The sequence below is a fragment of the Panicum hallii genome, chromosome 4, assembly GCF_002211085.1.
Source record: "Panicum hallii strain FIL2 chromosome 4, PHallii_v3.1, whole genome shotgun sequence".
Lineage (NCBI taxonomy): Eukaryota > Viridiplantae > Streptophyta > Magnoliopsida > Poales > Poaceae > Panicum > Panicum hallii.
Window position 1 is genome coordinate 45,812,094 of NC_038045.1, and position 69,162 is coordinate 45,881,255.

The 69,162-nt window shown below is 49.0% G+C and overlaps 7 protein-coding genes and 1 pseudogene across 9 annotated transcripts; 3 read left to right on the forward strand and 5 right to left on the reverse strand.

The window, feature by feature from the left end:
* The first annotated feature begins 7,252 nt into the window (after nt 1-7,252).
* On the forward strand, nt 7,253-8,892 carry LOC112891042 (transcription termination factor MTERF4, chloroplastic-like). The gene has a single exon (XM_025957940.1). It carries the CDS (start codon nt 7,365-7,367, stop codon nt 8,580-8,582), a length of 1,218 nt encoding a protein of 405 aa, XP_025813725.1. The 5' UTR covers nt 7,253-7,364; the 3' UTR covers nt 8,583-8,892.
* A 768-nt stretch (nt 8,893-9,660) lies between these two features.
* LOC112891043 lies at nt 9,661-11,437 on the reverse strand. Its single transcript, XM_025957941.1, has one exon. It carries the CDS (start codon nt 11,283-11,285, stop codon nt 10,107-10,109), a length of 1,179 nt encoding a protein of 392 aa, XP_025813726.1. The 5' UTR covers nt 11,286-11,437; the 3' UTR covers nt 9,661-10,106.
* A 712-nt stretch (nt 11,438-12,149) lies between these two features.
* Nucleotides 12,150-14,554, reverse strand: LOC112889902. The gene is made up of 5 exons (XM_025956694.1): nt 14,209-14,554; nt 13,412-13,462; nt 13,201-13,334; nt 12,551-12,642; nt 12,150-12,460 (listed from the first exon to the last, which is right to left on the reverse strand). Exons 1-5 carry the CDS (start codon nt 14,467-14,469, stop codon nt 12,273-12,275), a joined length of 726 nt encoding a protein of 241 aa, XP_025812479.1. The 5' UTR covers nt 14,470-14,554; the 3' UTR covers nt 12,150-12,272.
* Nucleotides 14,555-16,114: 1,560 nt separating this feature from the next.
* Nucleotides 16,115-18,920, reverse strand: LOC112889611 (shikimate kinase 2, chloroplastic-like). The gene is made up of 9 exons (XM_025956334.1): nt 18,603-18,920; nt 17,974-18,020; nt 17,811-17,865; nt 17,554-17,714; nt 17,323-17,405; nt 17,097-17,226; nt 16,814-16,892; nt 16,658-16,722; nt 16,115-16,564 (listed from the first exon to the last, which is right to left on the reverse strand). The coding sequence occupies exons 1-9, from the start codon at nt 18,814-18,816 to the stop codon at nt 16,460-16,462; spliced, it is 939 nt and encodes a 312-aa protein (XP_025812119.1). The 5' UTR covers nt 18,817-18,920; the 3' UTR covers nt 16,115-16,459.
* Nucleotides 18,921-21,639: 2,719 nt separating this feature from the next.
* On the reverse strand, nt 21,640-43,399 carry LOC112889566. Of its 3 annotated transcripts, XM_025956276.1 has the most exons (26): nt 43,263-43,399; nt 40,329-40,496; nt 31,477-32,308; nt 31,256-31,380; nt 31,068-31,162; nt 30,804-30,992; nt 30,297-30,387; nt 29,657-29,708; nt 28,929-28,994; nt 28,134-28,285; nt 27,976-28,046; nt 27,582-27,782; nt 27,451-27,492; nt 26,050-26,157; nt 25,742-25,831; nt 25,522-25,597; nt 24,923-25,019; nt 24,764-24,833; nt 24,477-24,653; nt 23,855-23,977; nt 23,095-23,178; nt 22,773-22,957; nt 22,543-22,681; nt 22,369-22,428; nt 22,191-22,262; nt 21,640-22,108 (listed from the first exon to the last, which is right to left on the reverse strand). In XM_025956276.1, exons 3-26 carry the CDS (start codon nt 31,923-31,925, stop codon nt 21,995-21,997), a joined length of 2,928 nt encoding a protein of 975 aa, XP_025812061.1. In that variant the 5' UTR covers nt 31,926-32,308; nt 40,329-40,496; nt 43,263-43,399; the 3' UTR covers nt 21,640-21,994. The 3 variants fall into 3 exon arrangements, 2 of the variants coding, with proteins under 2 accessions (XP_025812061.1, XP_025812062.1); XR_003228129.1 differs by lacking the exons at nt 21,640-22,108; nt 22,191-22,262; nt 22,369-22,428 and having other exon boundaries at nt 22,773-22,949; XM_025956277.1 differs by lacking the exons at nt 21,640-22,108; nt 22,191-22,262; nt 22,369-22,428; nt 22,543-22,681 and having other exon boundaries at nt 22,779-22,934.
* On the reverse strand, nt 41,224-44,078 carry LOC112890550 (annotated as a pseudogene).
* Nucleotides 44,079-46,544: 2,466 nt separating this feature from the next.
* Nucleotides 46,545-48,033, forward strand: LOC112890730 (uncharacterized protein At3g28850-like). Its single transcript, XM_025957581.1, has one exon. It carries the CDS (start codon nt 46,674-46,676, stop codon nt 47,913-47,915), a length of 1,242 nt encoding a protein of 413 aa, XP_025813366.1. The 5' UTR covers nt 46,545-46,673; the 3' UTR covers nt 47,916-48,033.
* A 10,113-nt stretch (nt 48,034-58,146) lies between these two features.
* Nucleotides 58,147-59,259, forward strand: LOC112890043 (transcription factor ILI4). The gene is made up of 2 exons (XM_025956870.1): nt 58,147-58,542; nt 58,810-59,259. Exons 1-2 carry the CDS (start codon nt 58,435-58,437, stop codon nt 58,960-58,962), a joined length of 261 nt encoding a protein of 86 aa, XP_025812655.1. The 5' UTR covers nt 58,147-58,434; the 3' UTR covers nt 58,963-59,259.
* The last annotated feature ends 9,903 nt before the right edge of the window (nt 59,260-69,162 follow it).

Here is a 69,162-nt window from a genome sequence, read left to right on the forward strand (position 1 = left end):
GGCCGGCGGTGAGCGGTGGCTTCGGCTTCGGCGCATCATCGCGGCGATCGGAGAATGTCTTGGAAGCAATGTAGATTTGCAAAGAAGTCCTCCATGTACTTTTTTGCTTTTCTCTTTTGTTTCCAGGGTGTTGATGTAAGTGGGGGATGTACTGTTATCCAAAATTAATGAAATCACCATCCTTTCGCAAAAAAAAAAGAACCACAACAGGAGTGATATTTTCAGATATTGTTCAACTGCATACAGGCTCACGGTGCGTTTAGAAATGAATTTGTGTGACCTACTCCTATCCAATTGACATGCGCTATCACAAAACTGAAGTGATATATTCTTTTATATTATGTCACAATGTGAAGTGCATTCTTTTTTTTACTTACTATCATAATCTATAGTGAGGTTTCCTATATATCTTAGTGATATGTTCCTTTTAAATATGTCTCCAAAGACTCATGTATCCTTTCCAACATATTTTCAAGAGAAATATTGATTCAAAATTCAGTTAAATTCTAGTGGCATTCTTGTTGGCTACAAACTGAACTCAGTGGTTTCTCTTGGCAACAATCTTATACCAATCTACAAAATTGACTAAAGATGCATTCATTCCTATACATGGAAGTTGGGCTGATTAGACGATATGGCTACCCCTTCGCCAGCTAGGGCTCCTGCAATCATCAAGTTTCTGAAGCCTTATATTTATTTCAGTGAAGTCCTACGCAATGCGATTGAATTTTTCTTTCAAAAAACTCTAGCCCAAAGTGTAATGATCTTTCAGTCAATGTGGTTTCCATATCAAAAGATAGCCCTCCCATGTACCAGGGCTGAGATATACTCCTTTCAAGAAAAGAACTAACCTTCACATTTCACAACAATGTCTCACTTTGCTTCAGCCAGTAAATCCCTCCGGTGGTGCTGAGTTTAGGCAAGCCCTGGAAAACAAAAATCGATCTGTTAAGAGCTAGAACCAGAACATAGATGAGGCAGTACAAGTGATTATCTTTCCCTGAACCCAAATAGCAGTAAAAATCAACATGAACAAAGCACGTTACTATTTACCCCGCACACGAACAGATCATGTGGCTAATCTGACCAGTACAAAAAGAAGAGGCAGGCGGATGGCGACGACAACGTCCAGCTGTGCCCGGTGCCCACCTTCCCCAACGTGATGTGAGGCAGGAGAGAGTGGGAGTCCGGCGGGAGGGAGGGGGCTCGGTGTCGCGTGCGTCAGGGAGGGCGGCCACCGTCGTGTGGGGAAGGCTGCTGGCGGCATGTTGGGGAGGGCGGTTATAACATCCTGGAATTTTTTCAGAATGTTATAAGTCTAAAAATTGTGAATTTCAAAAATAAATTTCGTGCTTGTGCTTATAGCTAGGATCTCATATAAGTTTGGACTCTTCCTACCCCAAATTCCTAGCAAAATAAAACTTATTATGAAGGACTATATTGTTAGTGTGATATATTTGGAGTTATTTGGAGTTTTATTTGAATTTGCTTTATTGGATTTATTTGTTTGAGTGAAATTGGGTGGAAGTCAATTCGAAGTGTGCCCTTCGAATTCGAATTCAAATGCTAACCAACCCTAACTCGGCCCATTACCCACCTTAACCCTAACTCAGCTCAGCCCAGCCCAAAACCTAAACCTAAAACTCAGTCCAGCCCGGACCAGCCCAGCTGGCCAACCCAGCCTGCCAAGCCCGTCCACCACACATGGCCTGCTAACGGCCCGTTAGCACCTGCCACCAAGCCAGCCCACACACCCGCCTAGCCTAGCTGGGATGCACCGGCCGCACACACCACGCGACCCCTACCCCTTCGCCTGCCCGAGCCACTAACAGGTGGTCCCACCTGTCAGCTTTCTCCCCAACCTCTCACCCACTCCCCTCCACTCTCTCTCGTGATGCCGCCGTACCCGCGCTGCGCCGGCCCCACTCGGCGACAAGGGAGCGCAACGGCCTGGCCACGTGACCCGGCGCCCTCTCCCTTGACCGCCCCATCGCCAAACCCTAGCGCCGCGCTGTGCGATGCCGCCACGTAACCCCCGCGCGCGCACCGAGCCCCATCGGCCAATCCTCGACACCCGTGCCCCTATCGAGCCAGGCCGCCACCTATAGAACCCCCGTTTCGGCCGCCACCGCTACCCAAGCACCCCCAATTAGGGTTTCCCCTTGTCCGCCGCCGCTACATGAGAGAGGGAGAGGGAGAAGAGGAGGAGGAGCAAAGGAGGAGGAGCACGAGGAGAAAGACTCCAGCCACCGGAGCTCCGCCGCGCCTACGCCTGTACATCTCCACTGAAGTAGCTACTCGACATCGCACGGCCCCGACCCGCATGCTTCGACTTGTCACAGCGCCGCCCCCTTTCTTCGTTCGGCCTGCCGGTAGGTGCCGCCGCCCCTTCCCGTCGCCCTTGTGCTGTCAGCTTGAGCTTCGCGCTGCCGATGAGCCATCCTCTAGCTAGCCCTACATACCCCCGTCCCCTTGTGCTCGGCCTTCGTGCTGCACCTTTTGTGCAGGAGTCGCCATCGCCGCCATCTTCATCCCTTGTAGCCCCAGCACCGCCGCGGGCCTAGGGCACTAGAACCCCGCGCGCACACATGCACTCCGACACCCGGGCCCCACCTGGAAGAGCGAGGAGGAGGCGCCTAACGCGTGGGCTAGCCATGTTAGCGAAAGGAAAGAAAGGAGGGGAAGGAGGTCCACGCCAGCCCAAGACGGCCGCTGTGTTGTTGGGCCAGAAGACAAAGCACCACCCCACCAAGCCAGCCTGCGAGCCGAGAACCGAGCCGGCCTGTCAAGCTCTCGAGACAACTTGAGCCAGCCCACGAACCAAGCCAGCCTACCTAAGCTCGAGTCGGTCTGCGAGCCGAGCCGACCCGTTGAACCATAGCCGCCCCTATCTTTTTCTTTTGTCTGAACCATGCCGACATGCAGGCCCCGCATGTCAGTGGCGCTCGGTGGCTGACCCGTGGGCCCGAGTGGGTCAACACTGTCACTACTGAGTTATTTTATTTTTCGATAATTATTTATTAATTTTGGAAATAGGTTTTCTTAGAAAATTCATAATAAATCAACCTGACCTCCAAAAATTATGAAATCAGTTGTATAATTCATCTAAAATCATGATCTACACGATAGAATAGGTTTTGAGGTGATTTGAATCTTCTTTGATACTTTTGCACTTTGGCCCTCGCCCTTATACGTATTTACGAATAGGACCCATCTACGAGGAGCTAATAGATGGCTAGGACTACCCAAAGGCCCAAAAAGTCTACAAAGAGCCGCCAGGTTCACGCGCATCTTCAACTTGAATACCTATTAGGCATTGCTTGCTAGATATGCTATTGCTGCCAGATTTGTTATGATGAGATGAGCCTGCATAGCCTATACCTAAATTCCTTGCTATCCTATACACTTGTTAAATATAAAATGCCTTGCTATGCTTTACATGTGTATGTGTGGGAATGGATGGATATTTTTGGCGTGAGTGGAGATACACTTCTGAGGATTTGGTGCATAGGACTTTTTAGCTGGGAGCGAGCGAACTTAACCGATCTTGGATCGAGGGCTTGGGGTATGTATCTTGGCACACCCTACGAAGTATCTGTGGCAGGTACAACTTTATGGTTACTTGGTTGAGGAGTTGGGGGCACCTGTAATGGGTGCAGTTGCGTACCACTGCGGTGGAGACGCATGTGATGAAGATGCTTGCTTCGGTAATTGAGGATCAGGTGAGAGTAACTATGATTTGTGGGGCTATGTTAAGAGTGCACACCACTTACCCATTATTCGGGTGGGTCCGGTCCGGGGCTAGCAAGTACAGTACTAAGCCGATACGAGGATCAGGTATCGATGCAGGGGGAGGAGGTGCTGACCTCACATCCCCCGAGATGCAAGGGAGGCTTCACAGTCCCGGGGCGACCTCTTGCGGGAAGATGCGCCAAGATCCGAGAAAGCCGGATGGTACCGAGGCTACTAGTTTCTGTTTCAGTAGACCGGTGTCTTGTTGTCCAGTTGGCTCATCCCCGGCTGGCTTTGATTTGAGTGGGTCCAGGTGTACAACCCTTGCAGGGTGAAAACTATAAGTATAGCCGCATCTTCGATCATGGAAAACCCTACTCTTCTGTTTCTCTTATTAGGTAGTGTTACCTATGCTTTCTACCTTCCTCTAATGATGACTTCCTGCCTGGGGCAGCTGAGGTGCGAGGAGGGAGGGAGGAGGTGGATCAATCCGCCTGAACCTCAAGCCCCGGCAGCCGAGGAGGGGATGAGGATCTGGTCGGAGGAGAGACTGGCTCGATCTGGCCGCAGGCCCCGCTGTCGGAGGGGGGAGGGAGGATCTGCGCAGAGGAGGAGGTGGGTCTCCGCCGGCTCGATCCGCCTGCAGCTCGGGCCCCGGCAGAGGCGATCTGTGCGGAGGATGGGGCCGGGGGAGGCCGGGTGCGGCGGCCTGAGGCAGCGAGGATGGCGGCGGAGTTCGGAGCTCGGGGTGGCGGCGCGGGGCGAGTCGAAATGGGGCGGGGGGGGGGGAAGGGGGGAGGGCTTTGCATGCGTGGGACGCGGGGTGAGAGTCGTGGGGCGGGGGCGAGGTGAGCGCGAGTCTATTCATCGCGCGCGCTGTTGCGCGCCGATGCGTTAGAGAAGGGGAGAACTGTCAGGTGGGCCTGCGTGACCGTTCTTCTTCATCCTCCAGCTCGCGGCGGTGATGGCCACCAGGTTAGGGGAGGGGTGTTGCCGGGGCATCGGCTGTCACCGGCAGCCTTAGAAGAGGGGGGAGGGGGTGGAAGGGACGACCGGCGGTGGTGGCGAGTTGCGGACGGTGATGGTCGGCGGCGGGGACGCCGCCCGTTGGGAGCGGCGGCTTGACATCTGATGGGCCAGGGACTAGGCAGGGTAGCTCGGGTCGGAGATGATTAGCAGCAACGGTGGAGGCACCAGGGGGCGGCGCCGGAGCCGGGAGAGGCGGAGGAAGGCGGGGGCTCTAGGCCCTGCGCCTCTGCGATTGGATGAATTCCAATAGCAGAGAGCGAGGAATAGACGCCCCCGGGGCGGAGGCGGGGGCGGGGGCGCTCTACGTCGACGAGAGGTTGTTGGCAGCCATCGGATCTGCCCGGACGGTCGAGTTTGGCTCGGCGCGAGACGAAATTGACTAGATCAAAGGTCGCACCAAGGTTTTATCATACTTCGTTCTTTTTATTATGGTATATAGATATAAATATATATATATAGAAAAAATAATTGTATAAATAGAGGCTAATTCGCGAGATGAATCTATTAAGCCTAATTAGTCATGATTTGGCAATATTATGCTACAATAAAAAATATGCTAATGATAGATTAATTAGGCTTAATAGATTCATATCGTGAACTAATCTCTGTTTATAATTAGTTTTATAGTTAGTTCATGTTTAGTCTCTCTAACTGGCTTCCAAATACCCGATGTGATCCGGACTAAAAATTAATCTCTGGATCAAACATCCCCTATGATATCCTTAGGACCGTTCAGTCTTTCTCAGCAAGCTTCGATACTACTTAGGAAGCAGGAACCACGGTGCATATTGTTTTGAAACGAAGAAGCAGGATGCATATCCGTTAGCAAATGAAGCTTCTCGGATCTTTGCTTTTTAAAAATAATACAGCTTCTAAAATCTCACTTTCAAGGTTCGGGACAAATCTTTTGGTGTCTCAATCTCAATGGAAATCAATCAAGAATCTACCATGTCATTGCGAAATTATGCAAGAGAAATACTTGGAGTACAACCATTTTAGTCAAGTACATCCGTCTCATAGAGCTGCTCCCATTGGTGTTTTCCAGCAGAGCTAGAAGCATAAACAGCAACAAGGCCTGGAACACTCTCCTCGTAAGGATGCACAAATCTATGCAGAAATTTCTTGTTGCCCATTTTGGCAATAAAATCAATAGGAAATTTCTGCTCAGGATATGAGTGTTCCAACATAAGGCCTGGAGCACTTAATGATTGCTAAATTAGGATATGATGTACTGCTCTCAATGCTACTCTACATATTCTTTTAAAAAAGTAATAAGGCAAAATTTGGCATCTTCCACAAATATAGAATGAAAATAATTTAGAAACTCACAAAATGCTTGTTACTAAAGAAGATCTCAAATATAGAATGCAAATAACTCTTTGTAATTTTTTCTTTTCTCTTGTATACTGTTCTTTTTTAGCTGAACTTCAGCCACGCCTTTTCTATACGAATGGCTCCTCACCCATGCTTCTACTCACCTGAGCCCTTGCATATTCCACCATTAGTGCAGGTGCACTTATTCCACTACTACAATTTTCACCACAAAAAACATCCACTGCAGTCTGCATGGTCCTGCAAAGTTACTTATTTTTATGTTTTTACCTATTGCAGAATTCGAATCAATTCTTGTCGTCCAGGTAATTTTATTGTTTTCTTTACGCCATCTGACTTCTGTGAATGATGAATCTGTTAGCTAAAATATCCATGCATTTCTTTCCGCTTTTAAATCATCTCTTTGTGTTGTAATTATGTAAGTGACAACGAATTGTGTGAAGTTGGTAGTTCTAGCTCATTAAATTAAGAAAAAATTGGTTCTTGACATTTTATTCTTAGGTCTTTGCAAATTTGACACCATTAAAATTAGCTTCACAAAATTAACACTCAGCATCTCCCATCAAAGCTATATAAATCTTTAAATCTTTTAGGCATCTACGGTGAGTAAACAGGCATCGGGACCATGACAGCTGAGTGTGCACTATTTAGGCATCAAAGCTATATAAATCTTTGTGCCGCATGAAATAAATTATTGGTACTCTTTACTCCCATCCGAGGTGAGCAACAGCACGGCGGAGGAATAAGCAGATAAGTAACTAAATATTTTTTATTGGATGGGCACCAAAGCTTATTGTTGCTCCGCTCCAGGTTTTGTAGGCATCGCTAGCCACAACTTGAGGAGTGATGCTCTAATCATCTCTCTGCTCTTCAAGTATCATTATGGAGTCTGGACACACGTTGTGGAGGATCTTGGTGTCAAATTTTGAAAGACTTGCAAATTAGATGTTTTAAATAGTGGTACTAGTGTCAAGTATCGAAATTCCTCGGAATAACCATCTTAGTTGTTCTGCTTTGTTAAAAGCTTACCTCCAAACTTGTCAGTCACATCTTCGAACATTTGAAATACATTTTTGGGTTAAAAAATGCGTTTTTGTCAAGTCACCTTCGCCTCTCCTTTGCTCTGCCTATGCTTTGGATAACCTGATTATCCCATTTTCAGCTTTTACAATCCAAAATAAAAGACTGCGCATTCTGTGCGATAACCGCTAGCCCATAGCCCTTCCTCGGCGTCGCCGCGTGCTTCCCCGCCGGCGCCGGCGCCGGCAGCCATGCTTCCCATCCAGAAACAACACCTTCCTTTCTCCTTCCGGCCCCGCACGACCGTCACGCTCCTCTCGTTGCGGCGCCACCAATGCCATCTACCCACGACACGACTCTCCACCACCGCCGCCGCCGCCGCCTGCTCCGCTAGCCGCGCTGACCCCTTCGCCGTCGAGGAATACCTCGTATCCACCTGCCATCTCACCCCTGCGCAGGCGCTCAAGGCCTCCAAGGTGCTCTCGCACCTCAAATCCCCCTCCAGGCCCGACGCAGTGCTCGCCTTCCTATCGGGCCTTGGTCTCTCCGACGCTGACATCGCCGCCGCCGTCGCCTATGACCCGAAGCTCCTCTGCTCCGAGGTCGAGCGTACGCTGGCCCCGCGCCTCGCAGAGCTCCGGGACCTCGGCCTCTCCCCGTCCCAGATCGCCCGCCTCGTCCTTGTTGACCCCGCGCGCTTCCGCCGCCCCACTGTCGTCTCCAAGCTCCAGTACTATGTCCCCCTCTTCGGCTCCTTCGATAACCTGCTCCAGGCGGTCCGGAGCAACGCCTACCTCCTCAGCTCCGACCTCGAGCGGGTGGTGAAGCCCAACGTCGCGTTCCTGATGGAGTGCGGGCTAGATGCTTGTGATATTGCCAAGCTGTCCGTCCCCGTGCCCAGGCTGATCACCACCAACCCAGAACGCGTCCGGGCGATGGTGGAGAGAGCGGAGGCTGTCGGTGTGCCTCGTGGAACCGGAATGTTCAGGCACGCACTGCTCGCAGTCGCGTTCCTTAGCGAGGAGAAGATCGCCGCCAAGGTGGAGTTCCTGAAGAAGACGTTCCGGTGGTCAGAATCTGAGGTGGCCATTGCGGTTTCCAAGCTACCCTTGATGCTGAAGCACTCCAAGGACAGGCTGCGCCGCATGTCGGAGTTCCTGATCACCCAGGTCGGGTTGGAACCAGAGTACATAGCTCACAGGCCTGCGCTACTTACATATAGCTTGGAGCGCCGCCTAATGCCTCGGCATTATGTTGTGAAGTTCCTTAAGGAAAATGGATTGCTGGAGCAGGACCGGAGCTACTATACCGCAGTCCAAGTGAGTGAGAATGTCTTCATGGAGAAGTTCATACACCCTTACAAGGAAGCTGCACCAAGCCTCGCCCAAGACTATGCTGCTGCTTGCAGAGGAGAAGTACCCACTACCCTCGGATTTCAGGAACCCTGCACGGGCCCGGCAAGTGCTTAACTATGTAGTGCTTAGCAATGTTTTGACACTGAGGAGTGAGCTGGTAGTTTTGTAAGTGTTCTTGCCTAATCGCGTGCTGGTTCAGTTGTGGTTAACACCCAACGGAACTAGTCTTTTGATTCCTGAATCCTGATTATAGACTTGACTTCTGGTAAAGAAGCCGGTGTGGCATAGTTATGACCATGACTAGATTTATCTTTGCTCTGTGTTGATCAAGTTGACTGGAACCTTCAGCATCTTTACCTTTTGAGAGGCTTTGTTGGTCACCAACTCACGATATGATATATCATCAGCTTGATGAATTTTCTCAGGACGGGGGCGGACGCTGAATAGAGAGTTTCACATCTATTCTATTGCCCCGATGCGTGAGGACAAATTTCAGCAAAAGTTGGTGCAGCCTTAGGAGAAGAGCATCCCAGGCCTTGCTGATGCTTATTATGCTTCTAGCTGTGCTGGAAAACACCAATGGGGTCGTCTCTGTGAGATGACGGAGGAAAAGAGAAAGAGCGGGCGCTTGTCATTAAGGTGAAGCTAAAAATTGTGGAAGGACCGCATCATTAAGTACGTCTGACCGAGTATGATTAAAAAAACAAATATACTGTACATGCATTTTTACCGCACCAAATAATATTTAACAAATTGTCAATTTGATTTTATGGAGATTTATGGCCAAGACTTGTGGTATTAGTCTACCATCTCCCTAAGTGTGAGAGTGGAAGTCATAATTTGTGTCAGAGGGGACGCTGATTCGCCCCTACCAATTATTTTTGGATTAAACATGCACTCTTGTGAATTTTGTTGATAGTTCTTACATTAGATCCTAACATACAATGATTTCCAAGCGAAGGGTAGGCGGCCACAAGCTCACATCAGAACTGACTTCTTTTTTTTTTCACTTCTGCCTTTATGAATTTGGAAACTAATAATCAAATAGAAAAGTGAGCCAAGTTTATGCATCAGTAAACCCTTTTTTCAGAAAAGATCTCGGTTCTTGAAAGCATCTTAGGAAATTTCTACATCACCACCACTACTAGCAACACAATTTAGACCGCAAGAACAAATTCCAAACACATTCAGATAACTGCTAAGCAAATTTCTTTTGGAAGCCACACTTCAATAAGTTTATCAATCGAAACCACAATGATTCCTGATCCATTTTGAATATAAAGGGAACAGGAAACATTTTCTGTACACTCCTCTTTTCAATACATCTGCAGATTGTAGTTGTTTTGGACCACCTGCTAGATAGCCCTCTGGAAGTCAAGAATTTGTAGAGTGAGCGAGTTCCAAAGTTCATGGACTCAAACAACTTTCAGAACCTCATCTTCCTCACTCAGTCACTCTACAACTGAACATGCCTTAAGTCCGACAACAAACCCTTTCAAGTGGAACCCTATGACCCAATTATACGCATCCAGCAATTAGAAACTAACACTTCACCATAGTTAGGTGATGAACAATGAAAAAGGATCACCATATTACAGCTAACTGACAATTTTTGCAGCGGGGACATGCAGTGCACAGTTACACACTTGCTAATCCAGCACCTGGCTCCTGCAATCTAAATCTAGAGGGCATTTTCCCTCTACATGCATCAGCGTAATCTTCAGCGAGGTGCGGTGCAGCTTCCCTGTAAGGATTTATGAACTTCTCCACGAAGACCTTTTCAGTCCACTTGAGTGCGGTGTAGTAGTCCCGGTCATGCCTCAACAATCCATTTACCTTAAGAAACTTCACAACATAGTGGCGGGGCATGAGGCGGCCCTCCAGACTATACTTGATTAATGATGGTCTCCGAGCAATGTACTCTGGATCCAATCCGACCTCAGAGTGCAGGAACTCTGAGACACGCCATGCTATATCTTCAGAGATTGTAAGCACCGACGGGTTCCTGGACACTACACGAGCCACTTCAGCATCAGACCACCGGAATGTCTTCTTCAATAGCTCCATCTTGCAACTGATAGTCTCCTTGCTGCGGCCCGCAACAAATTGCAACGCATGCCGGAACATTGTGGTGCCACGAGGTATGCCGATGTCCTCAGCACGCGCCAACATCGCCCGGACACTCTCCTGTTTGCTGTAGAGCAGCCTCGGCTGGATGATGCACATCTTGGAAATCTCGTGAGCACTTAGCGAGCACTCGCGCAGGCACGAGACATTGGGCTTGACCACACTCTCCAGATCAACGCCCAGGAGGTAGGAGCTTTTCTTGAGCGCACGAATGAAGTCATGGAAGGAGCCGAAGAAGGGGATGTAGTACTGGAGCTTCGAGACGATGTCGGGATGGCGGAAGCGTGTAGGGGCTAGCAAGACGAGTTGAGCGATCTGGGAGGGCGAGAGGCCGAAATCGCGGAGCTCGGCGAGGCGCGGGGCGAGGGTCTTGTCTACCTTGCAGAGGAGGAGTGCCGGGTCGCGGACGACGGCGGCGGCGATGTCGGGGGGCGAGAGGCCGAGGCCGGAGAGGAAGGCGAGCACGGTGTCGGGATTTGAAGGGGACTTGAGATGGGAGAGCGCCTTGGCCTTGGAAGCCTTACGGGCCTTGTCCCGGGTGAGATGGCAAGAGGCGACGAGGTAGCCCTCGACGGCGAACGGGGCGGGGTCAGCCGAGGGTGCGGATGCCGCGGTGGCGGCGAATCGGGTGACGGAGAAGAGCCATTGGTGGCGGAATGAGATGCCAAGATGTTTCTGGAGGTGGAGCATCGCCGGTGCGGGAGGCCGCCCGCGGCGGATGGCCGGAGCAGGGCGCCGCTGCGGCTAGGGTAGTAGTAGGGCGGGTTGGTAACGCCGGAATTACAAGTGGGGGAAGAAAGAAAGAACTGTAGCGTATGAGATCAGTCGCGGTTATTTTCTGAACTTTCTTTCTAACCTTTCCTAAAAAAAGTAATTGAAAACTTTAATTTATACTGTTTACTAATACCATCTCTTTAAATACTAAATTAAGTAAAATTTTAAAATAACAGTAGATTTGGTATCAGAATACTTTATTTTATATGTTTATTTGTACCATGAACGATCCAACGTTGAATCTTAAACTTAAAATTACACCCTGTTATTTTGACATTTTTATGTACGTTGTATATAGAAAAGCCAAACAACTTGTAATTGGAAACAGAGATAATACTGATTATTGCGAAATAAAGGTTGGTATTTACTTTAGTTTGTTAAAAAATTTATCCATCACTCCCTAAAACTCATATGATTTGCAACTTGTAAAACTGTTGGGTAAATAGAGCGACCGCTTGCTATTCATCCTCCTATTTTGACATGAATGCTGGCACGTTGTTGCCGGCGAGTTCATCCTACGTAACGATCCCACTGTCCGTCCAGTGCAAATTTACCGATGTGATCTAAATTTTACAAGGAATCTCGTGCCCATTAATTTTTTTTTTAAAAAAAAACTACACGGGAAAATTCAGGAATAGTTAGGTTTGCGGCCGCCGCCGAATGCCGGGCTGAACACGTCGGTCGGACAGCGGCACCGTCCGTGTAACATTGGGCCCAAAATTTACAGGCGGGCCTCAATTAATCAGCAGATTTTGATGGACCTTTGCCACCGAAATCCCATTGCTAAACAACAACATACTACTATACAGATCTTCATCATCACCATTTGTTTATACTGGGGTGTGCGTGCGTGGATGTGAACATATTTGGATGTATTATTTGTTAAAAAAACATACTTTTACACTATGAGCGTTTCTTACTGCGCTTTGAACCAAAAAAGTTCGAGGCCCACATGAAAAGGTCGGCCATTCCGGCCGTTGCTCCAAGTCCTGATCGGATGCCTTTAATCAACTCACGCAGATCTCTCAAGGTGCTAGCCAGCAACGGCTCCTCTGCCACCTTCTTCTGATTATACATCCTCCGCGCGGTCCCTTAGTGAAATCAGGCCAAAAAAAATCAGGAATTCAGGATAGGATTGCTTAGATTATCTCACAAGTTAGTGCCATCAAACCGGAGATCACCTGGCAGGGCAGAGGGCGTCGGCTGGTGAAGTTGAGCATCGGCAGTATGAACGATGCTCATGGAACTTCTTACACCCTTTGTCATTTCTTGACTGATATAGAAAATGGTGGCATTAGTGGTTATGTTCACAAACATGTGCAAGAAAGGAGCAATGGGCAAGTTATGCTGAACCACTTCAGGTCGCTAAATTCATGAAAATGCACCGATAATGAAAGAACTCATGGCAGTAAACATTGCACACTTGCTTCAGAGACTGTTCAGCCTTCTTTCCACTTAGACTCTTTCGAGAATGTATGCCAATTTCGTCATCTCTATATAAGCAAACATATATCACAAATGTTTGTAAGTTTTGTTCCCAATAGCATCCAATTTATCACAATAGATGTTTGATGCACGGCCACACTGTAGTATTGTGCTACTGGAGTATGGAGGATACAAGAACCTATCTCCTCTCCATTCTATTTCTAGGCAATCAACCTAGCCAAGAATATTGCTATATTTGCCTCAACAAATATATTGCTACATTATGTACCATGTGAATCATCAATTTTTGGAGTCAAGTTGAACAATTGCATATATGGATACAATCAAAAGATATTCTGATAACCAATAAGGGAAGAAGAACAAGTGAGAAATATCATTATGTTACCTTAGATCACTAAGATCCGCAGCCAAGTCACCGAACTCCCGTCCAACCAGTCTCAATGAAGCCATAGATTCAGGTAGTTTCTTTCTTGCTGAATCAAAGTATTTCTCGAGAAACTCTGCCTCCCTCTTACATGCCTGAAAATGGTTACATTTTCATCAGTCATCAATAGTTGTCTTCCTCCCATGAAAAGATGTACAAAAGGGCAACATACCAGCATAGAGCGAATTGCCGCAAAGAATATCAAGCATGCAGATACTGCAACCTACATAAGATAGCAACTGTGATATGGAAAAAGTAATATTCTCATACTATGCATATGCAAACTAAGGGTGAACATACAAACGAAGAATGCAGTCTGAATTATGCATCAGCAAATTTGGCAAGATGTAGACCTATATGAGAATATTTAATCAGAATATCAAATAGTTTAGTCAGATAAAAATGGAAGATTTAATACAAATTACATTTCATGTTTGCAATAACTTTGAATATGATGCACAAGAAGCGTGTAAGTATTTCTGCATGAGTACAAATCTAACAGATGCTGTGTGTCTGCACAATATCGGGTTTTCTGCAACTTCACCTTCTACATGTTGTTAGAGTTGAATTTACAGAGCTGTTAGAATTAGAACTTATGTGATTATGTCATGTGGATAAAAAGCCTAAACATTGGCGCTGATACTAAACGCGCCAAATTCAAACCCATATGAAGCAAAATCTGATCTATGTGCATTCGGACAGTTGTCTAGTGTGCATTTGAACCTCAGAGAACAGACTGAATATAAACTCCGTCTCCGCAAGCCTTCCACGCACAATTGACCCCGCCTTCAAATTTCAATTCTCAGTGTCTGAAGTCTGAACAATGCTCATCTGGTAGCCATCTACCGGATACTCGAATCTGTATGCTCGCTGAGTCGCTAGTACTAACTCGGCGAGCCGCCGCCGCGACCGCGAGCACTCGCTGGATTAGGAACGCGAGGCGAGAGACGGGGCCAGGGGAAGGCGTACCGCGGAAGCAGTGAGGGTGAGCGCCACGAGGTCGCAGGCGCCGCCTGCATGCCGTGGGGAGGTGGAGGGGGCGGCGGCCACGGATGAGTGGCGGGAGCAGGCGATGCCCGGGGATGCGGCGGCGTGAGGCGTCGCAGCGGCGGCTCTGGATATACCGCGGACGAGGAGTTGCCGGGCGCCGGGACGGAGGAGGCGCGCGGAGGCGCCGGTGGTCGGGAGCGTGAGCGTTGTAGCGTGGCCGAGGAGCGCAGGCCACGACATGGGAGCGCTGCGCCGCTGCGAGCTCGGGGTGCGGCAGGGAAGCTGACTCGCTTTTCAGACCCAGGTCCCAGAGTTCCGCTTCCTCCTCCCATGGTGCAAATACTATTGGCAACATTATTGTGCTCGTAAATACTCCCTCTATTTTTATTTACACATCATTTGTCCTAAGTGAAGCTTACCTAATTTTGATCAAATTTATAGAAAAAATAATAATATTTATAATATTAAATTTGTTTTATTGAATCCACCATAAAATATACATTGATAGCACATAATTGTTGCAATATTTTTCTATAGATTTGGTCAAAATTAACTAATTTTGATTTAGAACAAATCTAATACGACGTATAAATAGAAACGAAGGGAGTATAGTCAGTTGACATCGGAGAGATTTTGATGATATCCTTACTGTCGGTACATACAGATAGGAGTACCTCCTGCTAGGGTGTTCAGGCCCCTAGCGTCTCGTAATCCATAACCCCCTCCTCTCCCGCTGGGTGACGTGGCATGCGACCCGGGCCTGACAGCTGGGGCCACGGTCTCCGGACCCTCCCCGAGCTCTGGGAAGCCCGGGGCCCCTGTGCACCAAGGAGGGCAGGACGGCTTTCGGGTTGCCCCCGCGGTCCCGGACCCCCCAGGGGGTCCGCGGCCGCTACGTGTGATAACCGAACCATCACGGGGCAGGCTCCCTCAACTGGACTCGAAGGGCCCGGACTCCCCTTCCCCCGGGGAGGGGTTCGGTGCCGCCACGTGCCGCTTGACAGAGGGAGCGGGACTGGCTCTGCCGCGTACCTGCGGCTGGAGGCCCTTCGCGAGTCACCAGCCCACCTACCAGCATTAAATGCGGTAGCTGAGCCGGGCGGCCCAAGTCAAAAGGTGCGGCCTGCCACTGACACACAGGGCAGGTAAGCTGACACCACGGTAAGCCCGCCTGATCTGAAGGCGGCGCGTCATATCACCGTGCACAGTACGCGGACTGTGTACAATCCTGTCACGGCGCTGCACGCGTGATGATGGTCTGTAATAGGCAAAGCCAAGGCGTGCGCTGTAACAGTGCACACGCACCGGGTCAGCGCTGCTTCACCGCCTGACGGGAGGTCCCGTCCTAACAGTGACAGCACGGCTTCACTGTTATGCAACGCTGACGCCGGATACTGTGCAAGACAAGGCTGTACAGGGCCGTATCCAAGTTATGGATACGCACATCAACTTCCCGATTGAGAGGACTACGGAGAGGAGCTGGAGATAAAGATCTCCATATCTCTCTTAGAACAAGTTTCTGCTGGCCGGACCCACATGTCGGGGTCCAGCTCGGTGTAAGCTCCCCCCTTGGACTATAAAAGGGAGGGTGTACACGTTAGAAAAGGGGGGGTTCCAACATCCAAGGTTAGACACAAGCACAAGACCAGACTAAGTTCTACCCAAGGCTCTCACAGTCAATACAATACCATAGTGGACGTAGGGTATTACGCTCCGGCGGCCCGAACCACTCTAAAATCTTCGTGTCCTTCCTGTGTTCATCCGCACACCGATCGAGCGCTCCTAAGTCTCCTCCAAACCCATCCTTAACTAAGTTTAGGCGGGTGCTTTCCGCCACCCGGCTGGAGAATTCCTCCGACACTTACACATTGCTTTCTTACTCATATTTGAAGGAGAAAACAAACCATTTACCATGAATTTCATGCGAACTTCATACAAAATTCATGGAGAAAACGAACTATTTATCATGAATTTCATGCGAACTTCGTACAAAATTCATGTCTCTGAAACAGGCACTCTGCGGAGGAAAGAAAGCTGGTCGAAAACCAACGGGGTGAACTTGGTAACTGTAAAAACCTTTTTCATCCGTGGAGCTTCTCTCATTAGCTCCATTCTTCAATTGCTCTATCTATAGTCTACACTTTTACAGGTAGGGTACCTTTCAGATTTCAGATTTTAGAATAAAGAACAAACAAATATTGTAGAGCGCTGCACTCTATGGGTCAAAATCCTACAAGGCCTGTATCCTTCGGCTCTGAGAATCAGCTTGTAAGTTGCCAACTTGGCCATAGGTTTTCGGATGCTCAGCGACGAAGTTCCCAATCTTGAGTAGCGCCTGAAATTAAGTATGATTGCAAATTAGTGCAAAAATATTCGAATTATGACCACGTTGTAGAGTCTCAGTTGAACATGAATGATGGTACAATACCTCGATGGCGATATCGGTTGGTGTGAGCTTAGAAACATCACCGTGGCCCTGCTTAGCTGCAATCTCTGCACAGATCAATACAGTGTGATGCGATATTAGTCTATGTTTTTTGCATGAAGGGGACAAAGGTTGATAGCTCGAGAACGAGAATAATACCTTCAAGAGAAACTCTTGCATCAGCATTTGCATAAGCATCACCTCTTTGCTCCGCGAGCATGCTTAGTTTTGTGAAAGCCTGAAGAAAGTGAGTTCAGCTATTCGTGCATTTTAACCATCGCAAACAATAGGACAAGTACTAAAGATACAAGTAAATGGAAAGATAAGTGGATTTTCATTGCAAGCCTTTGATGGAAGCCTGAGTGCCTGACTAGCCTTACAGTTGGGATCTGTCTTATGGAAAAAATTAAAATATAATAGTTTTAAGGATGAAAATAAATACCGCTGTGTATGGATCGTCAGATGGCTGGTCTAGAAGAGGACGAGAAGCAGTCCCCACTTGAGCAATACGTTTTGCAAGTGCGTCCAAAGGCACATCCAACCAAACAGATAGACCTTTATTCATGTAATTCCTGATATTTTTTAAGAGAAAACAGTCAGAATTACTATTTTCTGAGAACAAACAGCAAGTTCAAATCACAAGACGGGAAACAAAGTTATTCCAGTACCAGTTGATTGGCCTAATAACAGCACCCCCTCCAGTTGCAACAACTAATCGCCGCATTGAGGACAAATCCCTCAAGACACTACTCTGCAACAAAGGAAAGCAGAGAAACAAGATAATGTCATTCTATAAGTCTTTCTGTTTTTGCTATTAAAGAACAATAACAATTCAATGGATTACATAAGAAAATATATAAAACTTGTCAAAAGAGCAAAGAAATTTTGGCAAACATTACCTCATTCTCTCTGAAAAACGCTTCACTATGAACCTTAAATATTTCAGCAACTGAAGGCATGCCAACTGCTTGCTCTACTAACTTATCACTGTCAAAGAATGAATAACCCAGAACTTCAGCCAAGATCTTCCCAACCGTGCTCTTTCCAGAGCCCATCATTCCTGCAGTAGGAACTCAAACTGTTAATTTCTGGGGCAAAGACAACAGATAAATATATCACTTTGTCAACAGAGAGGTCTCAGAAGTTCAGAACTAACCAACTAGGTAAATGCAGCGCCCATTCAAGTGGAACAGAACTTCTTCTGATTTCCTCTGAAGTTACAAAGGGAATATATCAGAAACATGGTCAAAAAGCAAGGAAATTATGGTGGCATATTTGATTAAGTCCATATTTAGACCATTGGCGTACTCTTTGTTTACCTTCAACAAAAGGGCCTCGTCAACTGAGTTATGCAAGCTCTCATTGCCTACATAATATGAGGTAAAGAAAGTCAATTTGAGTATTTAACTGAATTATATATAAGATCTACTCATATGTAGCTAGGTTCTGATGAATAACAACAGCATAGGTAGTCTAAAATGCAATCAAATATTTCCTACAGCAAAAAAAGTTTCCATTTCCACTACAGCTTGACAGCAGTTGTGCCTTACCCCGAGTCCGCGTCTTCCTCCTTAAAATAACTCGACCATCCCAATCGTCACTAATTCAAATCACATCAGCTCAAAGGCAAGAATGGTCTCCAGTTTGTGGATTTGACCAAGCCAACCATCACCTACTCCGAAGCTTCAACCAAGCTCCATTACCAACCCACAGCGTTTACTCCAACTGAACAAAAACCCAACCATTTGCCCCACCCAAACCCGCAGTTATCCTTCAGAAGTCGGATCGGAACACCCTCCACGCCCAGCGCCAAAATAACTCTTTTTTAACGGAATCAAATGCCATACGCACGCCCACCTCCTAAATCGCACTAAACCAAACCCTCAGCGGACCTGGAATCATCGATCCGATCCCCAAATTCACATCAATTCGACGGAAGAAAGCTCACCTCGAGATGCCCTGACGCAGCGCAGCGGGGCGACGGGTTTGGTCCCGCGAGCCCGAACAGCGACGGCAGCCGCTCCGGCAGTTCCAGCTCCAACACGCAGGCTCCCCGCCCGGGCCTGCTTCTCCCAGCCGAGGAACGCGCTCCGGCGCCCGCCGGCCCCGGCACCGACGCCAGGCGCGCGCGACTGCATCGCCATGCTCGCGCCCACCTCCATTGCTCTTGCGGCACGGGTGCAGGCAGCCTGCGACGCTGGAGGGAGTCAGGAAGGGAGGTGCACGAGAGGACGATCGAACGGAGGGCGCGCGCGGGTGCCGGGGAGCGAAGTGGTGGTTGGTTGCCTCTCGATGGCGAAGGCGGGGGGCTTGCTTTAAATAGCGCGATCGGTCAAGGCGGTCCGCGAGGACGCTGACGTGGCGTCCACTCACGTCGGAGACGGGGAAAGAGTGCGCAGTTACGGTTGTGCCCCTCCTGTTGATCGGATCGGGTCGGTCTTGAGCATCCTTGCCAGAGCGTGGCAATGTGGCATGCAGCTCGGAATTTATCATTTACCCCCACATGAGAAACGAGATTCGCGGAGGGGTCGTTGATGACTTCGGCACCGCGTGTGCGCTGTTCCGGGTCCGCAGCAAACACACCTTTCACGTTTAGCTTTGTGTTTTGCTTTGTTGTTTTCCCCAATGCTCACGAGCTTTCATTTTACAATGTGTATTCTTTCAGTTGTTCCACCGTTTTCAAGGGATGTTAGATGTGCATTATTGAAGGAAAATGATCATCAGTTATCGTATACGGAGGAGAGAGAGGGAGATGTGAGAAAAGAAAAATGAATGGCTCTTCTGTGTTTCCCAAATCTTTAGTGATCCATCATTTTATCTTATCCAATCATCTTTTTAAGACCCGCGTTAGTTTTAAGCAGTGTGATAAATTTAGAAAGTTAGACTAGATGCCGACTTTAATACTATCTATTAGATTAGTTGATGATGATATGACAAATAATACCCAACAGTCGTCCTAATGTAGACCGCTTAACTCCCGTTTTCCAAAATGTGAGCAATAATTATGAGTTAACTTTGTTTCATTTGCAGCTGTGTTAGGATTCATTTGGTAGAGCTTTTTTCAATTTCTGATTCTCTATCAAAAGTGATTCTATGTTAACATGATTTTCCATCTTGGGGAAACAACTTCTAGTATCTTAATTCATTTCAGAGAATCATTTTATAATATCTCCAATTTTACTAGATTTATTGATCTTTTATTTGAATATTTCAGAACTTGCATTTCTTGTATTTTTTAGACTTTTATAGAGGTGTTTGAGTTTTCCCCTCATTTAATTTTCATCTCTCATCAAAAGTAAAAAAACCGTTGCCACGTAAACTCTAAACCGCTTTGAGCGGGCTCAGAGGCGAAATGGACAATATTGAGTTGGGGACAAAGATTAGAGAAACTGAGAAGTTGATGGGTTAAATATGAATTTATTCCTATAATTTCTTTTATCTATTATATACTAGTAGTAATTTCTAGCCAAACAAGTGTGCCACTGGCACATGCTCAAGGCATGCTATACTACTCCCTCCATCCTGAGATGGAAGTCATTTTAGTTGGTCTTAAGTCAAGCTATTCTAAGTTTGATTAAGTTTTTATTATGAATGTCAAATGAGAATAATTAGATTCATTATAAAATATATTTTTATAATTTACTTATTTAATATGTTATATGCTAATATTTTTCTTTATAAATTTAGCCAAATTTAAACTATTTTAATATAAGATAAAGTAAAATATCTTATATTTTAGGATGGAGGGAGTAAATATTAAAATACCAGGTCTTATCTTTGCTGTGTTTGTCCGAAGGGCACTTGGGTCCAATAAAATACGATGAACCGTTGACTGCGGTGCCACTTCGGACTGGTGGGTGCCTGCTGAGGGGGTTGGTGGGAATGGCGAAGGAGAAGAGTAACTTCCTTCTCAAATATAAAAACAAGAAAAGAGTAGTCAGAATGTTTGACTGTCTTCAGGTAGATTGGGAGTGGGCACTTGTGGCATTCAAACATTTAGTACTGCATTAGTGTTTAGTATGCTGCCACTTCTGGTGAGATTCCTCGGCATATTCTGTGTACTAACATCCTGCACGTGCAGAGTACTCCATGTGTGTGGCACTGACTCAGCACGGATCGTGCCCATAAGGCCCATCTCAACGATGATCGATGAGGCCTCACCACGTGCAGCCGAGAGGCCTAGGTAGGACCGCAACGTACACTGACAGGTGAACGATCAACAACTAGGTTAACTCGTCGGCGCCATCGATCCGCCGCAGAAACATCAAGTCGTGCCAGAAACATCAAGTCGTGCCAAATTGCAGCAAAGAGACCTGTCCAACCAGGGGCGGATCCAGGGGGTGCCCACCCCCCCCCCCCCAATGCAGCCCATGAAGCCCCCAAAGGTCCCTAACAATTTTCAACCATAAATAAAGAAGAATAAAAGGAGAGGAGAAAGAAGAAGAGGAAAATGAGCCTCTCTAATTTTGCATCTAGATCCGCTACTGTGTCAAACAGCTCCACGCCTACGCATACTGCGACTGCGAGAGCGGCCTTTCTGGCAAAAAAACAAAAACAAAACAAAACACGTGCATGAGAACATCGCATCGTCCCCTTCTGAAGTTCTGATGCCGGTCGCAGAACGGGGTCACGAAGCCGCACGGTTCCAAGCCACCTCTTGCCGGCGCCGAACTGCTACCGGGGCAGCTGCGTGCGTAAGCAGCAGCAGCGGGAAGCAAACGGCATCCCTCAGTCCGTCGCGCACCAGCACGACTGCACAAGGCGGCAACTTTGACAAGCTAGAAGCCACTGCTGCTGCCGCCTGCCGGAGCATGAGCATCGTGGACGCGAGGAAACCCACCTGGCTGATGCCTGGTAACACGGATCTTAATTCATTTCTCGGCAAGATACGTGGGCATGCGTAACATTTCCAGAAGTTAAGAGATATAATGTACAGTACCAAGGAAATGAACAGCGCATTGCCCGCGCCACTCAGCAGACCAGAGAAGTCGTGTAAAGTTTATTGCCCAACCAGTAAAAGGGCAGTAACAAATCAAAATTGTATCGAATTTGACGAAAATAGCTAGATTATCAGCTCTGGGCAAAAACTTTTGGGGCTATTTACAGTTCGGTAAGGCCTCAGTTGGGAACCCGTAACGCTACAACATGGGGTATATCATGAAACTTTGGCATCTGATAAGCCATTTTGCTATTGATACATGATGACAACAGCACTGTTCTAATGACTCATGCGGAGCAGAGGTTACTGCCTACATCGAGCCACTACTGCTGGTTTCCTATGACCAAACTTAGGCTCATACGCTCCAGAAACAATGTGGGAAAACTTACTACAGGAGTATGTTAGCTGCCAAACCCGAATGGTGATTTGCTTCTACTGCCACCTTCCCCATACTGCTCGTTCCATTTTCTTAGCTCGTTCATGCTCGTCGCATCGAAAGCAACAGATGGGCTTACCTGCACAGTGAAAACAATCATGACTTGAGATACATATCCTGGGAAAGATCTGCGAAGGTGAAGATACAATAGTTTACAATACCTTGGCCTTTGCCTGCACAAAGTCATCCAACTTCAGTGCCCTTAATGAAGTTTTCGTGCTACCAGTGTCTCCCTAAGAAAAGATGGCAACAATATGAGCAAACATGGAGCTTGCGGACCATGCCCATGGTGATTATCAAGAATTCAAGTACTAATATCAGAAAGCAAAAACAAGCTACCTTGTTTTCTTGTTCTAGAAGTTCATGGACTGGCCTATATGCTGCAGCTATGCATAGATTCTGCAGAAAAAGACATAAAATGACTCCATGCACACACAGGAAAACAACAGCCAGTAGATTTTTGTGATGCTAGAGGGAAGATCAGAAGAGTAACGGAGGGCTTAAGCATAGTACCTTCAAATCACTCCCAGAGTAACCCTCCGTCGCATTAGCAAGTTCGTCGAATCTAAAATCAGATTCCAGGTTTTCTTTGGCAAGTAAAATTTTTAGAATTTTCATCCGATTCTTGGCATCAGGCAGATCAACTAATATCCTATAAATTGATTGAACAATCATCATTTTACTAAGTCAATCAAGCCCATATATTTTCTTAAGTGAATAAGAAAAATATACGCAGATCTTACCTCCTAGGTAAACGCCGTATTACTGCATCATCTAGATCAAAGGGGCGATTTGTTGCGCCAAGAATAAGGATCCTTTGGTTCTCTTTGGACCTTAGACCATCCCAAGCTGCCATAAATTCATTTCTCATCCTTCTCGTTGCCTCATGCTCATGTGCACCACCTCTTGCACCAAGTAAGCTGTCGACCTGTCATTATTAAAAAGTAATAGTATTTGAATCGTGAGGTAACATTGGAAATGGAAGTATTAAGAATGATGGAAACCCTCAGCATATCCTCCAGAATACTAACAACAATGTAACTGTTGAATTGAAGCAAAACCTACCTCGTCCACAAATATTATAACAGGAGCCAGTCGACTAGCGAAGGAGAAAAGGGCCTTGGTGAGCTTCTCAGCATCTCCAAACCACTGTTAACAGAGATAGATGGGCAAAGTGAATAAAGATGAGCAACATTATGGTACACTCGAGCTCTGTGATGAGAAGTTTCATCAAAGTCATGAAATTTCGACTTGTGGTATCTATTTCATATAGGGGAGGCAGGCACCAGCAAAAAGGAAAGGCAAGGCTTACACTGTAGATGCAACCCTACCTGCTGCTAACTAGGAGATAGAAGAGATTACCCCTATGGCACCAGCATATTTCATGGAAGACTAATATATACTATATGCCCAAAGATTATGGTTATGCTTGCATTTACATAAAGAATCCCCAGTGATACATAGGACTGCCTCCAAGGAAGTATGCTGACAGCTATGCCATTGCTCCGCAGCTTACAGCAAATTTGATAAAAGAGAGAGAGAGAAAGAGAGAGAGAGAGGAAAGGCTGTTGTGGAGTACAAGTGAATTGCCCACCTCTCCCATCAGCTTAAGCTTTTGGGTTGAATTGGCTGGTGCATGCAACTTAATAAGGGCTAATCATGCAATGCAAGTATCCATAAATTACCTAATAGCATAAAACTCAATGTGAAACAAAGGATAGTTTCAGATGATATAAAATTGATACGTATTCTGTTCAGTGGTTAGTTGCCACAACAAGACTTATCAAACCATACAAAACAATAGACTAGATACAAATAAAACTACCTTTGATGTGAGAGTAGAACCAGTTATGCTTATAAAATTTGCTCCAGCTTCTGTTGCAAGTGCCTTTGCCAAAAGTGTTTTTCCTGTTCCAGGAGGCCCAAAAAGCAATATACCTTTGCAGGGCTGAAGAAAGGTCAAAAATGAAAAGAAAACAAAATGCCATGGTAAGCATGCACAATGTTGAAAGAAAAGGTGCAAAATCTCAGACATCATAAAAGAGGACATCTTCCAAGGCTTGTTTCCCATGGACTTAGCAACTTGGTTCATAGCTTCAAATATATTTGGGTCTTTTCATGATTTCATCCATTACGCGTTGACATGCAAGTATGTAACTACTGTAGTAACTTGTTCCAATGATGAGAAGTTGACTGAAGACACAAATACTATACTAATATATCAGTGGCGTGGAATTTAGAAACAGATGCAGAAATGCAAAGACAGAGTTGTACTCAGGTTGTTTCTTCCCTAGAACATTATTTTCCATGTTTAGCAACAGACTGGCAATGATATGCAGGCCCATGCATAACTTAGGGGTCTAAGATGGTTTATATAATCAAAAGAGAAGTGGCAACAACAAGCCCAGTTCACTATCAGAAACCCAAATTCATAAGGAAAATAATACCCTTAACAAGTTGCCGTGAGAAAAAAGCTCTGGCCTCCTCATTGGAAGAGTAACAAGTTCATCAAGTGTCTTTTTGACATCCTCAAGAGCACCAATATCATCAAACCTAACTCCAATTTCATTGGGAGGCACAACTGCTGAAATGAAATTGCGCTCATACTCATCTTTTGCCAGCATCTGCAGTGAAGACACCTTTTAAGTTTGGGCACTCCCACAGGCCACAACACAAAGAATTTCCAGGAAGAAAAAGTATGTCTTCTTATAATAAAAGCTAAAACTAAAACTACCTTCATGTTTTCAGATGGCTTCTTATTGGAAGCCTCCTGCTCCTTCAACCTCCCAATTGCTAGGTCCAGACTTGAAAAAAAAAACAGAGAGAGACAATAGCGTTAGTTAGTGACCAGCCAAGACAGATTGCCGACAGCCATGACCCGCTGAGACACTACCTTTCACGGGGAATGATCAGCCTGTCACCCTTTATGGAAGGATTAACTGCTGATGATAAATAGTGACTCCTAGCCCATCCAACAACCATCTCTGCTCCTGAAATCAACAATACATACAGAAGTAAGCACTGGTCCTACTCCTGGCAACACCTTAGGATTGGTCTCAGGAGTTGCATTCACTAGGAAGGAGAAATGAAAACTTTGATTTATCATGTAAGGCCAATCATAAGGGGCCGCAACTATATAGTCTAGGAAGGAGAATGAAAACTTTGATTTATCATGTAAGGCCAATCATAAGGGGCCGCAACTATATAGTTGGATCCAGACTGATTGTGTACTCGTCTGGTACAGTTTTGTTGTGGTAATTGTGCACTGTGCACAGTGGCAATCACAGCACCTCTGAAAGAGCAACGCTTTCAGTTAGAAGAAAGATTGGACCCATCAAATAAGAATGCATACCACCAAGATGGCAATCTCCAACCAACTTCAGGTTGAAGTGATCAATTCTAAAGTATAACGTGATCAACAGAATATAAATAACATTGGTCAGCCAAACTATAGCATATGAATCAAAAAATGGATCCAGATACCATACATACTTTGTTTTGTCAAAGCAACACCCTCTGACTTGACATGCAATAGATCCTCGCATGATAGCTCATGTTCTTCAAGCACCTATATTTACCAATCATGACATAAAGCAGGTGCTTCATGAAGCGATACTCGATCATATAATATATTAATATATGTAGGCGAAGAAATGAAAAACAACAGAGAGGACTGAAGTTAGAGATTAAAACTCAGAAGCAATTCCAATACCTTGTGCAGCTCTACAAGGTTATGCCTTGAAATGATTATTTTTTTGTCCTCCTCAATCTGGTTATTGAAAACTCTCAGTTGCTCATCATCCTGAATATTGAAAGACAAATATTAGTATAAACACGGCTCAAGAGCTAGAGCATTATTCAAGCTAGGAGAGCATGAGGTGAGCAAGTTATTGAACACAACAGACATTGATGTAACAATAAATAGGAGACATCATCATCAGATGTCAGCAGGTGAACGAAGTCAACACGTTTCAAATATCAACACTTTGGAAATAAAGAACTGATAGGATGCCAGCTTACCTTTGGAAGAGGAATAAATAATCTATTTTTGAAAATCTTCGTTATGTCACTGGACCTTGAAGGCTTCCGTCCTTTTAGGTCCCCTACTAGCCGCTTCAAGGATGATGACTGAATACATTTCATAGTAATAGGGAGTTTAGGCACTGCTGTTGCAATCCACCATGCCAATGAACTCTATGATATAATAGTGCTAAGAAAGAGAAGAGCTACTCAGACCAGTTTAAAATTTAAAAGAAGCAGGCTTTAAAGTTGCACAACAAAGCAGGGAAGTGACACAAAGTTGGTGTATCCTTCTTTTCTTCCTTTTCACCTAGTTTGTATTTCTGGCTAAACTACAGTTCAGCAATTGCCAGGGAGGCCATCAAGAAGCACTCGTTGCTCTAACGCTACACTTGGCATTGCAGTGGCTTTTGGTAGCACTTCTGCTTTGCTCCTGACAAAATACTCACTCCAATCACAAAAAGGTGTCACTTTGGAAATCGACAGTCACCATCACACTAATTTGACTACCAATTACGAGTATAAAGTATATGCAAAATGTAGCAAAGCTATAATATTAATAAACTATATCTCAAAACCAATCTAGGATATCGATGTTCAAAGTAAACATGCTGATTGAACACAACCCGAGATGGCACTAACACTCTTCTATGACTAGAGGAAGCATAAATTAATTGGTAGCCCCTTTTAATAGCTGTAGCAGTAATTTTTACTAGAATAGGTAAATTTCTTTGTGCTAACACACCTCAAAGTAATGCAGTAAGGTGGATGAAGGAATCTTGTCAGACCTGACTGTGCAGCCTTATGCACCTATAGAACTAGAAAGGCCAGCAAGTAGTGTCAACTTGGACAGTTCATTTTCAGACAAGGCAGAATATGGCCATGCTTCACAGGAGGAATATAATGATAAAAGCCCAGCTTGGACTCACAAAGGATAAGCATAAATAGGCATTGCTTTTGCATTTTTTTCCCTCCAAAACAAGCATGCCATTAGGCCAAGCACAATGATGTCTAGTTTAGATACAATCTTGCACTAATAACGGGCAACGGCAACCGACTATCAAAACAATATGCCTTTGTGCTAATGATATAGCCGCTATGTCAACCACAATAAAGAGCGCTTAATGAATATTCGGCAGAATGGGCTAAGCAACATCAGCATGATAAATTGTTACTAATTTGGTTCCCATCACGAGTCACTATCATTGCAACTATTAGGGCCAGAAGCATTAGATGGAAAAACTAAAGTTAATTAGGCACATTTTGGTTGGTAAATAAAATCTAAATGAGCAGAAGCAAATACATGAATAACTGGAAGAATAAATGTTTTCTGGACCAGTTGCAACAGGGAAGGATCAGAAAACAAGCATATCTTCTTTAAGAGGTTGGTAAGAAAATTACCAGCGGAGACAGACGAGCCAGATTATGGAACAGCAGAGTCCTCTGTTTTTAAGCAGAACCCACATAAGAACCAACAACAAAATATATAATTGAGTGCAAGCAGGTAGGCTAAGGGCGCTTATATGGCTTACAGGTTCTTTATCCTTAGGTGCTGCTGTTGATGCCTCTGCTATGTTCTGCCCACATATCAAAACTAGAGGTCCAGTAAGTTGGTCAAACATTTCTTCTACCTTTTCAACAAATTCTCTGCGATTTGATCTTGGAACTGCCCTAGACAGCCACTGGGAACTGTCTGGAAAGTAAACAATGGCTGGTTGTAGAGATGGCAGTACCTATTTTTTGTAAACATAACATTATAGATAAGTTTATTAAGCAAATAATAAGGACACAAACACTCGTGAATCTTGTAACTTGTACAACAGACTTGAGTGGTGAACCTATGCAAGCAGATGCATGTACACAGGAGAAAGGAATGTATCAAGACAATACAAGTTATATACAAACAGTTATATTCAGATAAAATACCTCGCAAAGTGCTTCAATTGCAATATGCCAATCTTCCGCCTGAGTAGCATGGTCATGCTCAATATCCTGAGCTAGAAGTACAAAAAGAAAACAATGCTAAATTGCAGACATGTCCAAACTGAATATAGCAATATGGACGCTTGGGACTAGAAGCATACTGTCAACCCAGTAAACTGCTGGTTTAGCATTTTGCTCTTTGTCTGCTTCATCTTTGTTACCATCAGCTGCCTTCTCAGGAGGGTCAAATATAACAGCCACTTGATCGCCATTTATCTCATACACCTCTCCACGCTGTCCATTTGATAAAGTTCTGCAATTATAATAGATAGAAGAATGTTCAGTTATAAAGGACTTGTACTTACAAATGTTGAGAGATAATAATGCATCCCCATTGGCAAAGGCTCGAGCATGCAATGTAAGGAAATACAACCATGAAACCAAGTCATCCATCAAAAACAATGTTGGAAATAAGGCTAAGCAAGCGTATATAACTATATAAGATTCTGCATCTATATATCACTTACAAAACTAAATAGCATAAGAATACAAGAGTTTCCAGAGAAGTGGTGACATGTACAATTCACCCATTGTTTATTCAAGGTACGAACTCATCTTGAGAAGTGTAGCAAGCAATGTTAAAATGCAAAGTCCCTCAGCCCTCGCAACCACCCCAAAGGACAGCAATATTAGCGACTAATGCCATGGCAGTGTGCAAAAATAGGCTGAATAGTTATAATCTTGAATACTTCGTCCTTATTTCCATTTTTGTTGAGAAAGCTAGAAAAGTAAAAAAACGAATTAACTAGTGATGGTCATGTAAAAAAATGATGTATCAAGGCACATTTAGCTGAAATACTGTGGCAATAACATGCAACAAAGAATGTCCGCAAAAGAAAGTCAAGATCTTCTTGCCTTATTTTCTATACAAATACAAGAAAGACTTATCCACCCACCTGCCACTAACAAAGGTATAGGCATTCTTTGAGCCATCTTGAGTAGGTACTTTCCCCAAAATGATCCTGTGATTTGACATATATGATATGCATCATGATTAGTGTAAAAATACTAGATCAGTATGACAGCCCATAAGACCATAACTATGCTAAGAAAAAGGATCAAGGGAAAAAGTTGGGTAGCTAATATGAAGTACAAACATGTGGTAACATGCCCTCCTGACACTCATCAAGTTCACCACAACCACTGAGCATGCATACACAAATAACAGAGAATTTAGAGTTGTAGACAGGCTTGGCACATGTAGACACATAAAGTCACAAATGTGTGTGCACCTCTCACCCAACAAAACCAATAAGGGTGCACCCATGTTTCTGCTTGAGCCTTCTGCTTATTGTGCATCCAAATGCATAAACAGACATCTCACATAAACAAAGCCCACACATTGAAATGCCTATCAGATGGAAATTTTTTATATCATGTTGAAATGCCTATCAGATGGAAATTTTTTATATCATGCAAGCTCACATTATTATAGCATACAAAATTTATTTCAAGTGCCATAGATCAGGTACTTGAATCGTTGTAATCAGCTTTGTTTAGCAAGCAAAAGGGGTAGCAAATAATATGCAGTATAGTCAGATCCAAAGAGTGGTAATGAAAAGGATTTCAAAACAAATGTGGCCCACAAAACCAAAATGAGGATAGCATTGCTTTCAACAAGTACCTATTATCTGCTTCAACAACCACCGATGCTCCAACATATTTGACCCTATCTCCTGAAAACAATAATGAGAAAGGTTTAATTTGGCTATGCCTTCATTCAGTGTTCTGCAACTTTTGTATAAGTGATAAAAGAGTCCAGCCTGAATTCCATGTTGCAGAAGAGCGAGAAGAATGTATGTACACAGTTAACAGTACAGCTGTACTTTGTAGCTAGCTCATAAAATAAGCTTCAACTCAAAGAGTGGCTACATGGAACAACTGCACTACTGCAATATAGTGAAGTGTTGTTATGGTAAGGTGGTGTTTGGGTTCACCCTAACAGAGTAACTGTAGAGTGTGATTGGGTATGTGCCTGATCTAGGCCAACAGGTGTTTTTCCGTTGTGCTTCAAAAATAAGTTGTCCTTTGTGACATGACATATTAGCTCAAAGCACAACAGAAAAACAACTTAGCCTAGCAAATGCACAGAGAGGATCCAAGAGGAAATAGCTACTCGCCAAATATGATCAAATGAATCAAGGTTTCGCCCATAACAAAGCACATCATGCCACAGATTGGGGGTAAACATATCATTGTTATATAGTTTAGAGCCAGCTTGGTAAAAACACTCAGTGCTGACGAAAAATATGAAGTCATTTTACCCTTTTGAAGAGATCTCTTCTCTTCTTCAGACGATTCAGCAGTGCCAGAGGATTCTGCTGCTGAAGAACTTTCCTGTAGACCAACAACTCTCTGCAAGCACAAGTAGTGAAGGTATAAATTGTAAGGCAGAAAGAAAACAAACCAAAAGATTTAAAGAATCAAGAAACAGCAGCTCAACAAGGATTAGCGTCTGTAGTAGAAACAAAGAAAACAACATCACATGTGGCAGGCTTAAATAAGATTCAATGTATGCAGTACTACTGGTGTTAGTTTTAACAAGTATCTTGTTGGTAGTCAAGAGGTCTCCCACTCAGACATAAATTAGTTGTGTAGATACATGGTATAGGGAAAGGTAAAAGAAAACAATTTATTTTCTAAATAGAATAAAAAGAACCAGATATATTGATACAAGACATAGGTAAGAATCTGATAAAAAAAAGACATAGGTAAGAATTGCTAGGTGTCATTATATTTTATAGTTTTCGCAGCTTAATAGAAATAGAAACCTTGGCAAACTCCTCAAGAGTGCATGGAACTAGCTTCTTTAGGTCTGCCACGGATTTAATAGAATCGTCATCGTCGCTTTGACCAGATTCCTCATCACCTTCGCCATCCACCTCTGATTCGGAACCCTCATCCTCTGACTCTGCATGATTATCCTCTTCCTCACTCTCTGAACAGTCTTCACCACAATCCTACAAGGTCAGACATTAGATTCCAACACAAACTGAGATATTAAGATATTTAATATATGGGGCAGATTATCTTACATATGGAGCTAGAACACTGCTGTCCAGAACCAATAATGACGCACGCAGCTCATTGGCAAGTGCCCTCACAAATCTCTCTCGGTAAAGTTCAGTCCCTGCATTGTAGCAACAAAAAAAATTCTCAACATCCAAATAGTCACATGGAAGCATACATTGATGAAAACATTAGCTCTGTTCCTGATTAGCACCTGGCAAGCTCTGGAGCAATATTCTCCCACTGGAGGACTGCAGCCCGGAACCGTACTCCAGAGCTACATCCTTGTGCCGAAGGTGCGACGCCACGCACTCGCACAGCAGCTGCCTCGCATTCTGGCTGGCAATCCAAAAGACACGATGCAACTGAGCCTCGTCGTACAAAACAGCAAACAGGTGGCGTGCATGGCCGGTGTTCGTCAATCATCATGCTTACTCGACGTAGTACGGGAAGCTGTTCCACGAGACACCGGTCTTGTCCCACGGCACGACGCGGCGAAGGAACTCGTTGCGGAAGCGATCCCGCCTGGTGAGGAACGGCGACTCCCGCCGCTTGCAGCCGATGAGGAACCGCTCACCGCTGAGCCACTCCTGCTGGTCCCTCTCCCCGAGCCGCGCGTGCTCCTTCTCGCTGCTGCTGCTGCTGCCGCTGCCACCGACGCCGCCGCCGCCACTCCCCACCGCCGCCGCCTCAGCGCTGCCGACGCCCTCCTTCGAGCTGTAGAACCGGCAAAGCCACCGCTTCTCGCCGCACGGCCGCGGCAGCGCGCTGAGCCTCCGCACCAGGGCGGCACCGCCTCCGCTGGAGGCCGCCGCGGGGTTGGCGGCGGGCTCGCGCCAGGGCGGCGGGCGCAGGAGGCAGCGCAGCCGCATCGCGCGATGCATCGCGGGGCAAGGCGAGAGATCCGCGGCAGCGAGCGAGCTAGGCCTCGGATACGCGCATGCGGCGGCTGGTGGATTGAGAACTCCGGGCTGAGCCGTGACCGGCGGCGCAATCGCACTGGCGGGGAGGAAGCGTCAGTCAGGGGTGGTCGTGTTGCGCGACGTGCTGCCGCGAGCCTACGACCTGCGACGGAGAGGCCACGCCCGAATGCCCGGCTCGCCGGCTTGTGGGTTGGGGGCGTTCTCGCGTTGGAAGGTTGTTGGTTGGGCCGCAGTTGCGGGGACAATGGAAGATGGGCCCGTTCTCATAGGATTTGGGCCGTGGCCGGCGGCTGAGGAGGAGAATGGAAGCTGGGCCGTGCATATATAGGATTGCGGGGCTCTACCTGGAATTTGAAGAATTTTTTTTAGAAAAGGGTTAAGAGAATTAAATTTGAAAAAGGTTGCCGTTTTGGAAATTTTCGAAAAATGGGTGTCTTCCGCCCGATCAACGGGCGGGAGGCGTGGGGCCGGCGACCTCCCGCCCATCCAACAGGCGGGAGGTCCAAAAATTTTTCCCAGGCCCCTCCCGTTGGGCGGGAGGTTCCCACTTTCTTTTTTTTTGATTTTTTATTTTATAAACTATTTAATTTCATATTTTTTTCAAATACAAGATTTATTCGCCATACTCTTTTGTATACATATCAAATTTTAATTCAATTTTACTCATACTTTTTTCAAATACAAAATTTATTTGCCATACTCTTTTGTATACATATAAAATTTTAATTCAATTTTACGAAGAAGATTACTGTATCTAAAACTCGTATGAAGATAGTTAAACGATAGCGTTTTGCAATATAAAATCCAAATATTATGACAGTTTAAATATATAGAGTCCACCGAATCAGGAGTATCTACTCCGCCTGTCCCGGACCTCGCGCTCTCTTGGTCCTCCCCCCGGTCCTAGGCTGTCGGCGTATGTGGCCCTCCGAGTACGTGAGTGCATCTGGAGCCCGGTGAGGACGAGGCGGAGGAGGCGCCGGCGTGAACGGGTCATCCTGGGACTATGCAGCTGGAGCGTCATACGTCTGGGAGGGATCAATGATGTCAGGCCCGGCGCCGCCACCCACCAACTCCGATAAACTGACGGAGCCGACCTCCCAGCCGACCTCCGAATAGACCACCGTGTGCAGAAGCTCCCATCGATCAAGCATGCTGAGTATAGCCCTGAGAGTACGGAGCAGCTGGCGTCGAACCCGACGAGAGAGACGTTCCTGGAGTATAGGCGCTAAACGTGTGAGGCTCCATTCTTGCAGGAGGAGATCCCATTGCCATCGAGTGCATGACTATAAAAACAAACGAAATTAGTTGTGTAAATCAAAGTTGATCGAAATGGCAATTATAAAGGACTTACAGCTCGAACTGGCGGCAGTACCGCTGGACGCTGCGTGCGGTGCTGCAGAGGTTGACAGGGCAGCTGTGTACACGTGGGCGGACGCATGAGATGAACTGGAGGCCCCCACGTCGTCTCTGCTACGACACGTCAGTGCACGTAACGCTCACGTCAAGTTGTCATGAATCCGACGAAAGCTGTCTTTGTATTGTGCGTCCGGTACACGTACTCCACGTTCAAACAACGTGATCTGAGATGCATTTTCGACCTCCGCGCAGTTGATCAGATCGATCTGCATGAGTAATGGGAAGCAGAGTAATATTGTTATCGATTTTTTATAAAAAAATTTAATAATTGAAGTTGCGAAATACGTACAGCGCCACGCTGCGCCTGATCACGGTACAAGGGATACGTGTCCGAAATGGTCGGCGGGTGCTGATGCTCCATGTCATCAATACGTGAAAGAGTGACGTACGGACGCGTGCGAGTGAGGTACCACCGGAGGTATGCGCCGTAAGACGTCTCCGTGTGTGGCTGCGACTCGTCCCACACATCGTTAGGTGCGTCTAGCCACCCTCCTACGTACTCCTGCAGCTTGACAACCCAGTTGACCTCGTTGGCATGATATCCCCTGTGCGAATATCTGTTGCAAACATTTGAAAGACAATATTATTTCATGATAACGATTATATAATTAATACAAAATGAGTTATCACAAACTTACTCGTGTACGCTGCGCGGCACGGCCTGGAACGCTCGGGGTAGGAGAGGGAAGTGCTGTCGTCGCCCGAACTGCCTCATCACTCGCCCGCCGCAGTACGGCTCGACGATAATATCGAACACTAGGTTCGCCTTTGTGAGCCAGTACGCCTCGTCACGCGTGCAGAGGGAGGACAACCCGCGCGGCGCACGTGTCTGGACAGCCGCAGCGGTGTACGGGGTCCAGATGACATCCTGTGGCCGCATCCGATCAAATTCGGACACGAACTGCGGGTATGCTTTTCGGACCTGCCGATGTGCCCAGCTCATCTGCAAAATTACACAACTGCGTTGGTACTTTGCATATACAGAAATGTACAACAGTAAATTAAAGAGCTTACCCGTCGATCGGTTCAAAGCGAACCCATCGTGGGGCTATCCTCGTGCCACATCCCATACATCTCAGACGGATAAGGCTCCTCGCTGATTAGGGGGCTTGCTATGCCAAATTGCTCGTACGACCATAGCTGCAGCAGAAGTGGATAGCCTGTGATGACGGCGGTCCTCTCCGTCTTGAAACAGGCCTGGCAAAGGCCTCGATACGTGGCAGCAAGCACTGCCGATCCCCAGCTCCACCTAGGTACCTGGCCCGGCTCCACATCCGCAATCGCGCGCGCGTACTGGAAGAGAACCTTGTCCACATAATGAAGCGTCCCATCATCAGAGGTGACTAAATGTGATACAAATATCAGTCCGAGGAGGCTGATAACACATTTATTACATCAGATGGTTCATTACCGTACAATCCGTCGAGGTAGCGGGCACTGAAGCGCCACTATCAAGAAGGACAACATAAGAACTACAAACCAAACCAAAGTGCCAACAAAATCTAAGATAACATCAGAGTCTTGCGCCATGGTAAGCATCCTGTGGAGACCCTGAACCACAGGTAAGGTTGGGTGCAGAACGGCGACCTACTCGACGTCTTCAGGAACGAAGTTCGGATCCTTCTCTGTAAAAACTAGGCAAGAGTGAGTACATACATACTCAACAAGTCCAACCACACCCACAGAGGGGAATAATAAGGATCATGCACAGGATATATCAAGGATGAGGCTAGCGTTCATTTGCGATAAAGCAAGATTTTACACATGCAAGGGTTCATTTAATAAAGGAGTTTTCTCAAGATATTTCTGTAGTAATAGAATAATAAGTGGGGTTGATCCTACACAAAGGATCCAAGTGTTCATGCTGCCGGACTCCACATCCACAGTAGCTCACGGCACAACTGCCGGGCACTTTCAAAACAACTCACGCCACAAAACCAATTATCTCAAAATGTCTATTGAAGTGACCATACCGTAACTCGTCCAATACCGTGGACACGGCTATTCGAATAGATTTTACGCTCTGCAGAGGTTGTACACTTTACCCACAAGTAGGGTACCGCACTACGAACACCTTAATGTCACTGCGGATCCTAACAAAGCCATTACGCATCTTAGCTGAATCTACTAGCCAATATGGAACAACCACGGGGTTAATGACCTATCAATAAAGTCATAACCGGGACATAACTCACACAGATTGTATTCCTTCTCCATGATCTCCCGTTGCTCACCCACTCTCCTTTTGACTAGAAGAACAACTAGTGGGGTTTATGCTAAGCCGTTGCCCACACAACGGTTGAGTGGTTGTACGATAAGTGGGTTAGGCAAGATGACACCTCAGTTCATCCTTACATTGACAAGACGGACATCTCCCAACCATGCTCAACCACAAAGGTACAAGCACACCAGTGGCATTTCACACAGAAAACACCGTCCATCTCATCAGGTAATATCTTTCTTTTATTTTCCCGAAATCCTGTTTTATCTTTTAAAACACTCACACCCTTATTTTCGGTAAAGCGCTTTGTGGTCATGATTAAAATATAATAAAGGAAATAAAAGGTAATAAGCATCTGTACCGGTAGTTAACGTCCAACAGAGCAAATCCTATATAGACATTAACCTAAGTCATCAAGGAATAGTCATAGCAATCAAGGGGTGGCTATCCAATCATGTCTTGCAATAAAACAATGCATTTTATAAAACAGGCCAATAGGTTACGTTTATAAATCTGGGATAAATATGCATCAAAGGATGGGATTGGACTTGCCGTCCTCAAAGCCTTCCGGAAGCTCCTCCTCGAGGTACGGGTCTTCGGTCTCCGGCTCGCGGTTCTGCTCCTCCTCGGTCACACCGTCGGCTACAACACACAGACAATCACACAATAAAAAAACAAAGTCCGCCGACGAGCTAAAAAAAAGAAATAGAGAGCTTCGATTAAAAAAAATAGAGACTATTATATTTGTTGGATGTGGATCCTGAGACTTGGAGAAGATATTTGATGCGTGGTGGGGTTCGGAATCGATTTAGAACATAATGTCGCATGAAATGGGGGTTGCAGACTGCATAAGGAGGAAAAGTGGGGGGGTTATGCACAAGTCGGCCTTTCTTCTTCCTCGAGACAGAACAGGAGGGGGAGGGGAATGGTAGGAGGAGGGGGGGCTAGGCCATGGGTGCCGGCCCCCTGGCGCATGGCAACACCCGGGAAGGAGGGAAATAGAGAGGAGGCCGAGGGGGTCCGATTCCGGCCCTCACCTCGAGCGGAGATGGACTACGGAGGGCTATCCACGGTGATGTGTGGTGGGCGGCAATGGTGAGCGGCGGCGGCGAGTTGCAGCGTGAGGTAGAGGAGGAGAGGTGTTGGGGTGGTGTGGGCGAAGTGAGGGGCGGTTTGGGGTCTGATTTATAGGCCGAGAGGAAGAGGGGAGTTGGCCGCCAGGGGGGGTCACGGGCAGTACAGGAGTCTCGCCATTAATGGCGGCCGGGATGCTCGGGGACAAGGCGCGAGCTGCGAGGGCGAGGGGACGGGACGAAGACGGGCCGGCGCAGCAGCGGGCCGCACGCTGGCTTGGCGTGACGCGGGCAACGTGATGCGAGCGCGCGTGCATGGCCAGCAACGGGGGCAGCGGCGGGTCGTGCGCTGGCCCGCGCGTGCGCGCATGGAGTGGGCTACATCTCGAGCAGGCAGCAGGCCGCACAGGGGAGAAAAAGAAAGAGGAAGCCAGCGCATAAAAAAAAGAGTCTGGGAAAAAAATTGGAAGAGAGAAATAAAATAGATTTGAACAAAATATGAGAAAATAAAAGAGGGGACATGTAGGATCAAGAACACCAACTAGAGTGGGGGTGAATAGACGGTTTAAAACTAAAATCAACAACACTAGAGAAATTTAATTAGTAACAAAAGAAAGCCCTATGTCAAGCTACTACTATCTCTAGAAAGGTTTGCAACCTAGGGTGACAAGATACAATTCAAGCTCTAGTAGAGTAAATTGCTCAAAATAAAATAACAATTAAAGTGAGCAAGAGAGATAACCAAACTTGACACACAAATTTATCCCGTGGTGTCGATGACTTGCCGGTCACCCCTAATCCACGTTAAGGTGGATTCCAAGAATCAACCGCTCCTCTATCAAGAACCTCTTGATCTTGAGCCGGCTTGAACCAAGGAACCACTCCACACCTTGATTCCACTAGAGTTGCTCTTCACCACTCCGGTAAGGTGAGCACAAAACCTCTCACAACCGAAATCGGGGCTTCTCAACAATCTCCTTCAAGAAGCTCCACGAAATCACCTTCTCCAAGCCGTCTAGGGAGCGGCAACTCCTAAGAGTAACAAGCCAATGACCCTTGCTTGAAGATTCCCTAGTGCCACAAAGCTCAAACTCTTGATGCAATGCACTAGGAAGCACTCTCACTCTAAAAAATGCAAATCCTTAGCAAGTGTGTGAGAGAGAGGGATGTCTTAGCTCTATAGTGTCAAGAATGCAGTTCAAATGGCCAAGAGTGTGACCCAATGGCCGGGCATTGGGTATATATAGACATCCCATCAAAAACTAGCTGTTACACTCTTTTCTGCGAGATCGCGGACCGTCCGATTTCAAAAACCGGACCGTCCGCCGTTATAAGCCAGAGAGACAGAGTGCATTAAATGCGTGTCAGAACTAGCCGTTACAGCCCTGGCGGACAGTCCGCGCATAATCGGTGGACCGTCCGCAGTTAAGAGTTCCACAACTCCAGAGACGAAACAGTCTCTGGAACAACACTGAAATTAGCCAGCGGACCGTCTGCTCCCAAATAGCGGACCGTCCGCAGTTCATCCTAGAAAAACAAGCAGAGACAGCAATGTTTCTGGATCAAATTATCAAAAGGCCTGCGGACTGTCCGCGCCTCAGCGGCGGACCGTCCGCAGAGCAGAACACAAGCCTGTCCAGAGAACTCCCTTTCTGGAACAAAAAGAGTTAGAGTGGCGGACCGTCCGCCCACGTGGGCCGGACCGTCCGCCAGTCACATGTGAATTCCACCAGACCTTCTGTAACGGTAGCGGACCGTCCGTCCGCATGGAGCGGACCGTCCGCGCTAGAGCAGTCAACTCTCTAACTTGTTCTTTTTCAAAACCCGACAAAGCGTTGTTAGTTCTCATGCATGCACCTAGACATTTTGAGCAAAATGGCACTAAAGACCCGTCAAGCACGAGTACATGACCCCTCTTGATAGTACAGCTATCTATCCAACAAATCCGGTCACTTTTCATCCACTAAACGCCTTGTGACCGGTAAAATTCAAAAGACCCAATTTTATACCTTTGCCTTGAGCCCAAGCTTTGATTATCGTCTCCAAAAATCCACACGTTCACTATTAACTCTCATTCATCCGTGGATCAACCTATACTCATTATCTCAAAAGAAATTGTTAATCCACAAGCCGTTGTCATTAATTACCAAAACTCGAATTAGGGGCTTAGATGCTTTCAGGACACGCGTGCGGCGCCGACGATCGCGGCCGGGGAGACGCACGCGGCCGACCGTGACACGATGGTGATGTGACGGGACGGGACGGCGGGGCTAGTGGAAAAGAAAAAGGGACGGGCGGCTCCGCGGAAAAAGAGGAAGAGACTGCGAGATGTCGGAACGGCGGAAAATCGGGAGGTGGGCTTCGGGAGCTCAAGCGGCGGAAAAGGTTTAAAAGATTTTTAAGCGAGTGATTGGTAACGCAATTTAAATAAGATAGAAACGCGGGCGTTACACATAATTGTCGCTAGAGTTGCAGAAAAGAGTCCAGCCGAACAACCATAACAGATATGCCTCCAGGCAGCGCGACACCTCGTACTGCCCAGCCAGAGGGTGGAGATCCTGAGCCTGAAATATATTTGTTCAATGCTTAGAGGTAGTCACATATGATTCAATTAAATTAATTAAAAATAATTGTACGTACTCTATATTGTATTACCCAACCCTTGGCGGGGCCGAGTGCGTTAGGTACGTCCAAAAAATATGGCGGGTTCACTGAAGCAAACCGCTCCTGAAGCTCCGCCCTCCTGGAGCAAACCGCTCCTATAAATAATTGAAAATACTAAAAACTATTCAAAATATAACTACCCTAAGAAATATTTCTAAAAACTATTAAAAATAATAAAAACTATTGAAAATACTAAAAACTATTCAAAATATAACTACCCTAAGAAATATATCTAAAAACTATTCAAAATATAACTACCCTAATAAATATTCCTAAAAAGAATTGATAATTATATGACTAGAACGAAAATATACTTCCAAACCGATGTGTGAACAGAGCTTCGCCGCTTCCTGTCCTCTCTTCATCTCGTCCCTTTCTTTTTTTTCTTGATTTTTGCTGAATAATATGGGAATTTGGGGGTGGGTGGGGGCTTAAATAGTGGTGGAGGAACGTTCCGCCCGTTGGGAGGGCGGGATGCCCCTCCGGGCAACGGGCGGGATGCCTCCGCGGCCGCGTCAGGGGCCTCTACGCGAATAAGAAAAGTTTCTTATTCGCGAAGAAGCCCTCGGGAAGGGCTTGGGAAAAATTTTCGGACCTCCCGCCCATTGGATGGGCGGGAGGTCGCCGGCCCCACGCCTCCCGCCCGTTGATCGGGCGGGAGGCACCCATTTTTCGAAAATTTCCAAACGGCACCCCTTTTTCGAATTTAATTTTTTTAACCCCTTTTTTTAAAAAGTTCGAATTTGAACCCAGTTTTGCGTTTTCATTTTGGCATGGTAAATTGATAATTCGGAACTGTGGACAGTAGAAATAAGTAGCTTTTTTAAGAGTAGAAATGAGTAGCTCTAGCACCATGGCTTCTAGGCTACAATTGCAATGAAAAAACATCAAATGATCAGCGGTCTACGAAAGAGATACGAACAGTTCACAGTGCAATCAGCGTGGACTCCAACACAGCAACATATGCAGTAGGTGTCTGTGTCGCACCTGGACTGGTGAAATCAAATTTCTTGCACATGGCAGTTTGTACACCAGTACTAGACCTGGAATTTCGTTTTGGGAGTTCAGTAGACCAGGAAATCGGGTAATGTTGAGTGAAAAGCACTATTTTCTAGCTCTGACACCATTGCTTAACATGCTTCCCGGCTTCCTGCTCTATTCCATGAATCAGTCAACCAGAGAAAAATACCTTTCAAACACACAACTGTTCATCATATGATGTAACCTTTGGACATAAGAATTATGATACATGTCCTCTTGATACTGAGTTGTACCACTATAAATGCCACGATATGAATATTAAATGTTTGGAAAGCATGCTCATTTCTTTCTGCTGTTTCTTTGATTTGATCCCTTCTTTCACTACTTTGGCATCTAAATCCTGCATGCTGTTTCCCATTGTAAAGCTCTTTTAGCACCAATCAGTTTTATGCCTAAGAAACTTCAATCTTCCAAATGTTATCTGGATCTACATAGATGAACCCTATCATACAGTCAGTCAGTAATTTAGTACCACAACATAGCAGAAATAACTTTCCATTTGAATAAATGACAGTGATGCCTCTATTACCTAGAAAACTCAGATACGTGATAAAGTTCATTTCACTACTAAAAGAACTCAGTCATCTTTCACAACATAAACGAATCTATAACTACATTTACAAGAGCAAAATTCTTGTCTTATTGCATGCATAATCTTCTACTTTACTTTCCCTCAAGGTTATTTCCCATAAAACCAACAATGTAACATGAACTGCTGCACTAGCAGAACTTCTTAATTGTACAATTCATCAGGTTAATGTTTCATAGTTTCTTTATATGATTGTCACCTAAGGAACAAGTCCTGCAAAAAACATTCGAATTCCAAGTAGAATATCCAAAATGAAAGCATCAAACTATAATGATAATTCCATTTTGCGCAGTGAAATTCCATACCTACTGTCAATACGTTTAGTAAGAAAATTTGTCAGGCTGGGGGTGTTGTCCCCACCCCCTCCCCTCCTTCGCTAATTTAAGTGAACAAGAATGAAGCTTTTGAAGAATTTTGTGACAGATGCATTACCTAGCAGTATCAAGTGGAATCGATTCCAGCTAGTACCATAGGCTTAAAAGACTAAGTCTTCCTTGAAAACTACCAACTATCGAAGATACATATTTTTTTTTAGCCCCAAATTTCAGACAGCTTCACATGTAAATGGATACAAATAAAAATCAGTTCATGAGTAAAATTCTCATGGTAAGTTGGTAAATGGTAATTCAGGATATGGTTGGGAATCAATAATGTAAAGAATCTACATTGGAAAATTTAGCTTAATCCCTTTGATGAAAAAAAGGATGAAAAAATCAGTAAGAGCACTGTCAGCATACACCTCAACATTCTTCATGGTTCCATACTTGAGTAATGCTAGTAGCAAGCTGTAGTCCACTTGGCCTCTTAGACATAGGTGCAAATGAGAAATATCTAAAAGTGCTAGTGTTGTCACAAACCTTGTAGGACTGTGAATATTGGTAGGTAGCAGTCGTTGAGCAACTTAAATTCCAAGCTTGCACAGTGCACAAATTTTTCTTCTGCTTCCAATATGCTCCTCAAGTAGGCATACCCAAGAGCTCGTCGTGCAAATCTAAGTAAGATAGCCTTGCATCTTCTGAGAACCTGTTGATGTGGTGAATCTGAGCTAACAAATGGTAGTCAAGGTTGCATGTTATCCAATTTTATCATATTTCGCACTAGAAAAGGAGTCACCTCACATGATTCCATATCTAGGAGCTCATGCCATGTTTAGCAGTCCTGTTCATGACTAGTGTGCCAGCATTTTACCAGTAATCTCTGCAGGAACGCTGTCCATCTTCAAACTGGTGGAATCTTGCCTGTCCCGGATGATCATCATCCGGCCATAGGTTTTAGAGATAAGTTTTGCCACCACATGACAGTCTCCACATATTCGGAGATTTTTTATCACTCGAATAGTCTCCCTAGGTGGTGTAGAAATTAATCCGAATGCAATAGCCAGCTTTTCACTGTGGTAGCACAAAGCATACTGCTTCTCCTCCTCCCCAATGTCACATAGCACATTGCTTGTATCTGGCTCATATCCCAGTTCACTAATTCTTGACACAATGTCATCTAGTGCTCTATATATCTCCTCCACCTATGGTGTTCTTTGTCACCATTAATAAATTTATGCATTACACCATCTATTTCTGTGTAGCTGAAGCCAGGGACTTTCGTCACATCATTGCTTCTCATTGTGTCATGAACTCGACCAACATCCGCCTAGCGGGCCTTGGATGCGTACACATTGGAGAGGAGCACGTAGTCACCATCAACGTTAGAACCAAGCTCAGCAAACTTTGTGGCAGCCCACTCCGCTACCTCCACATTTCCATGCATCTTAGCCGCACCGAGCATTGTTTGCCAGAGGACAATATCTGCGGGAAATGGCATATGCATAATCATGTCTTGTACTTCTTCAAGGTGGCCTGCACAGCCAAGAAGGTCCACAACGGTGCCATAGTGTTTCATATTGGGAGGAACCCGCACGGAATCAAAAATCCTACGCCCATCATTGATAAGCCCTGCATGGTTGCAGCCACCCAACAGCAAGGTAAGTTACTTCGTCTGGCTCAATCCACGCTGGCATTTCATCAAACAACTTCAGTGCATCTGCCCCGTGCCCATGGGTTGAAAGCGTCTGAATTGTAGCATTGTAGGACACAAGTGTTCGGTCTTGTAGTTTCATGGGATGGAAACACTTCGAGAACCTGGCTCAATGAGCCGCACTTGGAGTACATGTCAATAAGCGCCTTGCAGACACTAACGTTGTTCGCAGTGCTTATTTTATGAGCAAAATCGTGCACACCCAATCCATCCTGTAATGCTCCAAGCTGTGCACATGCAGAAAGCGCAGCAATAATGGTCACCTCATTTGGCTCCTCCCTTGGCAGCAACTTCCGGTAGCTCCCTGCCAACCTGCGGAACAGCGCTAACGCGAGGTCCGGCTCCATCCCCTGCGCTAACCCCGCAAGCAGCGCGTTCCATGTGGCCACGTCCCGGACGGGCATCTCATCGAACACCTTCCGCACGGACGGGAGGTCGCCGCACTTGGTGTAAGAGTCGAGCAGTGTGGTCATCAGACGGACGTTGACGTGGACGCCGAGGCGGATGAGGATCGCGTGGAGCTGGAGCGTGGCGAACGCGTTGAAGCACCGGGCAGTGGTCTTGAGCGCGTCGAGGTGGGGCCGCGGGGGGGGGGGGGGGCCGGAGGGGAAGGCGGCCGGTGAGGAGGAGGATGCGGGGAGGCCGCGAGCCCCCGGAGCGCGGCGGTTGAGGTCATTAGTGGCGGGGCTTGGGAGCGAGCGGAGGAGGAGGAGGAGCGCGTGGGGTAGCGCGGCGGCGTGCGGCGAAAGCGTGAGGCGGTCGAGGAAGCGCGCGCGGAGGGGCGGGTGGGAGCCGAGGAGGCCCGAGGTGAGGAGGCACGCGTGGAACTACCGGTGGTGGGAGAGTGCGGCCAGGCGCAGGAGGAGGGACTCCAGCTGCTGCGCCGCCGCCGCCGTGGACGGCCGAGGTGGTGGCACTGGGCGGGCCTGGACCGGATGGGAGTGGACGGTGGAGGCGGGTTTCTTTCGTACGACTTTGCTTATGGGCCGAAAATAGGCCCTAGAAATCCGCGTAGGAGTCCGTCTACTTTGAAACCCAGCCCAACTGCCCTCGCTGGCCACCCACCGCCAGCCCACCATAGAATCACCGCAATGCCTGGCTCGGCAGCGGGCCAGGAGCTCCAGCCTCCAGCGACCAACGCCGTCCGTCACGCGGCGGCCAGCGACACTATCGCCCGCTGCAACTGTAAGTCCGCAGCTGTTGTCAGGTATCAAAGGCCAAATTACGAGGACCCCATCCAACACGACGAGTTTTTCCAACTCGCAGGAAAAAGAGCGGAGCGTGCGTGCGGACCTGATGCCGTACCGGTCCGTGGCCGGCCGAGGCGGACCGCGGAGGGATGGAAAAGAAAAACACGTCGTGCCAGCCACCAAACCCAACCCCGGCTGGGAAGGACCGTGGGAGGGGCTGCCGGAACCGGAACACGTCGTCGCGTCGCGTCGTGCCCGCCACCAAACCCAACAAGTCGGTGGCTCGGTGCACCACTCCACGGCGCGTAGTCGGCGGTCGGCGCCCTACTCCGATCCCTTTCCCTGCCCTCTTAGCCGGTCACGCCCGCTTTCTATATATTTATTCGTCCACACGAATGAATTCTCTAATCTACTTACCAAAAAAGTCAATTACTAACCCTCGCTACGAGCCGGGATCAATGCGCGATTCACGGGCACGAGTGGCCGCCACGTACCAAAACACTTTCCATCTGTGCGCGCTTTAAGGGGGGTTGGTCCGTGTCATGCGCTGCTGACGGAGCTAGTGCTGCCAATCTAGTCAAGCCCTGTACTCTACTCTCGTCGTTCAACCTCCAAAGATGGAACGGAAGCATGTCGTGGTGTTTTCAGTTAGGCCGTTCGATTCCGTGATCAAAGGGCTGAAAGGATCTGATCCACATCCACGGATGCAACCAGCGTGCCGTGCGATTCCCACGTCTTGAGCATCTGCTTTCTTGACAATGGAACAGTACGTGTCAGCCGGTGCAACTATCTTTAAGACTTTACACTAAACTCGAGCGTTGGCTATAAAGCCTACTACGAGTTGGTGTTCTTCTTTTTTCAACTGTCAGACACGTCATCGAGCACCGTGCAAAAGACTGCGAAACCCTCGCGGCATGGATCCACTGCATCTCTTGATCCGTCCTGCACTTCACATCATTGCAATCTTTTTTTAAAAAAAAAAACATCGCCGGCGCTAATCGTAGCTTAAGATGTGCAAGGCGCTGATTAGCACTGCAGTGCAAAATAAAGCAAGAGAGGCGTTTCAAGATAAAGCAAAGCGACCCGAGTTGTGGGCCCGACCAGTCACCGACCAGACGAGAAGCAGGCGAGAGCGAGCCAGCCGAAAACCTGAAGGAAACAAGCGACAAGCTCACATCTCGTGCCTGCTAAAACAGCAGCAAAAAAAAGAAAGAAAAAGGCTGATGAACCTTGTGGCTGAAGCGGACCGTAAGCGCCTGCTCGCGTCGCTCCACCGGCCGTCGATGCGTTCGAAGGAAAAACAGATCGACCGGCCAAAGCTGTGAAACGCAACGGAACAGCATCGATCCGGCTTTGGACAAAAGTTGCCGTCAAGTGGCAGTAGCTTGTCCTTTTTAATGTTAAAGCGATTCGGTGACTTTGCCGGGTTTCAGTTGAACTAGAAGCCTGCTGGGAGGCTGGAACATGGAATGCTCGTACTAGCAAACAGGCGCTGTGCCACTTGTCAGGGATCAGCTGCCACATCCCGAGCTTTTACTGTCAGGAATGACACTGCCTGCCCACGCTCATTCCGTGTGCCCTTCGCCCTGCCCCGCTGCCTTCAACCTGTGACGGAAACTTCTTTTGATCGGCAGGAGGGCTATCCTAACCGATAAAGCAGAGCATCCTGCGGCAATCCAACAAGCGGTGGTTTGTCGAAGGAATCTAACGGTTAGCCAGTTCAAAACTTGAAACGGACACGTCGTTGCTGGCGTGCAAGCACGCGCGCCACGCCGGCGTTGGATCATGACCCTCGAATCGGTTTGTCCACCCCGGTCGCGACCTCCTAACGCCAACCGCCGGCGATCGGACCCGGCCGCCCGATCGCGACAAATGCATGGCATAATGGACGCAGTCCCCGTCGGGGCCGAAACATCTCGGCATCCGAAAGATCATAGCCTCACTGACAGGCTATCATCCGGCCCCGCCGCAACCGCCACCGAACCGGCCGTGACTGCCGAGCGCTCACGCGGCGGCGCAGGGGGTGGCAAATGCGCCCCGCCCGTGCGGTACCGCGCCGAGTAGGGAGGGCACATGCATGGTTACGCCGCCGGCCTGGGTACCTGACCTGACGCGGCCGATCCAGAATTCCACGGCCATGGCGCACGAATGCCCTCGTAACCCCGACGTGATCCGGCCGGTCGGATACGCATACGCTCGCGTGCACGGGCGGCACGGCGCCCGCACACGCGACCCGGCCCCTTTCTTATGCGTTTCCTTCCAACCCGGAGGCTCAGGCAGGCTTCCAAACCGTTGCCTCCGCTTCCCACACAAGTTTCCCCCGTGGCGTTTGACTCCCGCGCGCCGAGAGCGAGGGGTTCTAGCCGTTTCCTCCTACTCGTCAGTGGAACGGCAGCGCCCGGCGCCCGGTTCTCGGGCGGATTGCTCCCTTTCCCCTTCCCTTTCCCTGGCGTGGCGTCGCGCGGCGAGCGGCGGGCGGCGCGGATGGGCTGCAAGGGGTCCAAGCACGCGCTGCGCGGGGGCTGCGGGCCGCCGGAGCCGCGGAGGCGCTCGGGCCGCCTGCCGCCGCGGCACTCCGTCGCGCTGCGGTCGGCCGCGCTCGGGACGCTCAGCCTCGACCGCGCCGCGGCGGCGGTGGCGGCCGTCGCGGCCGTGGGTGTTCCTTTCGACGCCGCCGTTGCCGGGGATGAGGGGATGATGAAGGCCGGAAACGACGTCGACGGCGCGGGGAAGCTGCTCGGGCCGTCGCGGTCGTTCGCTGGGTGGTGCCCCGCGACGCCGCCGCCCGTGGCGGCGCCCCCGAAGCGGCAGAAGAGGGTGGTGGTGGTGGCGCCGCGGACGCCCAACAAGACGCCGGTGCGCGAGCCGCCCGAGGAGATCAACGTGTGGGAGCTCATGAAGGGGCTCGACGACGACGATGATCAAGACGAGGACGGCGACCACGCCCACTGCGTGGAGCGGAAGGCGCGGTCGGCGCCCGGGTCGCCGGTGTTCGATCCGGAAATCCTGGACGCTTTCCGGAAGGCACTCGACGAGCTGACGCCCGACTCGCCTCTCCCTGATTTCGTCAAACGCGGCGGCGGCGGCGAGGGTGAGGGTGAGGGCGTCGAGAAGCGCGAGATTCAGATGTTCCCGGGCATCGTGCGCGCGCGGGTCAGCGTGCTCCAGGAGAAGATCAACACCAAGACGAAGCAGGCAAAGAAGGCATCGCCGCCGCCGCCGGAGAGCGCGGGCCGGGTCGTGGTGTACCTCACCAGCCTCCGCGGGATTCGGCAGACGTACGAGGACTGCTGGTCCACGAGCGCCGTCCTGCGCGGCTATGGCGTGCGCGTCGACGAGCGCGACCTGTCGATGCACGCCGGGTTCAAGGACGAGCTCCGCGCCGCGCTGGGAGGCAGCGACAGCGGAGGCGCCCGGCCGCCGCCGCTCCCGCAGGTGTTCGCGGACGGCCGGCACCTGGGCGGCGCCGAGGAGGTCCGCCGCCTGCACGAGGCCGGGGAGCTGGCGACGGCCCTCGAGGCCTGTGACGCGGCGCCGGTCCCCAAGGGATGCGCCGGCGCGCAGGACGCCTGCGGCGGCTGCGGCGGCGTGCGGTTCGTGCCGTGCGACGCGTGCTTCGGCAGCTGCAAGGTGTTCGCGGAGGACGACGACGGCGCCGGCGCCGGCGCGTTCAGGCGGTGCCCCGAGTGCAATGAGAACGGGCTGGTGAGATGCCCCGTCTGCTAGCGCGATGCTCAATTTTTTTTCCTTGAGTTCGTGTGGAATTTTGCCGAGCCCTGTCGTTCAATGTGTTGTTTCCCGATCGTGAACGTGATCGACGACTACTTGTACAGATCAAGAGAGAAACAAAAACAGCGTCTTGGGATTCCGATGAGAATTTCTGTGTGAATGGCCAAAACCTCTAGCACGAAATCAACCATTTCCTGAGCCAATGTGAACCGGTGTGTGCGAGTCCGAGGACTGACACTGGCTGATCCCAGTGAGCGGTGTCGTGAGTGCACAGTCAACAGCGCCGTGGCGCTGGTACTGTCAGTGGCAGCAGAAATGGGAGCTTCGCGCCATTGCTGCGCTGCTCAGGCTGCTGTTTATGACAGAGAATACAGGACGAGATTCACAATGATTTGGCGCCCACGTTTTGCGTTCGTACAGGCGGCCGTACACTGGGGAGTAAATGGCGTTGTGGCTACGGAGGTGTACCAGAAGGAGCGATTGGGCCAAGGCTGGGCAGTTTTTTTTTTTGATGGGACCAAGGCTGGCCAGTTGCCACGCCCTGTACGGTCGCGTGCAGTATACCGACCGTGCCGTCCCGACCAGGTAAACATGTGGGCGCGTCGTGGGCTCGTGACGAAGTGAGTTGCCAATTGCAACGGGCCCATAGCTTGATCATGCACTTCAGCTTTTTTTTTCTCCCTTTCCAGTTTCACGTTTCTCCCAAATCTAAAAGACTAAAACCTTGCGGATATCATTATGAAAGTGGAAATTTAACTTCAAAATTTACAAAATGACTTATAATATGATGACCTATGCAAGAAAAATACATTATGAATTTTATTGTGAATTTTTCATGATTACTTTTCATGCAGAATTGTATCTCTATGATCACTTTCGTATTAAATCTTCCTAACCTATGAAAATAACCATGAAAAAAATTAATGTATTTTTAACATAAGGTATCATATCCTCGATCCACTTATAAAATTTGAACTTAAAATTCAATATATGCATGGAGGAAAAAAGAAATATCATTAGAGGGTAGATTAGGCCAATTAAAATTTTGTGTGTGTGGGGGGGGGGTGCCAGTGTTTACCGCCACGCCCACTGTCGGTGTTTTACCGCCACACCCACCGAGTGATACCCCCGAGGTGGTGAGTTTGGAGGTAGGGTGTCGCCGAGATCAGGAACTCGAAGGTGCAAAGGAACACAAGATTTTAGACAGGTTCGGGCTGCGAGAGCATAATACTCTACGTCCTGTGTGGTTTGTATTGCCTTTGATGATGATCGGGTGATCTCCTGGTGATTCCCTGGAGGATCGCTCTATTTCCCCTGGAGGAGGGGTTCCTGTCCGCCCTTATATAGTCTTGGAGGATAGGTTCACATGGAAGTTCTAGTCGGATACATGCTCAAGAGTCCTACTCCGAGTGGTTTTATGGTAGTTCCCTACTGTATCCGACTAGTTTGACTACTATAGGTGCAGTTCTACTAGTCTACGAGTAGTTACACAGATGTAGACGCGTGGGCCATGTCCCAACCCTTATCATAGGAAAAGTATGCCACGTGTACGTCTCGTGTATCCGGATCTGACACCCACTGAGGGATACCACAAGGTTTAGACAGGTTCAGACCGCCGAGAGCGTAATACCCTACGTCTTGTGTGGTTTGTATTACCTTTGATGGTGATCGTCCCTGAGGAGGTCTCGGTCCGCCCTTATATAGTCTAGGGGACAGATTTACATGAAAGTCCTAGTCGGGTACATGGCCAGGAGTCCTATCCGAGTATTTCTCGGGTAGTTTCCTACCGTGTCCGACTAGTCTAACTACTGTACGAGTAATCATACTGCATACGAATAGTTACAACAGATGTAGGACGTTGGCCATGTCCTATCCGTATCCTAGAAGAAATGTGCCACGTGTACAGTCCCGTGTGTTCAGGTGTGACAGGGGGGGTAAAATTAAGCATAAATTTTGCTAGGGGGTTAAGCAAATAATATGGGTTGGTGAGGTTAATGTATAGGCAAGGTTATATTTCTGTTGCCGTCATAGCATCAGCAATTCTACATAGTGTTTTTTCCTTTGAAACAATAGCATCAGCGTAGTGTTGGACTATGTAATTACTACCGCGAGGGTATATCATTGTTGTACACTGTAGAGAGGCCGGAACGTGCAATTAATCCCATTGTTAAAAAATCAAATCATTTTCGGGGAAACAAATTGAAATCTACGCAGGCTGCTGTATGCATTAGTGTCACGAACTCACAATCGACAAATGTAATGGGCCCTGAATTCTAAGAGGGGCTAGTGTCATTGGGCTGTTTGTACGGATTTGTGACAATGGGAAAAAATGGGCTCAGCGCCTGCAGGCCAGATTTTCTGATCGACAAAACTCCGCCGCGGCTGCAGAAGACTTGCCCGATCTAGTTGGGCCTGGATTTGGAACTACCTGCATTTCAGTTTTTTGTGGATGATGGCAACGCTTCACAAAAGTGACAAAACCGTGCCTATCAGACTACCAGAGCCGTCGTCCTCGTCATTCTGCAACCTCTGCATTCTCTACTCCTACTACTCAACTTGAATCATTTTCCCGTCAAAATTAGTGGTCTCTTCGGGTGAGGAGACAGGGGTCCATAACAGTTGGACGGCCGGGCATCCGACAAGTCCTTTCCCGGCACAGCGACATGCATGTACTGCGTGCACACGACAGGCGCTGATCACGAAAGTGTCGCGAAAAAGAAGGCTCGGAAGTCGGAAGACGACACCCAAAAAGCTCCCCGACGTGGACTACTCATGGTTCGTCAACGGTGGAAGCGTCCGGCGTCGGTCCCGAACAGCTAGCCAGGCCACAGAAGCCAACTCGTCGTCGGCTTGCTGCAGAGGCAAATGGCGCAGGAGTCAGGACACCCATTACTGTTACGTTGTTGCATGCAGCTGCCACCATATCCGATGCCGACTCGATCTGCTGGCTGCTGCCAAGTGTGCGTTTTGCCTGCGTTTGGGCCACGTCCAAAGCCCAGATGGCCCACACTGTCTAGAGGTGTATGGCTCTGCTGCAGGGATAGGATGGACGTCAGCGTGTGTGCCAGTAGTGTGTGTGTGTGTGTGTTCATTCTTTTTTTTTTGAAAACTAGTGTGTGTACTTTGTTCATTCTAGCCTTGTATGTACTTGCTTCGTCCAAAATCTTCGTCTGCAGGTGTACACTCAGACATCCGATCCCGAACAGGCACATAATGGGGCACCAGCTTTTTGCTGCAATGGCGGCACGAACTTTGCGCCCCACAGACACCGTCATCATCCGCTCATCATTCATGGCTCCCGGCACCGCGGCAGTGACCACCGGCCAGTGGGCAGCGCTGCCGCCCACCAACTCAGATCAGGATCATCTCGCGTCGGACCGAATCGATCCATCCGTCCATCGACGCTCAGCTCGCATGCAACGCACGCGTCCGCGTTACGTGGTCGATCGACGCGCACACATGCGGCTGTCGCGCGGCGGGCGAGGCGCCGCTGGCAGCGCGCGCCGCCGGTAGGTGCCTGCCCGGGGGCGGGCGGACACCGTGCCCGCGGGCGCCCGCGCGCGGGGCGACCGGGTCCCCGTGCGTCCAGCGCTGCGTGCCCCCGGCTCCACACTCCGCAGGCCCGGCCCCCGCGCCGCAAGTGGCCGCGCGCCGGATCCATGGTCCCTGGCCGCGCGCTGGGCATGTCTTGCGTAACTGCCCGGCCGGCCGGCAAGCGCCGCGCGCCGACCGATCCAGGCGGCGCGTAACGAGCGAGACCGATAGGTGCGCCGCCGTGCGCGCGCCACCAGATCCTGGCGCTCCTGGGCGCAGCAAGCACGCAGTCTGCGCGTAGCAGATGGCCTGGAACACACACCAGCTGCGGGCCGGTGGCAGTCGGGAGTTCAGCTGCCCGGGTGGAAGTGAGGCGGGACGAAGAAAATCATCAGTTGGACCGGACATGCATGTGGGGTCCAGGACACCAAGGTGTTCGATCATCATCATCAGATAACATCCTGGTCCAGGCCAATTGGATGGCTAGGGGATACGGCGAATCCACTCTAGCAACTAGCTAGTGATCACTACAGGATCGAGGTGTGCCCAACTACAGGGATAGCACACAGCAGATACGTACCAATCAATTACATGGTTGGGTGATACTGATGTCCAAAATAACCGGAGGATTATATGTGGTGGATGGGATTGCAATGGTCCTGACGACAACAGAAAACGCATTGTGGCGAGCGGGGCGATGCGTCCATCGATGTGGTTGCACGCGACACCTTGGGACCCAGTATAGCCAAACTTATATAGTTATGGTTTTGGTATATTACACTTTCAGCGGTTATCACTGCTGCAAAAACACATATCCCCATCGGTCCATTCCTGCCGGCCCAAATACCACCGTTGCCGATGGCCCTAGCGTGCCAAACCGGTCCATTACTGCAAAAACACATAGGAATTTTAGTATATATGAATCTACGCCTTTTCGTTTCAAAGATGGTAACGGTGCCAAATTGTAAATGGCGCAAGCAAGGATATGATAATATATGATCATATGTCCCGACAAGTACTCGACACCGCCGACGATAATAATGGATTATATGTGCTCCCTCTGTTTGAAATTACAAAGCTTGTTTGGCTTTATTAGGGCAACAATTGCTCAATGAATATAGAATTTTTGCAACTTAAAATTGTGCAATTGGTTTTATGTTAGAAAATATTTCTTATGAGTAATTTTGAGCCGGTCTTGTTCTAAATGAACGAAACATATCTTATAGAATACTACTCCCTATGTTCTAAATTATAAGTTATTTTAGCTATCAATTACATAGGCTTCACTATGCATCTAGATATACTCTACATCTACCAGCATAGTAAAAATTATACACATAGAAAAATCAAAACAATCTATATCTATAGTTATTGAGAGAGTAAAAAGCAAAAGATTTCAGTCACCGGAACGAAGTGCCTTAGAAAAACTACTTAGTTTTAGAAAAAAACCCGTCCATTTGACTACAATAATTATCACGTGGGAGTGCCGGCCGCCTTCAGCGCGGTACCACCTGAATCCAGGTCCCCCGGTCTTGTCAAACAGTCAAAGCTTAGCCCACACGGGAAATTCACCGGATAATGAAGGACGCACGCCGCCTGCAGCAGGTTCCAGGAGCACCCGCTGCTGCCCGGTCGGCTAGTCTCGCAGCAAGCCGCGATCGCGAGAGAGCCCCAGATGAATGCACCGGGAAGCAAACACGAACAGACCGAAACAGCTAGAGCTCTGGCTAGTAGCGGAAGCGCCGGCAGCGCTAGTGCCGCGACTGCTGGCAACCTGCAGGTCAGGTAACGCCCAGATCATGAGCTGCCCGGAGACGAAGAGGGTGGGGGCGGAGCTGCGTCGATCCGGTCGGATCCACACACGCCGAGTCACCGTTGCTGCAGAGCGCACGCGGATCGAGCGGACGCTGCTCACTTAACGCCAGCGCAATAATGCTCGGCAGGGGCCGGGGCAGGCAGGCAAGCAAGCGGCAAGTGCATGCCCCCCCGGTTGGCCGCCATGGCCGGAAGCTAGATGTGGGCTGAGCGGAGGCTGTGTGCGAGCCGCGGATGGGGACGGCCGGGAGCGGGAGGTGGCCCGCGCACAGGCTGCGGCATTGGCCGTGGCCGGAGCGCGCGTCTTCCTTCGCCCTGGGTGCGCGACAAGGCTCGCAATTTGGCAGCCATTTGGCTGTGCGGAATGAGGTGACCGACACTCGTCTAGGTGTTTTATGATGAATGGATGTGCGCGATATTTTCCTCTTATATAAGGACACACTTCAAATCCAGGTAATTAGTCGTCTTAGGTCGTCACGGTGAATGGTGTGGTTTTCTCTCTTTTTTTTTATTTGAGTATTTGAATCATTACCGCCTTCCAGGTGTGATAGACTCCTGTAGCTTTGCGCTTCGAGAATTTTATTAAGATTGTGTCGCTGTAATTCTCTTCTTTTTAGTGAAATACGTGCTCAGATACATTTAAAAAAATACTTCAAATCGAAGAACCTCACGCAACAAATATAATGCCCTTTAATAAGGGCACAAATATTAAGCCTGAATTTTTCGTCATGCAAGTTCAGATGCTGCTTTCATCTCGTACCAATATGATCTGAAACAACGCCTGCGTCCAGAGAAATATGGCAGGCGGCTACGCATGGCCTGAAACCCTGCACCCCACGAGCACCGGCCTGCCGGCCGGACCAACGAACTAACCGCCGCGCGCGACGCGAATGCGCGACCGAGCTCCGAGGGCAGGCGCATGGCACCCACATGGAGCTGTTTCCCGGCGCGGCCGGGCTCGGTGGAGGGCGCTCCTCCGCGCGCGCGCGCGGGGCAGCCCACCCCCAGCGTCGACCGAGATGACACCGGCACGTGCGGGAGCCCACCGCTGCCGTCGGGGCGGGCGGGCGGGCGGGCAGGGGCAGGGGCAGGGCGCCATGCACGCCATAAACGCCGCGACGGCGACCTCTCGGGCGTACCTGACGCAGCGCAGGCAGGCGCCACTTGCCCGCTGCTGGTGGTGGTGGCGGATCGGAGGATCGGCGGTGGACGACGGCGACCATGCCCCCGCCGCGCTGCATGCATGTATCGCCTCTGACCGCAATTAACGTGGCCTTCGTCGTCGGCCGCGGGCCCCACACACACGGCGCCGGCGGCGAGCAAATGTAGCGGTAGCGCACTAGCTACTCCGTCCCCGCAGGGCGGCGGTGCAGCGACGAGAGCCGCCGACGAGTCACTCCCCCCCCACCCCCCCCCCCCCCCACCCCCCCCGGCGGACCTGTTCAGAGCACACAGTTTCACAGCCAGCCTTGTTTCATCCCATCAGTTAGGTCTCGTCGAAAAGGACGTTAGACAGAGTTGGTTAATTACAGTACTTACTAGCAGCAGCATTGATGAGTCGATGGGTCGCGTCGAAGAATATTTGTGTTGCGTTCTGCGTACGATATAGGCAGCCACGGTGACGCCGAATGATCATACCGTACGTGCTACTACGTAGCTGCAGCTCCATGTACAACAACACAGGGGAAAAAACCCATGTCCTCTTCCCAGCCGTCCTCGCCGGTCAGGCCGCTGTCGCTCCCAACACTTTGCGTGCAGACCCCGGCCCGCCCAGCCGCTAGCTCTGGCCTCAGCCTGCTCTGCCGCCTGCGCGGGCGAGCGGTGGCGTCCGGTCGACACACTGTGGCCGAGCTGGAGAGCCAAACAAATATATGGAATAGTCAATTTTATTCTCAAACATTTAGCCGAAGCTTAACTTCGTCTCTCAGCTTCCAAAATAACCATTTCAGTTTTTAAACTTCTGCATCCGGCTCAATTTAGTCTTTCGTCCTACGTGGCATGCCATGTTGGCATGCTTCGTCATATTTAGTCAACTATGGTTCATGAAAAAATTAACATTTCTATAAATTTGATCATTATAAAAGTTTCACCTTGACGAAATTAAAATAATGTATAATTTTTAAGGAAGAGTTGATTCCGAACATGTATATTATACACGTACACAAATTTATTTTTATGAAAAAATTCATGTAGACAAAAGTTAATTTTTTGTTGTGTCATCTTTAAATATATGTGAGCCAATATATGTTGCTGCTAAAAAATAGGAAAACTTAGATGCTGACGTGGTATGCCAACGTGGTAAGACGCATTAAACGAGAAACTAAATTGAGCTCGAAAAAAGTTGAGAATTGAAACGGTTATTTTAGAAGTTTAGAGATGAAGTTGGCACTTGATTAAAAGTTCGAGAACGAAATCAGTTATTCCGCCAAAAAAACTGCCTTTATTTTAATTTTACATTGATTTCATATAACAATTTAATTTAATTTTATGAACAAAATATATGCTATGCATTAATTTTTTAATTGTTGAGGGGGCCATGGCCCATGCCCAGCCCCCTCAGTTCCACCACTGTCGACACATGTCCCAGGGGCGCATTTATCCAGAGAAGTTATGCCCCAACCGATCTGGGTACGCCCGGCCGTTAGCCCGGCCGGCCGGCCGGCCGACGGTCGATGGGGCGGGCGGGCGGCCCCGGCCGCGCGATCGACGAATTAAAGGGTGGCGAGAGGGACCCCGGTCGCGACAGGGACGAGACGGGCGGAAGCATGAGGGAGTTATGGCGCATATGCGCCTGTCGTCCGAGATATCTGCGCCCCGCGCGATGTGACCCCCGTCCCCGGCGCCGCGCGCTCGGAGGATCGTGCCGCCGCCCGGCCGGGTGCCGTGCGCTGCAGGCCTTGCTCGGCAGCGGAGGGTGGCGCGCGGCGCAAGTCAGCACACCACAGCCCGGCGTGACGCCGACCCGCGCCTACGTGAGCGCTTACCTTATTAGCCGCCGCCGCCGCGGCGGGGCACGGCCGGGCAACCCCCTCGGTCCTGCCTGCCTGCCTCACATGGCCCTCCTGTTCGTCGACCACTCGTCCCGCCCTTGCCTTCTGCCGCCGCCCGCGTGCCCGCCACACACGCAGGCCGACAGGGACGGCGTCGCACTCACTCGGCGGCGCCCCCGCAGCCCCGCGCCCGGTTCGTTCCCACTTCTCCGCGCGCTAATCGAGCGCCTGATCCGAGACCGAGAGGAGGAGGGGTGTCCGCCACTCGACAGCAAGGCGCTGCCCCCAGCTGCGCCGCGACGCGACGCGGGGGGTGACCGGATGACGCGACGCCCCGCGCGCCGGGGGCCAGAGGATCCACGCGCCTCTGCCGCCGCCGCCGCCCGGCGCGCGCACGTTTTCTCATCTAATCCGCGGGCGCGCGCGACGACGCCGCGCGGGTCTCGCGACACGGGAGCGGCCCCATACGTGCACGTCGCGAGCGCCCACGCGGGGTTCACGTGGACGTGTACGCCTACGCTGTCCTCCTCCACCCCCCGCATCATTGCGTTCCTCCTTCTCGTACCGCGCCACCAGCCGTCGAACCCCGGCCCACACCCCGTGGAGGACACCTGGCGCCGGTCGGCGGCGGGAGATTTGCGTCGCGCTGGCGCGGCGGGTGGCGAGCCCGGCCAAAAGAGCGCGGGGATCCGCGCGGCGATGTGCCGGGCATCTTGGACCGGCCCGGCGGGCGTCGATCGACCGGAGGCGGGCGGCCACCACACGGTTGGGCAGGTGATCGATACAGTGCGGGCGTGGCCGCGAGGTGCTGGACGACGAGACGCGGGGGATCATCCGGCACGGCCGGGTCGCGGTGCGCTGGGCGGGGGGGCAGGGGCATCTCGTGGGTCTGGTGGTACTCCTCCGGTTGTTCCGTGACGGGGACGTGTCGTAGTTAAAGGCTAGTTCAATTTCCCGCCGATCGGTTAGGGCCCGGGGGGTCACGCACTTTTGGGGACACTTTTTTTCTATGCAAACTTTATCGTTTTGTAGAATTTCGCGATTGAGAAATCTCTCGGGGTTTCTAATGGTGAGGGGAAAGTTTAATGTTGCCATCCAGATTCAAGTTCTTCGCGGGGGACGAGGCTGATGCCGATATCTCACGCAACCCTAGGCTACTCAAGCTGCCCTGCACGTTGATTTCCTTCCCGTGCCGCCAAACTCCTGTCCGCCGCGATGCTGAGCTCCCGGGCTGCTTGCCGCTAGTCATCGACGAGCTTCATTTGGCCCTAAGCTCTTCTTCGCTGTCGGCGTCGCCCACAAATAAGGGCAGCAGCCACTGCAGGGCAGGAGGTTTTGTTTTTTTATTTATGTTTCATTTAGAATTGTGGTAGTTGAAATTGTGCATTTGAATATGGTTGGATAATATGCATTATCTACACTTAAGTTATTGTGGTATGAACATGAAGAAAACAGGCGGAACATGTGGAGATAAAAAGGGAAAAAATAGTGGCCTAAATTTAGAGGCAGCTGCTGAAACTGGAGATAGTAGAATTTAATAGCTCTGGAGTAGAACCCGGCTTCAAATGGTCGTCTTTAGAAGCCCTAGTTTAGTGGCCATGGCTAACCCTCACTTACACTAGCGAGCTGAATTTCTTGGCACGCGGCAAGTGGACAGGTATGCGGCCGCAGCTCATAACTAGTCTGCGGGCCCACGGGCATCCGCAGCTTGAGAGCGAGCAAGAGAGGGACACACGTGGGCCCATTTTCTCTGTAGATGCGCGCAACAGCGCCGGGCGGGCCGGCGGTTTCTTTACCACACCACTGTCTTGGCGCCATCACCGATCGCGTTGCATCGACCTGTTCCTGCCTGCGCCCTGCCCTGCCCTGACCCCGCCCGGCCTGTGCCTCAAGCTCAGCTCAGCGAGGACCAGCAGCTAGCTAACCAACTGCCCCGTCTCCCTATAAATTAGGGACCCCCTCCCCTCCTGCTTCCCATCGCCACACTTCAGCTCAGAGTCGCCCTAGTGTTCTGCAGGCAGCTACCGAGAGCTCGATCGGATCGTGCACAGCCGAAGCCTCCTGCGCTCAGCTTGTTCGCTTGGCTGCACTTGGTCGTCGTGTCGATCACCGGCCGCTCAGCCGCCTCGAAGATCCCCGATCGTCTCCGCCGCATTATCCATCTCTCTACGACGACGATGTCGAGCAGGAGGTCCCGCGCGTCGGTCTCGGAGGAGGAGATCAACGAGCTCATCGCGAGGCTCCAGACGCTGCTCCCCAGCGCGCGCCGCCGTGGCGGCAGCCAGGTACGCATGCTGCAAATCCAAGGCAAGATAGATGGTCAGGCGCACGGACAGTGATGCGTGTTCAAGTACAGGCACAAAGCTACTAGCTCGATCACACGCACAGTACCGAGCACTGACACCGACACCGGCACACATGGGTAGAGCTAGCCACAAACTGTAGCGCCGCCGCCGCTGTTGCAATGCTTGATCGCATGCCGGCCGGTCGAGCTACCCAGCTCCAAGTCAAGGTCGTCGTCTGATGTGTGGATGATTTTTTGCGTGCTGCAGGCGTCGACGACGAAGCTGCTCAAGGAGACGTGCAGCTACATCAAGAGCCTGCACCGGGAGGTGGACGACCTGAGCGACCGCCTCTCCGACCTCATGGCCACCATGGACCACAACAGCCCCGGCGCCGAGATCATCCGCAGCCTCCTCCGCTAGCGATCGAGCTGACGGCCACGGCCGGCCATGGCGATGGGTCCATCCATCACCAGGACGGCCTCGGCCTAGCTTAGCTAGCTCTCAGCGGAGCTGAGTGTACCATATTCTTCCCCGCCCAGCAGCAGCTGCCTAAGGACGGCACGACGGAGTCTGGTTTAATTGGTAGTAGAAGTTGGAGTACTTCGGTAGGGCATTAGCCATTAGCTAGGGCCGCCTAAGTATGGTTCCTTTCTCCCTTCCATTTCGCCGCTCTTTGTTGTTTGTTTTTTTGCTAGTGGCTCCTCCAATTTGTTTGTACTCTTCTCACTTCGTGCTCCATCTCCTTCTTCTTCCTCGCGTAGCCTATCTGTGGTCCGGATCGAGTTGTTTCCCCTGCACAGACAACCGACCGACCGCGAGCTACCGGCCGATCTCGATCGACATGTACTGGTGCTAATATATATATATATATTTATATATCTATATATAATATCGTTGTCTCATCTGTCATCAGCCCTGTCTTACTGACCCTGGCCCTGCAGCCTGTTTAATCCCATCGAAATCGCTCGTCGCGACGTGCCGCGCGAGGCGCCTAATCAAGCATGCCGCGGGGGTGCTTTCTTTAGGACAGTAACAGCCAAACGGCGCGTCCCTGCCGCGGACGCCTGCCGGTGTTCGCGAGGATGATAGCGCGCCGCTACGGCTTTGCCTGCCTGCTAGTCTTCGCAATTGCATTGCATGGGATCCCATGCCGTGGCCCCGTCGCCCTGGTCGTATAAATGAATTGCCCACCTCTTCCTATTAGTTTAAGTTTTTGGGTTGAAGTAGTTGGTGTATGCAACTCAATATGGTATCAGGATCAGAGGTCTTGAGTTCGAATCCTGACGGACGTGATTAAATAAAATGATTGTAGCCCGTCGTCATCTAGCAGCGAGCTAGCTTGCAGTGGCGCGCGGCGGACGCAGGCATGGTTTCATATTATATTGGTCCGAGATGAAAATTGAAAACACATGAACTTGCAAGATGAAAAATTCAGGCTTACTATTTGTGCTCTTATTATTAAGGACCATTTCAGTGTATTCTAGAAGAAATTGTGCTGATTACCGTTGCGTGAGGTTCCTCTGCATTTGAAGTGTGTCCTTACATAAAAGGAAAAAACATCGCACCAATCGCATCATAAAACACCTAGACGAGTGTCGGTCACCTCATTCTGTACAGCCAAATGTCTGCCAAATTGCGAGCCTTGTCGCGAAACCAGGGCGAAGCAAGACACGCTCCGGCCACGGCCTGTGCGTGGACCGCCTCAACCGGCCGTCCCCATCCGCGGCTCACACAGCCCCCGCTCAGCCCACATCTATAGCTTCCGGCCATGGCGGCCAGCCGGCCGGGGGGGCATGCACTTGCTGCTTGCTTGCCTGCCTGCCTGCCAAGCATTATTGTCCGCTCGCTCTGCGCTCTGCAGCAACGGTGACTCGGCGTGTGTGGATCCGACCGGATCGACGCAGCTCCGCCCCCACCCTCTTCGTCTCCGGGCAGCTCATGATCTGGGCGTTACCTGACCTGCAGGTTGCCAGCAGTCGCGGCACTAGCGCTGCCGGCGCTTCCGCTACTAGCCAGAGCTCTAGCTGTTTCGGTCTGTTCGTGTTTGCTTCCCGGTGCATGCATCTGGGGCTCTCGCGCGATCGCGGCTTGCTGCGAGACTAGCCGACCGGGCAGCAGCGGGTGCTCCTGGAACCTGCTGCAGGCGGCGTGCGTCCTTCATTATCCGGTGAATTTCCCGTGTGGGCTAAGCTTTGACTGTTTGACAAGACCGGGGGACCTGGATTCAGGTGGTACCGCGCTGAAGGCGGCCGGCACTCCCACGTGATAATTATTGTAGTCAAATGGACGGGTTTTTTTTCTCTAAAACTAAGTAGTTTTTCTAAGGCACTTTGTTCCGGTGACTGAAATCTTTTGCTTTTTACTCTCTCAATAACTATAGATTGTTTTGATTTTTCTATGTGTATAATTTTTATTATGCTGGTAGATCTATGGTAGATGTAGAGTATATCTAGATGCATAGTGAAGCCTATGTAATTGATAACTAAAATAATTTATAATTTAGAACTTATAATTTAGAACATAGGGAGCAGTATTCTATAAGATATGTTTCGTTCATTTAGAACAAGACCGGCTCAAAATTACTCATAAGAAATATTTTCTAATATTAAACCAATTGCACAATTTTAAGTTGCAAAAATTCTAGATTCATTGAGCAATTGTTGTCCTAATAAAACCAAACAACCTTTGTAATTTCAAACAGAGGGAGCACATATAATCTATTATTAGCATCGGCGGTGTCAAATACTTGTCGGGACATATGATCATATATTATCATATCCTTGCTTGCGCCATTTACAATTTGGCACCGTCACCATCTTTGAAACGGAAAGGCGTAGATTCATATATATATACTAAAATTCATACGTGTTTTTGCAGTAATGGACCGGTTTGGCACGCTAGGGCCATCGGCAACGGTGGTATTTGGGCCGGCAGGAATGGACCGATGCGGATGTGTGTTTTTGCAGCAGTGATAACCGCTGAAATGATTCCACCAGAATCTAAAATTTTTTTCACCAAAACCTTCTACCTACCCACCCGGTGTACCCGCCGCATGGAGCACCCTGTAACATCCTAGGTGTTTAAAATCATAAACAAGAAAAATCTAAATATAGCATCATGCATAATAATCCATTATCATTAAAACAATGCATCTAATTATGTGTTTGCATATGCATGTGTATGAATGTGTATGTATGTGTATATGTGAGATTTTTTTTCCTTTTGTGTTTATAATCTTTCATGTTCCACTTTTTATGACAAATACAGTATACAAATACACTCATATTTTAGTGCTTACAAGTTTACTTAAACGGTCTTTTGCAAATTCAAAATTTTAAACTCATAAAAGACTAGAAATTCAAATCCTAGTTGTTTTAAATTTAAAATAATTTTTAAACCATGGCTCTAATAAACTTTTGCCTAAAATAAAAGTTGTAGATTAGGAAATTCTCTACAACTTTCGTGTCCAAACTTTTTCAAGTTTCCATGCAAAAGCTTGAGAAAAATTGATGTCAAACTGAGTTGACCCCAGTCATCTCTCTTCTTTCTCTCTCTTCCTACTCTCTCCTTCCTCCTCCCTCTCTCGACCATGGCAGAGCGGCGTCGCCATGTCGCTACCGATTGCCTGCCAACCGCAAGCCGCCAAGAGCCTCCGCCCGACCGGCCCCTGAGCGCACATCTCCCTTCGCCCCGAAGCAATCCCGGCGCTCAGCTTGCGCGTGCCACGCGGCGGGCAATGCCCGACAGCTGAGCCACAACGCGCCGGCGACGCCGCGCCCTCGCCGCGGCCTTATTCCGGTGCGCCTCCCTTCATTGTGCCGCGCCTAGCTCCACCTCCCCTCTCTTGTCCTCCCTCGCGCGCCTATAAATGGCCACCCGAGCTCCTGCCTGCACGCGCACCCAAGCTCCCACGGCTGCCATTGCCGCCGGCGAGCCCCTCCGCGTCGAACTCGCCCCTCTGGCCCTCCTCCGCCCGAGCTAGCCCGCAGAATCGGTTCCCCTCGAGCCACTGAACCTCTCTGGCCTAGCCTCGTATGCCCAGCCTCGTCGGACCACCATCGCCTGCCACCGTGGCCGTCGGCGAGCAAGGCTGCCGCGGCCAGCCCTCCTCCGGCTACTCTAGCACCAACCGAAGACATAACGAGGTAGCCCTCGCTTCACTCATTCTCCCCCACCCCTTTCCCCTCGCCGCAGTCTAGTTCCTCGCCAAAATTTGACCGCCAACCATGGTAGCCCCGCACAGTGACTACATTGCAATCGTCAAGTTCTTTTTAGTTCCTTTCTGCTAGATCCAGGGATCTATCTGCGAGAACTCGAGTTAACTTTGGTTTTCAAGAGGCTGTCAATCGTAAAATCAATCTAAAATCATAGAAAAAATCAAAAAATGCAAAATAAAATTTATTGTGACCCTCTTGATGAATCCTACAATTTTTGCACAGAAGGATGACCAATTACAAATTATAACTTGATCTAAAATTAATCTTATTTTAAATAGCCTATAAATATATCTCTTGATCTAGGATAGTACTATGGATAATTTTTGGACTGTAAACTAGTCTCTACTTTTTAAGACTTGTATAAAAATCTCAAGCCAGAACAAGTCTCTACAAGTGGTTTTTGTTGGACCTAGTTTGATGTGTTATTTTGCTATTGTTCATGCTATTCTACTGATATGTTAGGGTTGAAACTTTATAGTAGAGTAACCTTGATGCATAAATGCTATGGACAAAGTTTGAAACTTTTTACTCCTGTCTAACTTGCTCATATATTTTTAGTTAAGAAAAAAATATATTAAATTAAAGTAACTAGTTCTCGTGCTTAGAAAAATAAGAAATTTTAACCAAAGACTACCTTTGAGTAGATGATCATGTTGCAAAAGTTTGACATACAAAAACTTTGTGGAACTGCTTGTAAAAATAAATCTTGATTAATGTACATGTATATTGACTTATTTTCTATACTCTGTATCTTGCACACTAAAATCTGAAAAATTTATAGTAGATTTACCATAAGTTTAGGAATACTCAGTAAAATATGAAGCACCAGTTTTTGCATGGTTTGTTCTGTATAAATTGATTTTGATCCTAGCAATAACTGTTTAATGTATTTTTTATGATTAATTTGCTAAAAGAAAATGACTGGAAATTTTATAGTGAGTTTTGTCAGACCGGGGACTATGGGACTGTGTATATAATGTAGTTCATACAGGATTAGAGGATAGGACTTGTCCTTTACCTTATCTGTGTTGTACTCTACTCGTATGCGAAGTAGGACTAGTCGGTACAGAAGGAAACTACTTGAGTTGTACTCGAGTACGATTCTTTGGCTAGTATTGGATTAGGATTCATGTAACCTTGTCCTTCTGGATATATAAGGGCGGGCAGGGACCCCCTCAAAACATAACATCAACACCCAAGACAATATAAACCACCATACACGACATAGGGTATTACGCATATCGCGACCCGAACCTGTCTAAACCTTGTGTTTCTTGCACCTTCGAGTTTCTGATCTTGGCGTCTCCCAACCTAAACTTACCACCTCGGGTATACCCCTCGGTGGGCAGTCAGTAAAACACCGACAGCTGGCGCGCCAGGTAGGGGAGTGCACCAAGATCCACCGGCGAACTCGATGGCATCGTTCAAGTTCACCAGTGATGTGCCCTCTCAGGGCACGGCGTTTGTTTTTGGCTCGTGGGTCTATGTCGCAGATGGTGCAGGCAGTTTCCGTCGATTCCTCGTCGACATGAAGCTGAAAACTCCCGCTGCGAGTTTTTACAGCGACCTCGATGAGTTCGTCGATAATCTCGACAACTTGTCAATCCATGGTTCCGCTACGAGGATCGAGGAGGAGTCTGCTTTCAGCGCGACTCCATCCAGCGCTGCAAGAACCTTGCTCAAGTTGGACTCGTTCCAATCCGAGGACTTGCGTAACCGATCGTGACTCGGTCTACGCAATTTGACCACTAATCTTCAGGAGGCCAACAACTCCGAGTCCCTCTCCACATTGGAGAAGGACTTGGACTCTTTACTCCAACTCAGAAAGCCTGAAGCCACCGCACGTCGGGGGGCTACGGGTTGTTTTGGTAACAACGGTCTGATGATCACCTCCACTCTAGAGGGGCGTTTCGTGTATTGGAAGGGCATGAAACTCTCTGATCTACTCGAGGCCGAAGACCGACTGGTGGCACACCTTGAGTCCTTGCCTTTTCAGGAAGGCAGGCCATTAGCCACCGTGGCAGAGGAGTCGACCGAGCTAGTCGAAGCGAGCTCTGATGAGCTCATCTCACGCCAGGTGCTGATGGCGGAAGAGGGCGAGGATGATGGCGACTTTCCCATCGTCGAATTTGATGCGATATCTGAAGATGAGGCTACAGCCAATGCCGGCGACGAAAACGATGCCGATCGTGAGGCACGGTGGGCTAGGAACAGAGCTCGCGCAGTTCGGCGAAGGAGGGTCAACGAGCGCATGCGATCTATGCATCATGAGCTAGACGCTGAATTCGCTGCGATAAGTGAGCGGGGCTTCAGGACTCCGGTGGCCAACATCACCCGGGTAACTGCAATACTCGAGCGCAGTAACGATCCAAACCTGCGTCAAGCACTTCGTTACGCGCAGAGGGCTTGGATTCAGCTTGATCAACAAAACCCGGCGTCCACCGTCAGGGAGGAGCGCGTGGGCGAAAGCCGCAGCTAGGCTCACAGTCGAACTGCAGGCGGCCGTCCTCGACCTCAGCGCAGCAACAACAACGACAACGCTCGCGGGAGCCAGGCCACTGGCGGGAGGTAGCAGCCACCTCCAGGAGGCAACCCCCGATAGGCCAATCATCATAACCCTTCAGAAGACCTGCACCAGCGAATCAATGAAGGATGCGATGCGCGGTCCATAATCGATTGCACCCGCAGAGAGCGAGAAGTAGCCGAGACAGAGGGTGCTGACTATAGCGACCGTTTTCCAGCTTTCTCCGCACGGTTCAGCAGTTACAAGTACCCTGAGGGCTTCAAGCCGATCGGGATCACCAAGTATGATGGCAAGTAAGCTCCTCAGCAATGAATACATTGCTACTCCACCGCCGTTGAAGTCGCAGGGGGCTCCAACATCACCAAGGTCGTCTACTTCCCGATGGCTTTGGACCCTGCGCCGCTCACGTGGTTGGAGAGCCTCAGCAACAACTCGATCGACTCCTGGGAGCGGCTCAAAAAGGTCTTCATCGACAACTTCCAGGGGGCGACCACTCGCGTAGGTACTCGTCACAATATTGCTCAATGTAAACAGGAACGTAACAAGCTCCTACGGTCCTATGCACGCCGTTTCTTCAACATCCACGCTACCATTGCGAATATCTTGGAGGAAGACATCATCGACTGCTTTTACAACGGCATCATCGACCCAGGCATCTATAGAGACTTTGGGTGGAATAGACTAGAAACTATTGCAGGGCTTCGTGACATGATGCACGACTAGTCCGAGCAGGAGGAGAAGATGCGGGAGCGGTTCCCGAGGCGCAATGATAGCAACCTGAGGCGTCCAAACGACAACCGTACCGACAAGAGCCAGTGGGACTACTCGGGTCCATCCCGAAAGCGCAAGCCAGACGATCTCGTCCCTCACGAGGCAAGAAGACAACAACACAGGAGGAGTTTGAAAAGCTCCTGCAGAAGAAATGCCTATGGCATCCAGGTGCCAATCATGCGGCAATTGATTGCTACCACCTCCGGAGGACATTTAGCAATCCCGGTGGCGGCAAGAAGAACAAGCCAGCTGATAAAGAATCCGAAGAGGATGACCAAGGGGACAAATCGCACAGTGAGAAGTTCCAAGATGCATCGAAAACCGTCAACATCATCTTCGGGGGAGATGGAGACTTCGGTTCCAGGAGGGAACAGAAACTGCTACTCCGGGAGATCTTGTCTGTCGAGCCGGCGGTACCACGACCATTGCGTTGGTCGGAGGTCCCCATCTCGTTCTCACGCGATGATCAGTGGACAAGTTTCTCGGAGCCCGGTAAGTTCCCCCTAGTCCTGGATCCGGTGGTTGCAGAAGTCAAGCGCACTAAAGTGCTCATCGACGGAGGGAGTGGTCTCAACCTCATCTTCGCTAGCACTTTGAGGAAGATGGGTCTGGACATAACGGACATGCTTGTTCCAAGCAAGTCTCCTTTCTACGGCATTGTCCTAGGTAATGCGGCGCATCCACTTGGCATGGTGGTTATTCCAGTCACCTTCAGCATGAGGAAGAACTACCGCACCGAGTTCATCAAATTCGAAATTGCCAACTTCGAATCTTCTTATCATGCCATACTGGACCGACCGGCACTCGCCAAATTCATGGCAGTGCCGCATTATGTTTATTTGCTTCTCAAGATGCCAGGATGAAGTGGAGTACTCACTCTCCGAGGCGACTTGAAGAAGTCATTTTATTGCAACCAGGAGGCGATCCAGTATGCTTCGACTACGCGTGTGCTAGATGCTTCAGGGGAAGTACTCGCGGCCACGCAGCAGCTCTCCCAAGCTGTGCTGGAAATCCCTATGAGAAAGGCCAGCAAGTTGAGCATCCAGTCGACCGGCGACGTGGCCCTCAAGTTGATCCAGCTCCAGGAGGGTGACTCATCCAAGACCGCCGTCATCGGTGCAAGCTTAGATGAGAAATAGGAACTCGCGCTCGTCAATTTCCTTCGGTCTAACCGAGACATATTCGCATGAAAACCAGCGGATATGCTATGGGTGCCCAGGGAACTGATCCGGCATAGTCTGAAACTACACCCACAGGCTGTGCCCAAAAAGCAACCCCTTCGAAGGTTTGCTCACGGCAAGCGTGAGGCAATTAAACGGAAAATAGCTAAACTCCTCGCAGCTGGCTTCATTAAAGAAGTAATCCATCCAGAGTGGGTAGCTAATCCCATCCTTGTAAGAAAAAAGAATAATGAATGGAGAATGTGCGTTGATTACACCGATCTGAACAAGCATTGCCCGAAGGATCACTTCGGGCTATCGCGCATTGATCAAGTCGTCGATTCGACGGTGGTTTGTGTACTCCTCTGCTTCCTTGATTGCTATTTGGGATATCACCAGATTGTGCTCAAGGAGGAAGATCAAATCAAAACCGCGTTCATCACCCCGTTCGGGACATACGCTTACAAAACTATATCTTTCGGGTTGAAAAACGGAGGAGCAACCTATCAGCACGCGATTCAGATGTGTTTTGCTGATCAGCTGTATCGGAACGTTGAAGCCTACGTGGATGATGTGGTAATCAAGACCAGGAATCCTGATAATCTGATTGTAGACTTGGAAGAGACGTTCAGCAGCCTACGCAGGTATCGATGGAAGCTCAACTCAACTAAATACATTTTCGGAGTACCATCAGGGAAATTGCTCGGTTCATCATTAGCAACCGGGGAATTGAAGCCAATCCTGTGAAGATTACGGCCATCACTGATATGGGGGCTCCGGCCACAATCGAAGATGTGCAGAAACTAACAGGATGTATGGCAGCCCTGAACAGATTCATCTCCCGACTAGGGGAGAGAGGACTACCCTTCTTCAAACTCCTGAAATGTCAAGATAAGTTCCAGTGGACAGAGGAGGCCGAGCGGGCCCTGCAAGATCTGAAACATCACCTTCAGTCTCCTCCGGTCCTTACAGCACAACTGCCGGGAGAAGATCTACTACTCTACATTGCGGTGACAACTCATGTTGTTAACAGTGCCATTGTAGTCGAGCGTTGCGAGGAAGGCCATGCATTTGGAGTATAGAGGCCCGTGTACTTCATCAACGAGGTACTCTTTGAATGCAAGGTACTCCAGTCGACAAGCTAGAGCACTGGACCATGTACTTCGATGGGTCTCTTAAGCTCGATGGCGGCGGCGCTGGAGTCCTATTTATTTCTCCAAAGGGCGAACAACTAAAGTATGTCCTCCAGATCCTTTGGGAAGTATCCAATAATGAAGCCGAGTATGAAGCCTTGCTTCACGGGCTACGTTTGGCGATATCACTAGGCATCAAACGACTACTTGTATATGGCGATTCACTTCTTGTCGTTCAGCAAGTCAGCAAAGAGTGAGACTGCAACAAGGAGACCACGGACGCTTATGTACAAGAAGTGCGCAAGCTGGAAAATAAATTTTCCGGCCTGGAGGTTCATCATGTGGTACGGGAGCATAATATTGGCGCAGATATACTATCCAAGCTAGGATCCACCCATGCACAGGTTCCAGCGGGAGTTTTCGTCCAGGAGCTGAAACAGCCATCCATCAAGTTCTAACCTCAGGTAACCACTGATGCTGGCCTTCAACAGCCTGATCGGGAGGTTATGATGCTTGGAGAGGACTGGAGAGGCTTATATCGACTTCATCCGGGATCAAAGATTACCAGCGGGGATGGATGCAAGAAGCGCAGAGGCACTCGTGTCATGCGTAGAAGTAAGTGTTTCATCCTAGTTGACAATAAACTTTACCGGTGTGGCGCACGATCAGGTGTGCTCATGAAGGGCGTCACGAGAGAAGATGGCTACGACATTCTGCGGGAGATACATGAGGGCGTTTGCGGCAACCACGTAGCTTCAAGAACGCTGGTGGGGAAAACATGCAGAGCTGGTGTCTGGTGGCACACCATAGTGTCC

Excerpts from the sequence above, each read along its gene's own strand:
- LOC112889611 (XM_025956334.1), bottom strand. The coding sequence starts at position 18,816 with ATGGAGGTGGGCGCGAGCATGGCGATGCAGTCGCGCGCGCCTGGCGTC. Across the intron at positions 17,406-17,553 it reads CGTTTTTCAGAGAGAATGAG|AGTAGTGTCTTGAGGGATTT; the intron begins GTAATGTTTGCC and ends CCTTTGTTGCAG. Across the intron at positions 17,227-17,322 it reads GTTATTAGGCCAATCAACTG|GAATTACATGAATAAAGGTC; the intron begins GTACTGGAATAA and ends AAAAAATATCAG.
- LOC112890043 (XM_025956870.1), top strand. The coding sequence starts at position 58,435 with ATGTCGAGCAGGAGGTCCCGCGCGTCGGTCTCGGAGGAGGAGATCAAC. Across the intron at positions 58,543-58,809 it reads GCCGCCGTGGCGGCAGCCAG|GCGTCGACGACGAAGCTGCT; the intron begins GTACGCATGCTG and ends TGCGTGCTGCAG.
- LOC112890730 (XM_025957581.1), top strand. The coding sequence starts at position 46,674 with ATGGGCTGCAAGGGGTCCAAGCACGCGCTGCGCGGGGGCTGCGGGCCG.
- LOC112891042 (XM_025957940.1), top strand. The coding sequence starts at position 7,365 with ATGCTTCCCATCCAGAAACAACACCTTCCTTTCTCCTTCCGGCCCCGC.
- LOC112891043 (XM_025957941.1), bottom strand. The coding sequence starts at position 11,285 with ATGCTCCACCTCCAGAAACATCTTGGCATCTCATTCCGCCACCAATGG.
- LOC112889566 (XM_025956276.1), bottom strand. The coding sequence starts at position 31,925 with ATGCATCGCGCGATGCGGCTGCGCTGCCTCCTGCGCCCGCCGCCCTGG. Across the intron at positions 22,958-23,094 it reads TTATAATATTTGTGGACGAG|GTCGACAGCTTACTTGGTGC; the intron begins GTAGGTTTTGCT and ends TAATAATGACAG. Across the intron at positions 22,682-22,772 it reads ATACGGCGTTTACCTAGGAG|GATATTAGTTGATCTGCCTG; the intron begins GTAAGATCTGCG and ends ATCAATTTATAG.
- LOC112889902 (XM_025956694.1), bottom strand. The coding sequence starts at position 14,469 with ATGTCGTGGCCTGCGCTCCTCGGCCACGCTACAACGCTCACGCTCCCG. Across the intron at positions 13,335-13,411 it reads CGGCAATTCGCTCTATGCTG|GCATGTAAGAGGGAGGCAGA; the intron begins GTATGTTGCCCT and ends AACCATTTTCAG. Across the intron at positions 12,461-12,550 it reads GACGCCCTCTGCCCTGCCAG|GGACCGCGCGGAGGATGTAT; the intron begins GTGATCTCCGGT and ends GATTTCACTAAG.